Source organism: Silene latifolia, chromosome X, assembly GCF_048544455.1.
Source record: "Silene latifolia isolate original U9 population chromosome X, ASM4854445v1, whole genome shotgun sequence".
Lineage (NCBI taxonomy): Eukaryota > Viridiplantae > Streptophyta > Magnoliopsida > Caryophyllales > Caryophyllaceae > Silene > Silene latifolia.
The window spans coordinates 189,349,191-189,421,279 of NC_133537.1; the positions used below are offsets into that span (position 1 = coordinate 189,349,191).

The window sequence follows — 72,089 nt, forward strand, 5'->3', positions numbered from 1 at the left end:
TAAATCATATTTAATAAATTGACTAGTAATATAAAATTACTTTCTCATAAAATGGTCATTTAATTACTAGTTAGTATAATTCACAATATCTTGTAATTATAACTAACCTATCATTCTCATCTCGCGTGTTTCGCAAACACCGATTAACTTTAGTAATATAACTTCTTAAATTACTAAATAAAATCTCATTTAATCACATTATAATAAGATGTCATTTTTCTCTCTTATAATAATTTGTTCAATTTTAAGGAATTAATTAATCTGTATCGGTATACAATTAATTAACCTTTTCAATTAAGGAAATCGTCCTTTAGGTGTGACCTCAAGGGATCAACTGGTCACCACCGTCGCACGACAGTAATGTCAAACTCTAGCCAGCTAATCATTACCGATATGTGTGGACCAGTTGACTATATATATAATGTATCATCCCTTCCGTATTCTTTGTAATGAGATTTAATAATGATATTTAACTCATGTGATCGCACTATTGTTGAGGACACATTTCCCAACAGATGCAACTACAAAGAACATGCTTCTAATTGGAAAATGACGTCATCTACTATAAAGAAGCATTGGTGGAATTGGTTTGAGGTATTAGCAATTGTCATTTATTTTAATATTAGGTATTTTATTCATTTATTTTATATTTATTTACAATGAAGTTTATTTTCTAACTTTATCGTTTATTGAACAGTGGCGTGTTAGGTACCATCCCCGCGACAAGGCAGGGGTTAAGAAGGCTTGGGAATATGCCATGAAGGCCCGTCTACGGCAAATGATTTATCGAGCTTATCATAAGGAAGAGCATGAAAGGCCGGATTGGATTAGTCTTGATTTGTTCCGTAAATTGAAGAAAAGACCACTTGAAGAACCTACTTTTACGGAAAAATCGGAGCAGTATTCGGCTAACCGTAAGTCGGGATGTGACGAGAAGGGGAAGGCGTTGGGTACTTACCTAATGGGACGAAAAAACACATTGCAATAGATGGACTCAATGGTAATTTATTCACTTTCTTTTTTAATTTATTACCTTTTTTTTAACTTTATTTAAAGTTAGTAATTATATTTAACAAGTAGCAAAATTGTAGGTAAATAAAGATGGGGTTGGAGAAATTCCGTCCGCTTTGCACTTGTTGGAGAAGACAAAGAAGCATAGCAAAAAAGGATGGTTAACCAAAAAAGGCAGTCAACTCTTTATAAGTTACTATAATTATTTAATTTAACTCATTTTTTCAATCATGATTATTTAGTAGACGATATCTAATCTTTCGCTTTTTAATGATGTAGGGTAAGATCATCTCAAAGAAAGCTTAGCTTCAGAGTCAAGGGGTCGAGAACATCGATGATAATGAGATTTATCTTGAAGAACATGGAGGATTTGATGAGAAAGGTAGAGTATATGGCATGAGACCAGCAACACCACACATTTGGCAGCACCACCGCCACTCGACTGGTAACGCCACTTCTACTCCTCATACTCCGGGTTTTGTTGGTAGAGTCGCAAAAGAGAATTCCCGACTTAAGCAAAAGGAGGCCGAACAATCTCAAAGGATTGCGGCAATAGAGGAGTTCTTGAGCCAACAAGGTTTTACTACTCAAACTTGTAACCCCGGAGGTGTATTTCAAGGTCGAAATGACTTTGATGATGATGGTGGCGACAATGCTAGGCCTAATTGTACTCCTTTCACCTCATTCACTCCCGTGCATTGATTAGAAGCTATTAGTTGGTTTATGGACTTATTTAGCTTTGTATGTTGAACACGTATTTAGTTTAAGTTTGTTGAACATATATTTAGTTCAAGTTTGTTGTGTACTAAAGTTATGTAAACCTTTTATTTTAAGGTTATGCGAAAACGTTGTTTGGAAATCTCGTCTTGAACGAGCTGTGAATTTGTCGAATGCTGGAATTTTCTGTGTGTTTGCAGGAAACCGTATGTAATTTATTTCTAAGCAATTTGAGGAGCCGGGAAGGTTGTAAACCCCCTGGAACTTTTTTTTTGCGACGAAAAATCCGTCGCAACTGTTGACTATAGCTTTGACTTTAGCAGCCACGTGGACTGTATGAACAGTATATTGCGACGGAAATTCTGTCGCAAATGTTAACTATAGGTTTGACTTTGGCGGCCACGTGGCCTGTTTGAACAATATCTTGCGACGGAAATTCCGTCGCAAATTTTGACTATAGGTTTGACCCTCACAGCAGTGTGGACCCCATGCACAGTGCCTTGTGACGGAAATTCCGTCGCAGGTTAAGCTTTTGTGACGGATTTCTGCGACGCCTCTGTCCGTCGCAGGATTTTATTTGCTACGGAATTTCCGTTGCAAAATTTTATTTTGCGACGATTATCTGCGACAGTCTAATTCCGTCGCAGGTCCGTCGAAAATACTATATTTGCGACGGTATATCGTTATTTGCGACGGATTCTGCCGTCGCTATTGTCAATTATATTTTCCTTAACTCAATTGTTTAATTTATGATTCAATACTAAATTATGTTTAGGTGTCCGCTATAAGCGACTATTTGGAGTATAAAGGGGTGACCAGAGGATGTCAGGTTGCTGGGTTTGAGCATCGTCAGATAAATTTTGATTGGACGCATCCTCCCCCTCTTCACGAGGAGTCTGGCATTTTCACCATGGTTCACATGTTAATGTACGAAGGTGAGCCCTTCAAGCATAATGACCTCAACAGCAATACCAACCGGCGTTACTTAGTAATACAGCTTGCTGCATCCCTTGTACTAGCTGACATGAATGACATAAGAGAGAAAGTTTTGAAGAATATTAAACATTGGGTAGCTCAAAAATACAGTATTTGGAAAACAATTCAAGCTAGGCATAAATTAACCAAGTTAATTTTAAAATCATCAAAGTGACATTTGTACCTTTTAGAATATATTTGAAACACAATTCAAGCCAGCTATTCTAAACTTGTACGCTTTTGAATATTTTGATCCTTCTATATAGCAAACAATTGGCGATGAAGTTTGCATATTTTTATCCTTGTTTTTTTTAACTTCAAGACATCTCTGTTTTCTAAATTTTATGACTTGTAGTTACCGAATAACCCTATAAAGTTACACCTATAGCGGCATACGGTTACACTTCGTAAGATTTTTAATATCATATACTTTGTAACTTCACCCCCTAGTATGTGTAACTCCAATGCATAGTTTTTGTAACTCCAATACGTACCTTTTAGAATATTTTGTAAAACAATACAAGCCAGCTATTCTCACATTTGTACCATTTTGAATATTTCGAACTTTCTATATAGCAAAGAATTGGCCATGAAGTTTTATTATGATACACTATTTGTTTAACTTCAAGACATCTATTTTCTAAATTATATGGCTTGTAGTTACAGAATAACCTTATAAAGTTACACCAATAGCGGCATACAGTTACAATGCGCAAGATACTTAAAATCATATACTTTGTAACTTCACTCCCTAATCGGTGTAACTCCAATACATAGTTTTTATAACTTCAATACGTACCTTTTAGAATATTTTGTAAAACAATACAAGCCAACTATTCTCATATTGTACCCTTTTAAATATTTTGAACCTTCAATATAGCAAAAAATTAGCCATGAAGTTTGATTATGATACACTATTTGTTTAACTTCATGACATCTGTTTTCTATATTATATGGCTTGTAATTATAGAATAACCCTAAAAAGTTACACCAATATCTCCATACAGTTACACTGCGCAAGATACTTAATATCATATATATTGTAACTTCACTGGATATTCTGTGTAACTCCAATACATAGTCTGCGTAACTTGAATCGGTGTTATTGTTTGGAGAATAGCATTTCCAAATTGTAAGGCAAAAAAGTTTCATTGACTCTGAATAAGATGTTAATATTTGTTCTTCATTTAAAGATTTACACAATAACAAATAATTAAAATATGTTAATCCTAAACTTCTACTCAGAGGATTCGTCGTCCTCTTCCTCATCCTCGTCTTCACCCGAAGATGATTCAATAGATGACTGTGGGCGCTCCGCAAAGGAGTTGGGGCAGTTTCTCTTGTCGTGGTGTGCCATTTGCTTGCAATTATTGCACATCCGTTTCGGTTTAGTTAACAATGCTTCGGCTTTTGTCTTGGCAGACAACATCCTTTGGCCACTCCCTTTGTTTTTCGCATGTTTGGGAGGCAATATTGTTATCTCTTTGTCGGCCTTAAAACCCAGTAGTTGTTCAATTTCTTGCTGCTTAGTCAATTCCTCCCTTGACGGTGACAACTTCTCTCTAAAATCCCTAATTAAATTGGACAAGGTTTTAATATCATCCTTAGCTTTACCCCTTAGTACTCCAACAGTTTCATGTATCTCAGACCATAACTTTGTCATTTCGATTTGTTTTCCATCAATTATTTCCTTGCCATCAGAGGCACTGTATACTGCATCCTTTCTCCATCTTTGAACCACGTGTGATTCCGGTATTGATTGAAAACCATTACTTGAATAAATCCAAATGATATGCCTACATAATATTCCAGCTCTTTCAAACTTTCTACATGAGCATGTTGCCTCATATGTTCCTGTTTTGCCACATAACACGAAAAAACAAAGGACTCAAATAAATACCATCATAAACCGCAACAAATATTATGTAACTGCAAATGATAGTGTGTATAACTGCAACACGGTTTAGTTGTAACTTCACCAAACTATCTGTTACTAACTGCAATACGCTTGAGTTGCAATTTTAAGTGATACTCTGTGTAACCGCAATAGGATAAACTGTAACTATAGATGGTACTACGTGTGACTCTAACGATCTTTAATTGTAACTAAAAAAATTGAAAGTGCAAATATCAAATGTCAGTGATAAATACCTGGTCTGAAATGAACGTAAAAAACTCTTCCTCTTAAGCTATCCTTTACCTTCGTCAGCTCTATTTCATTCTCCTCGGTGAAACCCCTGGCACCAAGTCCATTCGTTGACATTTTTACCTCTTCTTGGAACTCATCGAATACGGCATGTGTGTATACTCTTGATCCATGTCGCTCGATAGGACATTGAGTTACCATTTTCGGTGACGTATGCCTGTTGTCATTATCAGTTTTCTTCTGAGTATGTCTTTGTTGGTCAATTGCACTTTCAAAAAGCATCCAGAATTCAACCAACGTTCCATTGTTGTTCTCGAACTTTTAAAGAAACTATTTTCACTCTCCGATCTTTGTGTTGTCCTCATAACACTTCCCATATTCAGGTCCCTACAATGGGCCATTACCCATTGCCTCCTTTTAAGGTAGACTTCCTCAAACCAAGCAGATTTACCAACATTATGCTCCTTCATTATCTCGCCCCAGCGACCGTCAAATTCATCCGGTTCAAGTTCGTCGTCCCAGACTATGGCATTTAACTTTATAAATTTGGGATAATCTTTGGTTGTACCCCCGTATTTGACTGGAACCTTGTTCATTATATGCCACATGCAGAAGCGATGCCTAGCTGTCTTAAAAACATTCTTGACGGACTTTATAATACCCGGATCTTGGGCGGTTATAATATATTCCGGTTCCTTCCCACCCATTGCCACCAAAAAACGTTTGAACACCCAATCAAAATAATCCTCGTTCTCCCTAAAAAGTAGTGCACCACAAAAATTTATTGAACGTTTGTGATTATCAATACTCGTGAAAGGTGTAAATACCATGTCATACTTATTTGTCGAGTATGTCGGATCGAAAGACACATCATCACCAAATACAGAGTAGTTTCGTCGAGCAATATCATCCGCCCATACCGCCCTGATCAAGGTTCCATCGACATCGACTTCATAATCGAAGAAGAAATTTTCATGGGTTTCTGCCATGTTTTTAAAATGGTCTATGAACAACTGTCCGTCCCACTCATTAATATAGCACTTAACGTCTCTATGGAAATTCTTGAAGTCATTTAGACTCGCACCAATATTTTCGAACCCATTAACATGTTCATTGTACATTTTATACGTCCTTGTAGCACCTATCTTCAACTGCATTGAAACAACGTCATTTACACTGGTTAAAAATAGTCCAATAATTTTGTAACTTCAATTCAATGTGTTTGGAACTTCAATGGAGTAACTATGGGACTTTAACCATAGGGTAACTAGAACATTGAACAATGTAACTCCAGTTCGCTGACAGCGTAACTCTAGCGGAAATTTGTGCAACTCTAAATTTGTAATCCAATGAGAATTCAAAATTTGAAACTGTAGTGCAATGTAATTGGAACTTCAATATAATATCATTGGAACTTCAACAGGAGAATTATGTAACTTTAACAATATTTTAACTTTAAAGCTCATAATGTAACTTTATTTCGTTAAATATGTAACTCTACTCAGATTATATGTAACTTTAAGGAAAGTGTAACTTTATCATTGAATAATTCAACTGTATTGGGTTATATATGTAACTCGAGTAAGATTTAAAATAGATTAACCAAATTTTATTGGAACTTCATTGCCATACCTATGGAATTTGAATTGAATAATTGTGTGATTATAAGTTTAGTGTAACTTTACAGTACTAAACTTTAGGCATAGTGTAACTTTAACAATGATTAATGTAATTTTACCTGAGGAAATATGTAACTCTAGCAAAATTTATAATCCAATGTGAATGCAATGTTATTTAAACAAGAAGTGTACACTAACCCTCGAGTTATAAACTATAAGCTCCTTGTGATACTTGTGTAGTTTCCTTGACAACTTTTGAAACTCCCTATCTCTCACTTCAACGAGTTCATGATTGTGTCCCGCGTGAAATCGGTCAACTAATAAAACACCATTGAACATGAGCAATCTAATCCTCGCTTTTCACCCAATCCTCCTTACTTTTGTTTTTCTCCGCTGCTTTTCTCCAATTTCTTCCTCCTCTTGTGCGTCCCGAAATAATTCAATCTCTTTGTCTTTGCTCACCTTTTTTGCGTATGTAAATCCCTCTCGGTTACAAACCAAAAGTTTTGACTTAACGGTCCCATCACGTCACTTCTTTGTCGTGTATCTACGCACATCGAAACCACATGCAAGAGCGTACATCTTATAGAACTTTACAGCTTCCTCTAGGTCATTGAACTCCTGCCCGACAAATGGTGCAAACTGGCTTTCTACAATCCTACAAAATTCATCCCCACCTACATTTTGCATGACTTCTGCAAATTCATGTTCTCCTACCTCTGGTATGCCCTCATAGCAATCCTGCTCTATAAAATTTACAAACAGGAACTGTCATAAGTTTTTTGCTATCACAACAAAACCATTTGATAGATTTAGTGAAACTAAAACTGTAACTTTAGCTTCAATTAAGTGTAACTTTATCTGCAAACGAGTGGAACTTTTTTGTCAGACCTTTTACCTTGGCCAGAATGAAACACAGAACAACTCTTACTCTCTAGGGTTGCCAAATTACACACATTATTTACCTATGACTAAACACGAGACGTAATACCCCTCATGCAACATATAGGCTGGCCAACATAACAGTTTTTGTAACTCTATAATCAAGTTTTTGTAACTTTACAAGTTAAGACTCTTCATCTTCCATCTTCATCTCCATCTTCCAACTTCATCTTCCAACTTCATTCCTTACCCATCAGAATACTTCCATATCAATTTTTTTTTTTAAAAAACAAAAAAAAACCATAGTTGCAGTCGTCCCTAAATAAATAAAATCAACGCGTTAAAATAATGTACTTACCATTGTTGAACTCAACAATCTGCATATCGTCCATGGATGTCGATATTTGGAGTTACTGAAGACGCCGCCTTTTTTTCCAGATAGTTTCATGCAAATTCCGGATTGTGTATGAACAAAGGATGCAGATGAAATTGGAACTCCAATAAAAATATGGATATGAAGATAGATGTCGAAGAATGAATACCGAATATGAAGATGACAGTCTAATTATGAATGAATAACGAAGATGAAGCCTAGAGGAAGATGATGAAAGAGAAAAAAAAATAACAAATAATGATTAAACGTCATATTGAAAATAGTTTATGATTCTGTTTATGTCAGTTTTGGGAAGCTAAATTTACACTAATGACAACCAAACTGCATTAATCAATCGTTGCTTTTTTTTTTCCTCTCATTAATATTGTCTAATTGCCCATCTAATCTCCACCATCCATCATTCTTAATCTAATGGTTGATAGTAGGACTTAAGGACTCAACTAAATATAAAGACTTATTAGAACTAGTCTTTCTCTCTCTCTCTCTCTCTCTCTCTCTCTCTCTCTCTCTCTCTATATATATATATATATATATATATATATATATATATATATAGAGAGAGAGAGAGAGAGAGAGAGAGGGAGGGAGACTAGTTCTATATATATATGTAGAAATAGGATCATATAAGTTGGGTCATTATTGGTGAGTTACTCCTCTAAATCAAGACCATTCATCTAATCTAAGATGGATGGCTAAGATTTAATGTTGATAAACCCTAATTCTCATTTACGTTATTTCAACTATCTCCCTCCCTGCTAATTCTCTCTATGTCAAACCCTAATTTGCATAACTCAAATCAAAACAATCGAACAATTCGATCGACGATTTTAACATCTATACAAATTTCGACGATATCAATCCTCATATCAATCGTTTACTGTTCTTTGCGATTAAAATTGTGCATAAATCCTAATAAATCACATCGACATATTTACTTTGTGCAAAATCAAGGGAAACTAAAGAAGAGGAATTAAAAGTTATTATGCGACATTCTGTATAGGTGTAGTTTACTCTGTTGGTGAAGATCCTTCGCTCGCACTCGGAAAAATTAGGTAATTTTTCATTTTACTGCATTTTTCAGGTTGAATTGATAAGATAATTTAGTTACTTGTTTATTGTGCTGATAATTAATGTTCTTCATTGTCTATGTTCAAAAAGAAGCCAATCAAAGCATACAAAAATAGAAACTAGTCAATGTGTTACAATAATGATGTATATGTCTTATAAAAATGGTCGTCGGTCCTTGTTATGATAACTGTGTATGTTTGTGATGATAATTATGTAGTTTGCTCACCATGTTACTCTAATGGTTTAATAGTGTTACAACAATGGTAGAGTTGTGTTATAATATTTTGTATGCTTTGAATAACTTCTTTTTGAATTTGATTGAGTTGTTCGAGTTTCGATGGTATTGATTTATTCAATTATTTCTGAGATATTCTCGTTTTTTGGGTACATTATTATTTATGAGATAGTCAGTTATTGTATTATGTTAGTGTAACGCCCCATAAACAACAGTACAAAATGGTATATTTTATTAATAGCAGTGGAAATTACAGAGCATTACCACTATATTTCCCCCATACAGAGAAATACAAGGCTTACATTATTCTTTAGTACAACCAAATAACTAGTAACGAGTCTTATTGATTATATTTTAATATTATGATACATTATTCTTATTCCATTTTCTTGCGTCAACCTCACTCATCCCTTCCCTGTTTCCTGTACCTGAAAAAGATTAATAAAATAAAGGGTCAACCAACCACAGGTTGAGTATATTTCCCATAACCTCCAACTCAAATTAATATAATTCGGGTCATTATTATTGAACAGGGCCACATTACGGAGCCGAGACTCCCTTAGGCTACACCCTCCTCCGTGTACACAGGATAACAATCTCTGGGTCTGAAACCCTTCCTTTTCTCTTTTTCTTTCTTTATCTCTTGTCTTCTTCTTTTTCTTTTTATCTGGATATAACGAGGCAGAGCCAATTTCTTGGATATAACGAGGCAGAGCCAATTGCCGAGCCCCCTAACGAGCCCACTTCAAAGCTCACGTCCATGTACACGGAATAAAATAATAATGTGGTCCGGTCCCTTCCAATAATAATGTCCCGGATGATACATTGGCCAAATGTACATCTTAATAACAGTATCATAACATTATCATTACCATAAGAGCAATATAACGTCATTCCTTAACATATCCAGTACCAAGGTCATATCTCATGTAAACCACGTTATGTAAATTATACAGGTACAACATATCATTATCACATAAAAAAATAAATCACGTATACTATAATATCAGATAAGTAATTATGACGATAACGTACTTACTCATTACATTAACTTAAGATGAAGGGGTAGGAAATATACCCCATATAATAGTACTACTACTCCAAATGCTCGTTCGTAAGACTAACTAATTGGTTTTTGTGTTGGTTATGTGCATGGATTTGCCATGGACTTCACGTCCTTTTATAGTAAGAATTAGGTCGGTTTCAATAGTACCCTATTTCTACCTATGCATCTACGTGGGATTTCACCTTGCCAAGTAAAAGCTACATGCCATGATATATTTGTACATGGTATGTCTTGCTACCATGTATGCTTACTTTTTTTTTTTTTAAATAATTTTGACATGTGATAAAAAGCTAGTAAAATAATACGAATCTCATAAAATATCTAGATATTTACTTTACGGGTTATTTTCTTTTAGATAGGTCTAGTAAAAATTCTACGGGTGAAGTTATTATTAAGTCGGACTCCAATCGAACTATTTTATTCTTATTCTAGGGTCTTACCTATACTAGGTTACTACGCCTTTCGAATTTTATTAGATCAATATCTCCCTCTAGGATGGATTCCTTTTATTTGTGTACCTTCTCGACTCTAATAAATAAAAATTCTTTCCCCCTTTCAAACAAAGAATTTTCTTAAATATATTAGAAAATAGAAATTTACTCGGGTATTACATTCTACCCCCCTTAAAATAGGTTTCGTCCTCGAAACTTAGAGTATTACCTTATTGGAACAAATAAGGATATCGACTTCGCATTTCCTGTTCTGTTTCCCAAGTTGCTTCTGTGTCATCGTGATGTGACCACAAAACCTTTACTAGTGGAATAACCTTGTTTCGAAGAGCCTTTTCCTAGTGATCTAAAATTTGAATCGGTTTCTCTTTGTAGGTTAGGTCATCCCTAACTTGCACTGGAGGTAAGTTAATGACGTGACTAGGGTCGGGGATATACTTTCTTAGGAGTAAAACATGAAAAACGTCATGAATTCTAGAAATTTCTATTGCAAGGGATATTCTATATGCAACATTTCCAACTTACTCCACTATCTCAAATGGTCCTAGATATCTTAGACTCAATTTTCTCTATTTCTCGAATCTACTAAACCCCCATTGTAGGTGATACCTTGAGGAAAACTGAATCACCTACTTTAAATTCCACTTGTCGTCTTTTAGGGTCAGCATAACTCTTTTGACAACTTTGAACAGTTCACATTTTCCCCTATATGCTTTTCACTTTTATATGTGGTTTCCCTAATCAGATCTGGTCCAATAACCCTCGATTCGTCAATATCACTCAAACATATTAGGGATCTACATTTCCCCTCATACAAAGCCTCAAAAGGACGCTATTGCAATGCTAGCATGATAACTATTAGTGTATGAAAACTCTATCATGGGTAAATGTTGTTCCCAAGACCCCTGAATTCTAGAACACCTACTCTCAGCAAATCCTCTAAAGTTTGAATTGCTCTCTCTATTTGTCTATTGGTCTGTGAATGAAAAGGAGGGCTATAGTTCAAATGAGTTCCTAAGGCATCTTGTAACATTCTCTTAAATATCGTTCAACGATTGTGTCGCGATTCGATATAATGGTTCTGAGAACTCCGTGTGATCTGACAATTTCTTTTATATATTTCTTTGCCAACTGTTCCGAGTTCCACGTAGTTTTGATTGCTAAAAAGTGTGCCTTCTTGGTTAGTCGGTCTAAATCATCCATACCTCCTTCATTCCTTTTGGTGTCAAAGGCAACACTGTCACAAAGTTCACTCCTATCGACTCCCATTTTTATGATAGAATGTCTAAAGACTGTAAAAGTCGTCCTTGCCTTTGACGTTCAATTTTCGCTTGCTGGCAGGTTAGACACTTTGCAACGAATTTTAGCGCCTCGTATTTTCCTATGACCCCATCACATATGTTAAATGTTTTTGTACATCTAACTTCCTTAAAAGTTGTACTAATATAGGGTACATGTGTATTATTTTCTCCTTCTTTCAAAATTTCCATTATTAGTTACACTCATTGCTCTCACAATCATAAAACCCGTCATCATACATAATAAGTCAAACTAATTTTTTTCTAATCCCGTATCTTTTTAAATCTTCTAAACATACAATACTAGTTAACTAAATCTAATTTCCTTTATCAACATATTGAATCCCGAATTGTCTAACTAGGGATAGGTAAACAATAAAACAGTTACCACTAAGTGCCTCTACTACCACATATGTCCTACAAAGGGGGTATTGAATTCCTATATTACAATCCATGAGAAACTTCGACTATTTTATCTCGTCTCATGTGAACCTCCTTTTATCTTTTATATAGATGAAAATCCAATAATAGCCTTTTCTAGTTTGTCCAAGACACAACGTTCTTCTGTGTAGAAGTGTCACCGTATAGCTTAGCTTCTATGCCTAGGAATAGGCGCGCTGAATATTAAGTTCAAACCAATTTCCTCTGCCTTTTCCTAATTTATACATTATCACTTTATATAACTTAATTTATTGATTGTATAAATAGACTGTCTACTTATTTGTGGTTCCACCGACACTTACTGTTCACTGACGCAACAGTACCCACTGACGCTACAGTAGTACAGTACCCACCGACACTTTTTTTAAAAAAAAAAATATTTTTTTTTCTATAAACACCACAAAAATTAACCATTTTATCCAGCCACTTCATTTACTTCTTACCCATAATCTCATAAAAAATCTTCTCTCTAAATTATGGATAAATCATCCGGTAATGCATCCAATAAATCACCTGATATCTCCTCCGATGAGCTTTATAATTCCGTTACAAAGTCCCTTAATGAAGTGAAGACACTCATTAGCTTACTAATGATACTAATATGTGTATTAGTAGCGGTATTTGCAATAATTATAGTTTATCTTACGAAATAAATAACTATTGCATGTAATCCTCTCTTTGTTATTATTAATCATGTTACTAATCTAGTGATTTATATATTCTTAGAAGTTTTGTTATCGCCTTAATAACTTGTTAATAAATAAACTACACATGTGAATCATGTTTAAAAAGATAAAAATTGGATTTTTTTTTTCTTTTATTAGAAATCGAACCTCAGATTTCTTAAACGATCTGAGATTCTCGGACCACTTAGGCTCCCTTCCCAAGTTGACATCTCAACTACAAAATATTACGATATTGTCTTATGCTAATATTGTTTCAACACTGATACTTTAAAACAGTTAATGAACATCTCATCTCAACTGGGCTCTTTTAATCTGGGCTTCATGAAATATCAAATGTTCCCCAATTAAAAGATCATAACTTTAATCCTCAATATTCCACTAAATAATTATTACTCAGTAATCCACATTAATTGTGTTTACAACACCACAAACCCCTCATATACTTAATCAGGCCTACTATTCTATAATCTATGGAATAATGTAATCACTTGATATCATAATCTTATTATCTTAATCGCAAATAACTTACAAAAATGTGCATTCACTAATCTAATACTTTCTTTGAAGCAAAACTATATAATTCAAATTTCACCATCACTAGCATAATACCTAATTACTACCTAATTATTATTAACAACCAACGACTTCCAAATTTCAATCCCTAAAAAAAATCAAGATTATTCACCAAATACATATTATCAAAGACATGAAAATATTTTTTTTCTCCTTTCCTTTACCCTCTAATTAACCCAATATCAATCTCATTACATAACCCAAACGACTTAAGTACAACTCTATTTGCCATAAATCCCTTAATAATATCATTTATATCCTGAATCTACAATTACCATCAAAACTCTAACCAATAGTTTGTGACACTCACCGGCACCGGTGACCTCCAAAGAGATTAATCCAACATTCTCCATAACTGAAATAATTATTTGACTTAGCATTTAAAAGTCCATAAAACCGAAGTCTTCTAACCTTCAAATTTCCTTTTTCCAACATCCTCAATATATAGAATTGAAATCACAATATTTCTAATCCAAACTTTAAAATTCTTCCTCCTTGTGTCTACCATATAAATGCCTCTAAAATTTGAACTCCATAAATGTACTTACATTGACTCCATCATACTCGATTCTTTTTTTGTTTTCTCTCTTTTCCTATATGCCGCCAACGGTAAGCTTGTCCAATCAAATAAAAATCGTATTATTCACTTCCTTTCTATACTCCTAACTCCTGCCTCTCATTCCTCCACAGAGTTAGGCACAACCTTCTTCTTCCATAACAAATACTAAAAACCCCTTTCTTTTCTTTTACCAGTCGGGATTTTGAAAATCATGATAGCCACTTAACTTAGTTTATCTATATTCTACATATATCACACCTTCTTAGTTAAAATAAACTACAAAACCATCATCTTCTCGAAGTCGCTCGGACATAATACTTCACCATTTCTCTATTGAAAAACATCGACATTACCTACGTCGCTGCTGTTAAATAAATCTAGTGCACTCTACTTTGGACTATATCCATTAATGTTAGGCACTAAAATAAATTTATTATACCTCTATAATATTTTATTTTCATGGTTCGAGAGTCTAAATGACTAAAATATAGTATCTCTATTTCACTAAGCATTTATGGAATTTTACTCTGTTTCTCACGCATCCTCTAATGTCTCTAACCTTGTGACATGATAGTAAGACGGAACCTAGTACTTCTCTGTACTTTTTTTCTTATGAAAGCTAAAAGTGTGTACATATATAGAATAATATGTCCCCAAGGACCATATCAAATAATGCACTAACGGTAAATACTAAACGGACACATAAACAAGATCATTAAGTCAAATAAGGTAATCACATAAGTTAACAAGTAAATAAACAAGATAAAATCCTATAAGCTACCAATGATCCTAGGACGTCTACCCATCTCTTGGTCAATTTATGTTTTTTTATTCATATAATTTATTAAATAATTTTTTTTCATTCTTTAGCCTAAGCTCTGATACCACTTTTGTAACGCCCCGTAAACAACAGAAGTATAAAATGGTATATTTTATTAATAGCAGAGGAAATTACACAACGTTACCGCCATATTTTCCAATACAGAGAAATACAAGGCTTACATTATTCTTTAGTACAACCAAATAACTAGTAACGGGTCTTATTGATTATATTTTAATATTATGATACATTATTCTTATTCCATTTTCTTGCGTCAACCTCACTCATGCCCTTCCTTGTTTCCTGTACCTGAAAAAGATTAAAAAAATAAATGGTCAACCAACCACAGGTTGAGTATATTTCCCATAACCTCCAACTCAAATTAATATAATTCGGGTCATTGTTATTGAACAGGGCCACATTACGGAGCCGAGACTCCCTTAGGCTACACCCTCCTCCGTGTATATAGGATAACAATCTCTAGGTCTGAAACGCTTCTTTTTATCTTTTGATCTTTTTCTTTCTTTTTCTCTTTTTTTCTTCTTTTTCTTTTTATCTGGATATAACGAGGCGAAGCCAATTGCCGAGCCCCCTGCCGAGCCCACTTCAGAGCTCATGTCCATGGATACGGAATAAAATAATAATGTGGTCCGGTCCCTTCCAATAATAATGTCCCGGATGATACATTGCCCAAATGTACATCTTCATAACATTAGCATTACCATAAGAGCAATATAACGTCATTCCTTAACATATCTAGTACCAAGTTCATATCTCATGTAAACCACATTACGTAAATTATACAGGTACAACATATCATTATCACATAAAAAAATAAATCACGTATACTATAATATCAGATAAGTAATTATGACGATAACGTACTTACTCATTACATTAACTTAAGATGAAGGGTAGGAAATATACCTCTTATAATAGTACTACTACTCCAAATGCTCGTTCGTAAGACTAACTAATTGGTTTTTGTGTTGGTTGTGTGCAGGGATTTGCCATGGACTTCACGCCCTTTTGCAGTAAGAATTAGGTCGGTTTCAATTGTACTCTATTTCTACCTATGCATCTACGTGGGATTTCACTTTGCCAAGTATAAGCTACATGCCATGCTATATTTGTACGTGGTATGTCTTGCTACCATGTATGTAATACTACGGATTTATGAGTCTCTGGGTACTCTATCGAGTAGGCCTTACTCTGTCGAGTAAGGGTGAGTTGCAGTTTAAAATAGTTTCTGACCTGTTGGGTACTTGATCGAGTAACGTAGATACTCGATCGAGTAAGGGGGCACTCGATCGAGTAACTCGGCTACTCGATCGAGTAGCCGGTTTACGGGGGTTGATTTGTCGGGTTTTGTTAATAATGCGATTAAGTATATAATACCTTTCGTCACTTTTCTTTAAACAATTTTAAAACCTAATTACTTTCAAAGAGAGAAATCAAACTACGTTCTTCGCATCAATCGCATTGTTGGCAAATCCCGGAGCTTGGAAGGTCGGATTTTACCTTTCTTTATACTGTTGTAATCCTTGCATCGAGGGTAAGATCTATGTACCGTTTTTATAGTATTTCGTTAAAGTTGGTTAAACCCTAATATTGCGAATTGGGGGTTTTGTTGTATTTTGTGATTGGTAGTGATTATATGTTTGTATGTTAGGAGGAGGATTCGTAGAGGAAGCATTTTGATATCAGCTGTGAGATCGTCTGATTGTGTTGTGCTTTCCAGGTAGGGTTTCCCTACTCAGTATTAGTCCCATAATGTGTTGTGGTGTTTTGTGGTTGTTGAATATTATCATACTCGTATTGTGACGATTCTTTGGATTTGGTTTCGATAGTAGTTGTGATTGATTCTATCTGTCTGTGTTCTTCGGGGTGCATCCCTGGCTGAGTGGAGTCACTTGCGGGAGTGGCTTCACGCCCATGATTCGCTTTCTGTGGAACCCGCCACAGAAGGGATGTGCACATTAATGGATTTGGGTTTATCGCTCGATGGAGATGAGCGGGGCTTAGGTGGGAACGGCCTGCGGTCCCCCATCGGCGGCGAGGAGTGACTGTTGCGATGGGCACTCTAGCGGGGCTACACACTTTAGTGTGTAGTCGGGATTGTGGAGTTGGGTTTGGAGTTCGGAGAATATCTGTGATGATTGAGTTTGTTTGTTTCTTGTATTGTTGGTTTATATAAATTGTGTGATTAGTACTTGACCCGTTTAATGTTTTAAAAGCGTGGTGATCCATTCGGGGATGGTGAGCGATTATTGAGCGGTATGAGTCGAGTTCTTGGGATAGCCGGGATGTGCCACCGTCGATGATAGAAGTCTTCCGTAGCTTAGTAGTTTAATAAACATTTCGATTAACTCAAGAGACAGTTGGTTTTGAGAACCTGTATTCGTATTTCGTATTTTGGTTTTGGTTTTGGATTGTAACCTTTCGCTAAAGTATTACTATTTAAATGTTGTTTCGTTATTGTCTATTTGATTATCATTGCCTCGGGTAACCGAAATGGTAGCATCCTTATACTTGAGTGGTCCTGGTAAGGCACTTGGAGTATGGGGGTGTTACAAAATGGTATCAGAGCGACGATCCTGAAACCTGTAACCAATGAATCTAATGAATATAGGGAGTCAATTAAAATGAACCCGGGGTAAAGGTTGTAGGAGGTAATGCAAAGGCTTGGGAGACGTCCTAAAGTCGCGAACTCGCCCTGCAATTTTGAACCGGCCACATGGGGGGGTATATGTCAAGGTCGTATGTGATGTTTGTTAGTTTTTGTGTGATTGTGGTGATGTATGCTGTAATTGTTGGGATGTTTGGAGTAGAAGGTTGAGTTTGTGCATGAAAGGTTGGTGAAGTATATAGAATTGTTGTTTGAACAAGAAGCATGTTGGTTGTTTACTATGTGGCGTTTAATAATATGATATAGTTGTTTTGTTGATCATATGAAAAGCTTGGTAGAATTGCATGCTTAACTATATTATATGTCGAGTTTATAAAGTTGCATAGTATGTTGGGATATGTGAGATAACATGCGGGTAGTATATACGAGTCAGCATGACTCGATCGAGTAAGGGGGTACTCGATCGCGTAGGTGAGGTACTCGGTCGAGTGGGTCTGACTCGATCGAGTGGGTATTTGACGTTTTTATAACCAGAATGGTGGTTTTTGGGTACTCGATCGAGTACATAGGGCACTCGATCGAGTAGGGGGTCACTCGATCGAGTAGCCTGGCTACTCGGTCGAGTATGTTAGAGGTCAGAAGGTCTGTTTGGGGTCTGATGTCGGGGCACTCGATCGAGTATGGTGGGCACTCGATCAAGTAGCCTCTTATTTGATCGAGTATGTTTAGGCACTCGATCGAGTGTGTTCTGGGCAGTCCGCTTTCGTGTTTTGAGGTTTTAGTGCGTATGTTTATGTCTACCCTTTCTTATATAGTTTCAAGATGCCGCCCAAGAGAAACGCTTTTTATGCGAGAGCTGAGACCATGAACATAGATGATATCGTTAAGATGTTGGAGCATCAGGATGCTCTTACGGAGGCCTTAAAGAAAGTGGGAAAAGATAAGGATAAGGAGGTTGATCATTCTAAGATCAGCCTCTATATAGCGAGGTTTAACCCAAAAGAGTACAAGGGGACCGGGGAAACTAACCTTCTTGACAACTGGCATCGTGAGATTGAGAATATACTGGACCTGGTTCACTGTCCGGATGAGATGAGAGTAGAACAAGCTGCGTTCTACCTGAGGGAAGCAGCTGGTGAGTGGTGGGATAAGGTGAAGGTGAGTGCTAGGGAGATGTATGCGAACCAGGGCTTACCTGCTATACCTTGGGAAGAGTTTTGAGGGCTATGAGGAAAGAGTTTGTACCGGAACATGTGAGGAGTAAGCCGAGAGAGGAGTTTGATGGGTTTAAGATGACATCCGATATGTCGATTCTTTGAGTACTACAAGCAGTTTAATGAGAAGTCTAGGTATCGAGGACATGGGTTTGAGTGAGGAGAACTCGGCGCCGAGGTTTGAGAGGGGTTGACCCTAAGATCATGGATAAGCTACCGTGGGAGTCCTTGCGATGTTAAGGAGGCTTATGAGAGGGCCGGGAGAGCGAGAGGTTGGTGGAGATGGCTCGGGAGAGAGTGGGTGTTGAGAAAAGAAAGGCTGAGAGTGAGGGTGGTGGCCAATCTAGTCACAAGAAAGGCAACCACAATCAAGCTAGAGGGTTTTCTCGCCGGGTCGGGTTGATCTTTGGGGCTTCCTTTGGGCGTGGCCGTGTGAGTAGTAGTGGTAGTTGGGGGATGACTTGCTTTGACTGTGGCGGTGTAGGCCACAAGAGACATGAGTGCACGAGTGCACCGGGAGCTTTTCAGAGATCGGCTCGGGGGAGCTATTCTCAGGGACCTGCACAGAGTTATGCGAGCAATAGACCGTCTAGGTCATGGTCTAACCGGGGAAGTCAGAGCTATCAGGGGGGAGGTAACCGAAATGGCGGTAATTCTTATCAGAAACCAGCTATGAACAACAACAACAATCAGGGGTCGGGTGCTAAGCCGACCACATCACCGATCTTGTCCCAGGAGGTGGACAGAAGACCAGTGGAAAACTGTTTATGATGGACAAGAAAGCAGCTGAGGATGATGCACATGTTATCACTGGTACTTTTCTTGTTAACGGTATTCATACCTTTGTTTTGTTTGATTCGGGGGCGTCTCAGTCGTTTGTATCTTCGAGTCATGTTAAACGGTTGGGTTTGAGGTTATATGAGTCTATAAGTGAGAAAGTTTTTATATCTTCGGGTGAGTCTGTATTATGTGGGAGGTTGTATAGAGATGTGTCTATGATAGTTGGGCAAGTTGATCTACCTGTAGAGTTGCTAGAGTTTCCTTTTGACAGTTTTGAGATGATAGTCGGGATGGATTGGTTGGGAAAGTATAAAGCTAAGATAGATTGTCATCAAAAAAAAGTGTCTTTGAGAGGGCCTAAGGGTGTTAGTGTGTCTTATCGTGGGTTTGTAGTCAAACCAAGATTGCAGCTGTCACCCTGAAGTCTTATCTGAGGAAGGGATGCCCTTTGATCTTGTGTCATGTGAGAGATGACCGGATAGAGAGTCCGATAGTTTATCAGATACCAGTGGTGAGAGAGTTTGCAGATGTCTTTCCAGAGGAGATTCCGGGGTTACCACCGAAGAGGGAGATAGATTTCACAGTTGAGTTAAAACCGGGGACGGGGCCAATCTCTAAGGCACCGTACCGGATGGGTCCTAAAGATATGGAGGAGCTCAGGAAACAGTTAGATGATATGATAGAGAAGGGATACATTAGACCTAGTGTATCACCGTGGGGAGCACCAGTTCTTTTCGTGAAGAAGAAAGATGGGAGTTTGAGGTTGTGCATAGACTACAGGAAGCTGAACCGAGTGACGGTGAAGAACAAGTATCCTTTGCCAAGGATAGATGACCTGTTTGATCAGATGAGTGGTGCATCAGTCTTTTCTAAGATTGAATTGAGGTCGGGGTACCATCAGGTGAAGATCAGAGAGGTGGACATACCAAAGACAGCTTTCACGTCGAGGTATGGCCATTATGAGTATGTGGTGATGCCGTTTGGGTTATCTAATGCACCGGCTGTGTTAATGGATTTGATGAACAGAATCTTCAGACAGTTTTTGGACAAGTTTGTGGTGGTGTTTATCGATGACATCTTAGTCTACTCTAAGACTAAGGAGGAGCATGAGGAGCATCTGAGGATTATGTTGCTGACTTTGAGGGAGCATGAGTTGTATGCTAAGCTGTCCAAGTGTGAGTTCTGGTTAGAGAAAGTTGCTTTTCTGGGGCATGTGATCTCTAAGGAGGGAGTAGCTGTGGATCCGGCAAAGATTGAGGCAGTGACAAAGTGGGAAGCACCAAAGAATGTTGCTGAGATCATGAGTTTCTTGGGTTTAGCTAGATACTACAGACGGTTCGTGAAAGATTTCTCCAAGATAGCTAGACCTATGACAGCTTTGATGAGGAAAGAGAACAGGTTTCGTTGGGATGAGAGTTGTGAGACGGCGTTTCAAACATTAAAGAAGCGTTTGAACACAGCTCCTATCTTAGCATTGCCTGAAGGGATCGAGAACTTTGAGGTTTATACAGATGCCTTAAAGAATGGGTTGGGATGTGTGTTGATACAGAACGGTAAGGTGATTGCCTAAGCTTCTAGGCAATTGAAGCCGTATGAGGAGAACTACCCTACACATGATCTAGAGTTGGGTGCAGTGGTGTTTGCTCTCAAGATTTGGAGACATTACCTTTATGGGGCGACCTTTAAGGTATTTTCGGATCACAAGAGTCTCAAGTACATATTCACTCAAAAGGAGTTGAACATGAGACAGAGGAGGTGGATGGAGCTGATTGGCGATTATGACATGGATATTATCTACCATGAAGGGAAAGCCAATGTTGTTGCAGATGCTTTGAGTAGGAAGAGTGTACATTCCCGTGTACAGCTCTCTATCTTTGATGAGGTTGAGAGATGAGGTGGGGAAGTTTGGGATACATATGATGCAAGAGAGGGGATCTTTGTGGGAGATTTGACAATACAACCTGATCTTTATGATGATATTCGAGGTAAACAGGCGTTAGATCCTAAGATGGTTGAGTGGAGAGCTGGAGTAGACAAAGGGACAGTGTCTCGATTCTCTATTCATACAGATGGTAGTTTGAGGTTCGATGGTAGGTGGTGTGTCCCTAATGATGAGGAGCTGAAAAAGACTATCATGACAGAGGCACATTGTACATCATATTCAGTACATCCAGGTGGTGACAAACTGCACAAGGACTTGAAGAACACGTTTTGGTGGCATGGGATGAAGAAAGAAACAGCTGAGTTTGTGGCCTGTTGTTTGACATGCCAGAGAGTTAAAGGGGAACAACGACGACCACAAGGTAAGATTCAGTCTTTAGAGGTACCTGAGTGGAAGTGGGAATCCATTTCTATGGATTTTATCGTGGGTTTGCCAAAGAGCGAACAGGGTAACAACATGATATGGGTAATAGTGGATCGACTGACCAAGTCAGCTCACTTTGTGCCAATGAAAGATATATGGACTAAAGCACAACTAGCTATGGCTTATCGGAAGAATGTGCTTAAGTTACATGGAGTCCCTAAGGACATAGTATTTGACAGAGACGCGAGGTTTATATCAAGGTTTTGGAAAGAGTTGCAGGAATCTTTGGGAACAACTTTGAAGATGAGTACAACATTCATCCTGCGACAGACGGTCAGACTGAGAGAACAATCAAAACTCTTGAGTATATGTTACGAGCTTGTGTGATGAACTTTGGTGGTAGCTGGGAATAGAGGTTGGATTTGATAGAGTTTTCTTACAACAACAGCTATCACACTAGTATTGGCATGGCACCGTTTGAGGCTTTATATGGGAGGAGATGCAGGAGTCCGATTTGTTGGGACGATAGTGCTGAGGCAGTGGTTCTAGGACCAGAGATGGTACATGAGATGGTTGAACAGATTAAGATGATCAGGGAACGGATGAGAGTAGCTCAGGATAGGCAAAAGAGTTATGCAGATCTACATCGCCGGGATATAGAGTTTCAGGTTGGGGATAAGGTTCTTCTGAAAGTGTCTCCTATGCATGGGGTTATGATATTTGGGAAGAAGGGCAAGCTAAGTCAGAAGTTCATCGGGCCTTATGAGATCTTAGAGCAGGTTGGAGAGGTTGCATATCGTCTGGCTTTACCAGCTGCGTTAGAGAGAGTGCATAATGTGTTTCATATATCGCAGCTGCGGAAGTATGTGAGTGACCCATCACATGTGTTAGAGGCAGAGAGCTTAGAGCTAGATGAGTCTTTATCATATCTTGAGGTACCTAAGCAGATTCTTGACCGGAAGGTTAGGAAGACTAGGAGTGGTGAGACAGTTTTGCTTAAGATCCTTTGGTCTAACCACGAGACTGAGGAAGCTACATGGGAGGCGGAGGAGGCCATGAGAGAGCGTTACCCTTTCCTTTTTGATCAGGTATGTATGGATACGGGGACGTAACCTTATTTCTTTTAGGGGGGTAGGAGATGATCGCAAAGAGTTTTTAAGAGTTTAATACCTTTTTATGTTGTGTCGGTATGGTTGTTGTCGTTGAGTCGGGTTGAGTTTGGGTTAGTAACATGTTTTATGTTGAGTTTGTTTTGGTTGTTGAGTCGGGAGTGTTGTAGTGTGAGTCTTTGTTTTGTTGTGGTTTGAACTTCGGGGACGAAGTTGTTTTTAAGGAGGGAAGACTGTAATACTACGGATTTATGAGTCTCTGGGTACTCTATCGAGTAGGCCTTACTCTGTTGAGTAAGGGTGAGTTGCAGTTTAAAATAGTTTCTGACCTGTTGGGTACTCGATCGAGTAACGTAGATACTCGATCGAGTAAGGGGGCACTCGATCGAGTACCTCGGCTACTCGATCGAGTAGCTGGTTTACGGGGGTTGATTTGTCGTGTTTTGTTAATAATGCGGTTAAGTATATAATACCTTCCGTCACTTTTCTTTAAACACTTTTAAAACCTAATTACTTTCAAAGAGAGAAATCAAACTACGTTCTCCGCATCAATCGCATTGTTGGCAAATCCCGGAGCTTGGAAGGTCGGATTTTACCTTTCTTTATACCGTTGTAATCCTTGCGTCGAGGGTAAGATCTATGTACCGTTTTTATAGTATTTCGTTAAAGTTGGTTAAACCCTAATATTGGGAATTGGGGGTTTTGTTGTATTTTGTGATTGGTAGTGATTATATGTTTGTATGTTAGGAGGAGGATTCGTAGAGGAAGCATTTTGATATCATTTTGTGAGATCGTCGATTGTGTTGTGCTTTCCGGGTAGGGTTTCCTACTCGTATTAGTCCCATAATGTGTTGTGGTGTTTTGTGGTTGTTGAATATTATCATACTCGTATTGTGACGATTCTTTGGATTTGGTTCGATAGTAGTTGTGATTGATTCTATCGGTTTGTGTTCTTCGAGGTGCGTCCCTGGGCCGAGTGGAGTCACTTGCGGGAGTGGCTTCACGCCCATGATTCGCTTTCTGTGGAACCCGCCACAGAAGGGATGTGCACATTAATGGATTTGGGTTTATCGCTCGATGGAGATGAGCGGGGCTTAGGTGGGAACGGCTGCGGTCCCCATCGGCGGCGAGGAGTGACTGTTGCGATGGGCACTCTAGCAGGGCTACACACTTTAGTGTGTAGTCGGGATTGTGGAGTTGGGTTTGGAGTTCGGAGAATATCTGTGATGATTGAGCTGTTTGTTTTTCTTGTATTGTTGGTTTATATAAATTGTGTGATTATCGGACCCGTTTAATGTTTAAAAATCGTGGTGATCCATTCGGGGATGGTGAGCAGTTATTGAGCAGGTATGAGTCGAGTTACTGGGATAGCTGGGATGTGCCACCGTCTGATGATAGAAGTCTTCCGCTGTAGCTTAGTAGTTTAATAAACATTTCAGTTAACTCAGTAGACAGTTGGTTTTGAGAACCTGTATTCGTATTTCGTATTTTGGTTTTGGTTTTGGATTGTAACCTTTCGCTAAAGTATTACTATTTAAATGTTGTTTCGTTATTGTCTATTTGATTATCATTGCCTCGGGTAACCGAGATGGTAGCATCCTTATACCTGAGTGGTCCTGGTAAGGCACTTGGAGTATGGGGGTGTTACAATGTATGCTTACTTCTCCTTTTTTTTTTTTGTTTTTTTTTTGTCTAAAATTTTGACATGTGATAAAAAACTAGTAAAATATTAAAATCTCATAAAATATCTAGATGTTTATTTTACGGGTTAGTTTCATTTAGATAGGAGTAAAAATTCTACGGATGAAGTTATTATTAAGTCGGACTCCAATCGAACTATTTTATTCTTATTCTAGGGTCTTACCTATACTAGGTTACTACGCCTTTCGAATTTTATTAGGTTAATATCTCCCTCTAGGATAGATTCCTTTCATTTGTGTACCTTTTCGACTCTAATAAATAAAAATTCTTTCCCCCTTCCAAACAAAGAATTTTTTTAAATATATTAGAAAATAAAAAATTTACTCGGGTATTACAGTTAGTTCAGTTATTCCAAAGCGCATTAATCGGATTATTGTATTTCATTTTGCTTAGTTACTCCATTCTGATAAACTATGCTTTTATTTCTCTAGAATATCCAGTTATTTTATAGTGTTTTTATGGTTATTTCAATACTTATAGGTGGTTATTGTATTTCAGTTACATAGTTATTTTCAACTTACGCCTTTTTTTGTTTTTATTTCTTTTAGTGAGTTTTCGCTTTCTGTTGTTTCAGCCCTCATCAATAGACACGACATGGTTTTCGTCGAGATGAAATATTGGCTGAAGAATGGTGAAAACACCGGCAAGACATGGTTCTCGTCGGGAAGAAATACTTTTAGACGTATTATTGGAGATACATATATGTAATGTTACGGATGTTACTATTGTTAGATGTATTGTTTAAGATGTTTAAATGTAATGATGAAGATGCATGGATTGTTGGAGATGCTTAAGTGTAATGTGATGGAGAGAAAATAGTTATATAATAAAGTATGAGACAAAGTACTTAATAGTTCAATCATGGTTATTGTAAAGTTCAATCACGGTTATTTTAAAGTTCAATCATGGTTATTATAATAATTATTATATACACAATAGTTCACTCGATCATAGTTATTTTGAAGTTCAATCACGGTTATTGTAATAATTTACGGCTATTATTATACGACTTTGATGTAATTAATCTATAATGTTGTAAATAAGCGTTGCTTCTGTCAGATTCAGATTCCAATTCATCTTCATCTGCTTTTTATAATGCAGCTTCTAATTCATCTTCCTCGCCTTCTTCTTCTAAATCACGCGCAACAAATACCAGAGTTTTACATTACAATAACTGAGTTTTTACATTATAATTACTGAGTTTCTACATTGGAGTAAGTACAAATACCAGAGTTTTTATATTACAATAATTGAGTTTTTTTACATTACAATAACTGAGTTTCTACATTACAATAACTGAGTTATTCAATTAAACAAATGAAAACTAACAAAAAATGACCAAGTATATACATCGATTTTTCCATTGAACGCCAATTATCCGCGTTTATCGTGATTTTCAACCTGTAATCATCAAAAAGCATAATATAACTTAACAGAACACCCAAGAAGTAACTGGATTGTAAAATAACTGGATTCTAAAAGAAGTATAACTAACGAGTGAATAACTGAATCACATATAGAATAACTGCCTTTATTCATTAAAATAACCGAGTTTTTACATTACAATAACTACAAATATCAGAGTTTCTGCATTACAATAACTGAGTTTATACATTACAATAACTGAATTTCCACATTACAATAACCGGGTTTCTACATTTGAATAACTATTAAATAACCACGTTTCTTCATTACAATAACTGATTTCTAAATTCAATTAGAAATTTTAACAAACAGTTGGTGTGCGCCAACAATTTTACAGATTATGATAATCAATCATCAATAAAATGCCAACGGTATGATAAACAAGCATACTAACGGAGTAGCAATTGAAATAACTCGCAAAATAACTTATATTGACTTATATAATCTACGTTTTCCTTCGTTTTGTGGATTTGCGCTAGGGTTTCTGCAAAATTTGGGCAAAAACACACGATTGATGCGTGTATGAATCAAATTGAACGAAGACAATGAATTAATTTTGTATTTTCGACTTGAATTACTCCAGTTTTGTGAAATTTTGATTGCATTATGCCATGAATTTGAAGAAAATAGGAAAAAATAGGGGAAGAATGAAGAAAGCAGGGAAAAAAAAGTTTACAGGACAACACTAGATGATGAGCGGAAGAAAGAGAAAGAAGAAATGAGTGTGTGTATATTTTTTGGGTCTAATCTCAGCCCTTGACCTTGTTAGATCCAATGGTATATAAATGCGGGGGTAACTCACGAAAAGTGGCAAACTCACCGGATCTTGCTTCTCTCTCTCTCTCTTTCTCTCTCTCTCTCTCTCTCTCTCTCTCTAGAGAGAGAGAGAGAGGATCACATGAGTCCTACCTAATTATTTGAGTCCATGAGTCCACTAAACAATATCATACATTAGAGATAACAATACTGTTTTATAGTAAGGCTATTAGTAAGGTTATTTTCGTCTTTTCATAAGTTTATTATATAAACCCTATTATCAGCTCAAACCTTCCCATTGAATTCATTCACTTTCTCTCTCTCTTCCGCGCTCATCTTACTTTAGTGCTCTCGCCGTCATCTTTCTTTCACGCTCATCTTTTTTCAGTGCTCTCGTCATCATCTTCGTCGGAATTCTGTTATCTTCATCGTTTTTCTTCAACATCCGTCATCTTCCTCGGATTTCATCGTATTTCTTCATCATCCGTCATCTTCATCTGTTTTCTACCTCGAATTTCATCTGTTTTCATATGTATTTTTCATTTGCATCAATCTTAACACACTCAATGTCAGGTATCTTCATAACTCTGTTTTTGTCATCGTTTGTTTGTTTTATTTTATGTGTTATTGTTTTCATTCTGTTTTTCTAGTTTATTACCTGATGTTTTGTTGTTATCGTACATTCGACTGAATTCGTTTGTATGATAACTGTTTTTCTGTTATAATTGATGTTTTAATTCATCTAATTAATCACGGATTCATCAATTCGTGTTAATTGACGTGTTTAAATCATGTAATGAATATATGCTTTCTTCATCATCTCCTCAATATATGCTTTGTTACTTTATGTCTTCGAACTACCTCGTTTGATGTTCATTCTTCATTCAGATTTTGTGTTGAAATCAAGTTTTGCTCCTAATATTACAGATTTCCTTAGTATCACATTTTTATTTTGCATAGTATCATAATCTATTCTGAACAGTATCACATGTTCACATGCACTGTATACCTGGTTGTTTGGCTAATTACTGCTCATTAGAATCATATGTCATATTTTATAATATAATATCACATATCAATGACAATAATAACATATTCTAAAATATACTAGGATACATGACTATGTAGTTACTTTATGTACATAAGTATCACATGTTATGCTACACAATATCACATGCATTTCCTTACAGTATCAGAGCCTGAAGTACATTATAATATAGTTACCTTTTCCCTGTTATAACTTGTTTCCTCAACCTCTATTGCTGTAGAAAATACTTCTGTTATAATATCATATATCAATGTCAATAATATCATATTCTGAAATATACTAGGATACATGACTGTGTAGTTACTTTATGTACATAAGTATCACATGTTATGCTACACAATATCACATGCATTCCCTTACAGTATCAGAGCGTGAAGTACATTATAATATAGTTAACTTTTCCCCATTATAACTTATTTCCTCAACCTCTGTTGCTGTAGAAAAAACTTCTGTTATTTCTCTGTTACCTGTTTCTACTCCACAATGCATAGACGCTGATGAGGTGCATGCTAAAAATCGCCTTTCTTTGATGGTGACCCTTGGAGGTTATGAGGAGTGGGTACGAAATATTGCCACTGAATTTACACCTACAATAGGACAAACTTTTGCTACGTTAGATGAGGGTATACAGTTTTATGAGACTTATGCAATAGCATGTGGATTTGAACCAGGAAATCTTCAACTAAAAGGATTCGTAGTAGTGGAGATATAAGGACAAAATTGATTGTCTGTCACCGGGAAGGATTTAAGGATTCTAAGCCGACAATATTATCCATTACTGGTGAAGAGAAGGAGCCAATGGTCAAGGCCTATGATCCGAAGAACACTAAGGTTACTAGGATTGGTTGTAAAGCTAGGATTTTCTTCAAATTTGTTATTAAAGAAATTGACCAAGTTCAAGTGCCACTCTTTGTTGTTGAACAGTTTCATGCTGCCCATAATCACCTTCTTTCTCCACTCAAGTATAGAGAATTTCAGAAAAAATGTAGAAACCTTGCTTTTCAACATAAACAAACCATTGTTGATAATTGCAAGGTCAATATTGGTCCAACCTCTACTTTTAGGTCTGTCAAGGAATATGTTGACGGCTATGAAAATATCGGAGCTTGTTTGACTGACTTTAAGAATTTTGGAAGGGAAATCAAGTGTTTTATAGGCCTTAAGGATGCTCAAATGTTCATAGACCAGTTGGAGACCATTCATGAAACCCGGAAAGGTTTTTATTATGCCTATGATATTGACTAGAATAAGTGTTTGTTTTGTGTCTTTTGGGCTGATGTAGTAGCACGTCGTAATTACTCTCTATACGGTGAGGCGGTGACTTTTGACCCAACCTATTCAACTAATAGGTACGACATGATCCTTGCTCCCTTTACTGGTGTTGATCATCACAAGAAGTCAGTCACTTTTGACGCTTCACTTATGTCTAGAGAGAATGAACAGAATTTTAAATGGATTTTCAAAAAATTCTTAGATGCTATGGGTGGAAAGCAACCCCATTGCTTCTTTACCGACCAATGTCCTGCTATGAAAACTGCAGTCCCTGCTATTTTTACGACAGCTGCCCACCGGTATTGCATGTGGCATATTATGCAGAAATTACCTGAGAAGGTAAGCATGACAGTAACCAAAGAGGCTGACTTCGTCACTCGTCTGAATTCTGTTATTTGGGATTCAGACCTAGAGCCTTCTGACTTTGAAGAGAGGTGGTCTGCGTTGATCAGTGAGTTTCAATTGGAAGATAATGGATGGTTGAAATATCTATTTTCCAAGCGGCAACGTTGGATTCCGGCGTATTATCGTGATACTCCTCTTGGTTGTCTTTTAAGAACAACCCAACGCTCTGAGAGCGAAAACAGCTTCTTTAAGCACTTTGAGAATCCTCATGGCACACTTGTTGAATTTTGGATGCGTTTTCAGAGTGCTATATATGGATCAGCAATGGCACACCCAAAAATCTCTTGACAAAGATAGTGATCACTCCTTACCTCAAACTAAAACCCTTCTTAGTCTTGAGGTTCATGCATCCACTGTTTACACGCACACACTCTTTTACGAATTCCAACAGCAGTGTATTGATTCTCTAAACTTATGTAGTACTGGGGATTCCTCAAGGGAGGGCAGTACAAGGTTTCTGGATTTTGAAGATTCTATCTTCCATAAGACTTATACTGTAGCATTTAATCCTACAATGTTTGATGCAACATGTTCATGTAAGATGTTTAAGAGGAAATGATACATATGCAAACACATCATCTCGATTTTATCAGGTAAAGGGGCCAAGAAGATACCTGAGTAGGTGGACAAAGCACACTAAAAAAATGCCCTTGTATGATGTTCATAGGCAATTGTTGGATGATTTTAATTCGTCAGATGTCACTAGGCTTCAGATTTAAACTGTTTGGTCGGAGTTCTACTCAATTTACCTCTGATCAAATCTCGGCCTGAAAATCACATAAATGAACTAACTGCATTACTGAAGACATTTAGACAAAAATTCAAGCCTGGTCCTGAGAAAATGACTAAACAGCAAGAGTTGGAGATGCTCCTCGGGGTTAAGTCCTCAACTGAGGTCCATATACTACCCCCTGTTCAATAAAAAAAAAGGGTAGTGGCAAGAGGTTGACGTCGAAGAAAGATCAGTCCATTGCAAAGGCACAAAAGCCGAAAAGATTTTGCAATAATTTTAAATAAATGGCACATCACGATAAGCCCAACTGCCCTAATCCAGCCGTTGACACATCACAACACTTGGCTGATCATGAATCCGATGTAAGTCATTTGCCTTACGACATTCATTATTTCACTTTTACCTGTGATATTTTTGTATAGAGTGTGATATTGGTTCCAAGTACATGTGATATTGTTTATAAAAAATGAAGAACAAAGACACTCTCAGTAGCGTCACATGAAGTGTGACACTGATAAACAATATCACAGTTCATGCTAACCAATATCACACTTTATCTGAAATATATTAGTATCCTTATGAACCAATATCAGGACATCAAACTTGATTGTAGAGAATATCATCCCAATACTAAACAATATCACATATTTAAAATGTCTCTACTATGAAACAATATCAAAATCATTTTAAAAAAATATCACATCAGATGACATTATCACACTTTTGCAATTATTTTGTCAAACTTACTACTGACATTATGTTTTTTTTTTTTTTTTTTTTTTTTTTTTTTTTGCAGATTTCTTCACTTGTTGATAGTGATTAAGGGCTTGTGCATGCTGAGGAAGTCTATTTTACATCATCAACTTTGCACAATCGTCTTTTTTTTTTTCTTACACTATCAAATTATTTTTTCTTACATGTCATTCCAAATGGCAACAATTTTGTATTCTCTCCATTTTTTGATTATCAATGTTATAAAACCCGCATAATCAATAATGTTATTTTGTTGCGTTTGCGATTTTTAAATAATATCCCACTTCATTTGAAAGAATATCACACTTCATTTAAAAAAATATCACCCCAATTCTTAAACAATATCACAACATCACACTTGCTTGTATACGTATTGTATTATACTGCTAAGCAATATCACACCTCATGTGAAACAATATCACCATTATTCATAAACATTATCATAACCATTACAATTGGATGTTATTAGGAAACAATATTACAACAATTTCAATAAAATATCACAGTTCATACTACACAATATCACAATTCATACTAGACAATATCATTCATAATAATATTTATTGTCCCTCTGAATTTTTTTTGATATTGTGAAACAATATCAACCTGTGTGCGCAATAATATCACATTTTGTACCAAAAAAATATCAAACTTAAAAGGATTTTTAAATCCATATCACTGTTGTTATTTTTGAGAAGCAATAAAACAATATCAATCTTTGTACGAAATAATATCACACTGTGTACCAAAACAATATCAAAGTAAAAAGGATTTTTAAATCCTTATCCACTGTTTTATTTTTCTAAAGCAATAAAACAATATCAACCGGTATACGAAATAATATCACACTGTGGACCAAAACAATATCAAAGAAATAAGAATTTTTAAATCCCTATCCACTGTTGTTATTTCTGAGAAGTAATATCACAACAACTAAAACAAAATATCACACAACCCCTGAAACAATATCACAGTTTACCAAGAGTTGATAAAAAAAAATTTTATTCCTTGTCCTACCAGAATTACATTTCTGTCCTACCAGCATTACATTCCTAGTTCTACTTGAGTCCTCTACCTCTACCTCTACCTCTACCTCTATTATGAGGATTTGCAGTGGTCTTCATTCATTTGTACTATATTGTGGGTGTTTTCCCATCATCTTCACCATCTTGTCTGGATTCAGGTCCTCTGTAAAGCAAAAACGTAATGTTTTCATTGTATATCAATTTTCTACCTTTGTGCCTTTTGCAAATAAAAGCGAGCTAATGTAATAGTCGGGTTTTTGGTTTTTACCTTCTGTTAGGAGATTGCCGAAGAATGGGTATTTCGGTGTTAATGTTTGGTATTCTAGTAGAATCCTCCTTTGCGGTCGTTTGAACATTGGCCCTCTCTTTTGCCGGACCTTCTGCATTGGTTACTTCCTCTTCGACAGTGATGTCCCTCTCAACAACATTCTCCTTCCCCTTTATCTTACCACCCTTGTCTTTTGCATTTTCTTTGTTCTTCCTTTTTTTCCTTTAATGTGTTTAAAAGCTCTTCCTTTCCCACTGTAAATTATGTAACCTTTCCAATCAGCGCTATCCTCATCTCATTTATGTCAGCTAAAAGCAATGCTGCTGCCATTTCTACCCAGTAGTAATGCCTATGCACTTTCGCATGCAAGTCCGCTTCAAACAACTGCCCCTCATACCGAATCATGTGCATCATTAAGAAGTTTCCCGATTCGGTATTGTTTATTTCCTTCTTTTGCCAATGGAAACTGGTATTGACAACATCAAAATCTATTATTTCATGCGCTCTATCAACATTTTTTCCTGCTAGGAAGTCACTCATATGATAGGCCTACAGTATCGAGTATTACTATTAGTCATTATTTTGACAAACAATCATATCCATTACTGCAATATTAATATACATGCTATAATTTAAGAAACATTTCATATCAGAATATCACACTTTGATTGTAGACAGTATCATGTTGTATACAATCAACCTGTCACTAGCAATAATATCACACAAATAATCAAATCACATGTCACTAGCAACAATATCAATAAATCATACCACCAAATCTGCAGCCTTGTATATTTCTGTTTCCTCCCAGTTATCGTACTCTATATTATCCAGCACTTCAACCGTCTCGGTTTTGAAATTGATACAAACACAGAAATAGTGTTTTTGCAACACCATCGGAATAAAAACTAAATCTGCTTTCCTGTTACATGGAACTATGTTACTTCTTATGAATTCTTCCCAAGCTCCGAAAATCTTTTCTCTATTCCCTTCTCTGCCTCCAGTAACTTCCACTATTCCTTCCTATAGTGTGTATATGTTAAAAAATCCTCTGTGTTTAAGAGTTACTACATTTAATCAAAGCGTGAATATGTATAAATCAAACTAAAATGACATCTTACCATGTGTCGAATTCCAAAAAACATTAAACTTGTTTCACATGGTTCTGTGTACTCAATGTGATTTAGAATTAGCGACCAACATTCAATCACATTGTTGTTGACGTGCACACTTAGAAGCAACGACAATGTATCCCGTCTTACAAGGTATTGATCATCACTGAACTTAACAACAACCTCACTGCTCCAAACATTAACACCAATGTTAAAAAACCGTCACATTAAGTGTGACACTTATAAACAATATCACACTATATATGAAACAATATCAAAATCAAGTGAAACAATATCAGAACAATATCATTCTTTATGTGACACTTGATTGTATACAATATCATGTTGTATACCAAACAATATCACAAATAGCCAACATAAAATATCACAACTTATAATAAACAATATCACAGTTTCTTAAAATATCATTATTGTTAATAAAATTTATTCTTCCTCTGCAGTTTTTAAATAATTGTAAAACGATATCAACTTGTGTACACAAAAATATTACAAGGTGTACAAAACAATATCAAAGTAAAAAGAATATCAAACCCATTAAAGTAAAATATCACAAGGTGTACAAAACAATATCACAAGGTGTATACCAAACAATATCACATATTTAAAAGGTCTCTACTTGGAAACAATATCAAACCCATTAAAGTAAAATATCACATGTGACTAGCAACAATATCACCTTTTGTAATTATTTTGTCAAACTTACTACTGACATTATGTCTGTATTGACTAGCAACATTATCACAATATCACAAATTCTTTATTCTTAGCTGTCATTGCAAATATTATCTGACCATTAATAACTAAATTTCCACAAAAATATTTCTTTTTAAAGAACCATACTCTAATAGGAGAATGTGGTTGTCCAATAGGCAGTAGTCAAGCACTTCTTTCCTCACAGTCAACATGTTTGCACACAGTGACTTGTTAGCCTTTCTAAACCTTGAGACGAGCTCCAATTTAGTATCTGCCACACCACAGTTGAACGTGCATTCAAGGCCATCGGATTTCTTCCTTCAACCGCTGCCCACGACATTGGCAGAACCATCTTCTACGATAGCTAGAAAAATATATATTACAGTATTCAATATATATTTAGTATTTATAATAAAAAAAAATAGGATTGTACAAGGTAGTGTTTAAAAATATAACCTTTTATTTTTGATTGTGGCGTCTGAACTTTGTTTTTCCCACCCCTTCCTCTCTTGTTTTGTTTGCTTCCTCTTTTCCTCTTTGTCAGCAATTTAGGTAACAGTGCACCTTCGCTGGCATTAAGGATTGTAACCTTCTTCCGGACCTGACTCCTATTTTTATTTAAATCACTCAAGGCGAGCGTCGCTGCAATCTCTCCCCTGTATAACTGTCTCATCTTTGCATCTCTCAGTTTACAATCAAAAGCCTCACAAGCAAAGACCATCATGTGAAACATCATGAATAGGCCACAGTCTATGTTCAACTCTTTCGTTTGCCAACGAAAGGACACATTATCCATTTCTTAGTCCTTTACTTTTAGCCCACTTTCATTACCTTTCGTATTGAGGTATTCACCATAAACACTTCCCTGTATATGATTAATGTAAACAACTATTCAATTTCAAGCTTATCGAACAAAACTATTATACCATTAGTTCTCCATTTTCAATATTGTATTTACAGCCATATGAGCCAGGTGTACATGCTCCTCGTCTTGGAAATTATCATACTCTCTGTTGTCCAAATAGAACATTTTCTGCCTCTTGAAGTCAACACAAACGCAGACGTAGTGCTCTTCATAGACCAAAGTTATGAACACCTTTAGAAATATTAGAAAAAAAAAGTGTCATTCATTTGATTTTTAGAAACAATATCACAATTAAGAAGTAACAATATCACAACTAAATTATTTAATTGTTGTTAAGAAATAATATCAACACTAACTAGTAACAATATCACACATTACACATAACAGTATCACGGCTAAATGTATTTTAAGTGTCTTACCATATCTGAATTCAAATTCAGTGGCTCCTTAAAAAGAGCTGACCACATATCCCATGTGTCATATACTTGTTCCTTAAGTTTCGCCAATTCATCAACATTATCTTCATCTAAATTTAAGATTTTTGCTATAGCACCCTGTTGTTCATAAGGGCAGCTGATTAGTCTCCATAACACATATTTTACACTACCTAATTTAAAAGATGATAAACATTTGACGTTTATGTTTTCCATACCGAGTGGGCAATGCCATAGAAAATTCTTGTCGGTTTGTCGTTTTCCTTTTGAGCAATTTGGAACTCATTGAGCAATATTGCCCATGCCTCAATGACCACTGCTTCTATCTTAGTGTTTGGCAACAAAGACTCAATATCTTCTCTTTGTATACAATGGTAAGTTCCAAAGTTGCAGACAATTTCTCTGTACCATGTTGCAAAAATATTAGCATATTAGTTAGTTTTTAAGTAATAATATGGAGCAGATTAAGTCATTTTAAAAATGGTTTATAGAGGGACTTACAACTTGCTGAATGTATGGTTCGTAAGGAAGCAATAATCCATGACATCCTTCCGAATATTCAAGACAGGTTCAAATAAATTGTTGCTTTTAACATTGATTCTGAGACAAGGATAGCATCTTTGTTTGGCAACCCACATTGCAAAGTACACCCCAAATTGTGAGGTACCATATCTGCTGAAGCAGGTACTCTGTCCGAGCGCAACAAATAATCAATGATACTTCCTTTCCTTGCTGCATCTAAACGAGCATTTGTTACAACTTCCTTTAATTTAGTCACCACATTCATTTTCTCAGCCACACCATCTCTTTCAACGACCTCCTTATTTCTTGTATCATGATTAACATCTTCATTTGTTTTCTCTTCAACAGGCCTTGTTACTCCTAAATCGACATTTGAAACAGCCTCCTCTAATTGAGTCTCCACATTGGTAACCTCATTTGCCTTCTATTTCTCGGCCTATTTTTCGACACCCTGCTGATTTTCTGTAGTAGGATTAACCTCCTTATTGATTTTGTTAACAACATCCTCATTAAATTTTTCAGCCTCTCTATTAATGTCATCCTAATGTGTTGTACCATGATTAGCCACCTCATTGTTTTCCTCCTAAACAGCCTTCATTACTCCCAAACTATCATTTGTCTCCTCATCAATGTTTTCATTCAACTGAGTCAACACATTTGTCTCCTCATTAATGGTTTCATTCTTTCTTTCAATGATGCCTCTATGAGTTGTATCACGATTCATCTCCTCACCAAAGAATTCCTCCTCACTTGCCCTTCTTCCTCCTAAACCAATATTTTCTACTATGTCATTTAAATTTGAATACATATCATTATCCTCATCATCTTTTTTTTTTTCATCATCAGCACTATTCAAGTTTGTAATATCATTAATTTCTTCATCTTCTTCATCATGATCACTGTTCATTCGAAGATCTGGATCTGTACATCCTCTATATTTTTTGTTCAATTCTGCGTACTGAATTTTTAACATCTCAGTCAATACATCAAACGAGGGCAGCCCTTCTCTTGCATTCACCCTTTCATAAGACCTCGCTATCAACCCATCTGTAAAGGCATGATATCCAATATCTTTCATGAAAGACAATGTTTGTGTATTAGGAGTATCTTGATCTTACATCTCCGATGTATCACAATTATCAGCGTTTTGTCCAGCAGCTTCTTTTTCAGTCTCAACTTCTTTAGGACAGTCCTTTGTGGCAGCAGGTTGGGTAGATATAGTTGTTTTATCCATTGAATTTGTCGGTTTCATACTGATAAACTTCCTCATGTTATGTACAAATCTTGAAAAGAACAACTCGTTGTCCCTCGTTATACGTAGATAAGTTTCATGAGCACTCTGCCAAATGACATAATAAAAATATCAAACATACATACACTGTTACCTAATGTGAAAATAAGGCAATGCCAAACAGTAATAAGGGTATTCAATATGAAATCACAGCAATATCATAACATACTGAAAAAATATCACCATTATTCTTAAACAATATCACAACATTACACTTGCTTGTAGACGTTACCTATTGTGTGATATTGTTTTAAAATATCACACTTCATGTGAAACAATATCACTCTATTTGTCCTACTGTGAATAAATATCAGAACCATTACAATTGGTTGCTATTATGAAACAATATCACAAATAGCCAACATAAAATATCACAACTCGTAATAAACAATATCACAGTTTCTTAAAATATCATTATTGTTAATAAAATTTATTCTTCCTCGGCAGTTTTTAAATAATTGTAAAACAATATCAACTTGTGTACACAAAAATATCATAAGGTGTACAAAACAATATCAAAGTAAAAAGAAAAGCAATAAATGTAAGTGTAAAGACAACAAAAAGACATTAGTACTTACATCCATTGCTCTTGCTCTAATTTGTTTATCAGTTTCAACTCCTCTAGGTAGCTTAATCATAATGTATTCCTCTTTTGTTTCAGGTTCAGCTTCATGATCGTCTTTCTCAGAGGTTTGTGTAAGTCTCATCTCCGGTTCTTCTGAAAAATTTATCATCTCTTGTTAGCTATTGCAATTTTCTCTCTATGAAAATGCAAAGAAACATATTGTAACAGATTGAGTACTTAATGACAAATCTACATAGGAATGATGTTTTTTTCCTTACCTTGTTGTGCTAAACAGATTGGAAACTCAATTTTCGAAACTAGTGCATTCCCCAACATTGCTGTTTTCTTCTCATCTTCAACCCTTGCTGTCAGTTTCAGATCATCCCAATGTTGGATTAGGGGTAGAGTGTGTTTCATAGCCTTGCCCTTAAAATTAAACCTATTGAAGTAGACTAGCATAATCACTAGTTGGCACCCGGTGATATTTGACTTCTTTTTTTCTTTCCATCCCTTAATACTAGCAGTCATCTCTTCAAAGATATAATCACACTAATCATAATCTCTAATTTGTGTGACATCCGCAACAGACTTAACCAGTTTTAAATCTAGGATTTTATTCGTAGTGGGTGCTAGGAAAATAGACATGCTGTATAGAACAAACATTCTTTTAAACGCATCACCAGCCTCAGTACACGCCATCAATCTATCATGCACATTCTTCACATTAATTGGAGCCGAAGTACTTTTCACACCAAACCTCAGCCTCCAATCATTTTTCATTTTCATGTCGGTTGTAGTAGTGATATTTCCCCTTTTTGCGCAGTTTACTTGATTACCTGTCCTAGGAAGTAGAAATATGTCATGGACATCATGCTTTGACAATAGAAAATCCAACTTTTTCATTCTAAACATATTGCTAGTACAGTCAAATGCTTTTAAGACCCGATTCAGGATTCCATGTGGTAGTTGAGTTACCTTTAACTCCAACAAACCCCTAAATCCAATATCCCTTAAAACCTTCTGTTGTTCTTCATTTAAGTTCTTAACCAACTCAACCAACTTTTTTGGCCTACACTTAGTCTGCAATTGTGTTCCCTTCTTTTTGTCAACCTGAGGCTGCTCTACTTGAACTGCGAGTTCTTTGTTGGTGTTTTGTTCCACCAGTTCCATAGTTTTGTATTCCTTGTTATTCTTTTTTTTTTCCCACACTTAAACTTCTTAGTTGATGTTTGTTCAACATCATCAGTTGCTGCTATTGCCTCTTTGTCCCAATGGTTTTGTTAGGTTCATTTGTAACCGCCAGCTCCATTTTTCTTGCTACTTACTATCTGCGTTACAATTTTTAATAGTATCACAATCTATGCTTAATAGTATTAGATCATATAAATAACAGTATAACGTTACAGTATTGTATCATAACCTATTATTAACAGTGTCACACGTTATGCTTAACAGTATCACAGGTTAAAGAAATGTTTCTCAAGTGAACACAAACCATCAAATTTTAATAGTATCACAACCTACTCTTAATAGTATCGCACTTATATCAACAGAAAATGATAAATTCCTTAACTGCATTGTTAAACAACTGTTGAACACTAAATTTCACAATCGAACAATAGCTAATCCTAATTTTTCGCGATTGAAACAAATAAAATAACTAATAAACATCTACAACTACAATCGATCATAGTAATTTGTTCAATGTCTGCATGTTATCAACAAAAAACCGTTTGAACTCATTAACAACTAAGACATTTTATAAATTTACAGCAACAACGTGAAAGTAACCGTTTTAACTCAATAACAAGTAGAAAATTAGTGCTTTATTTTTTGAGTTAATGATATTATATTCATCTAATTGAACTTGATTACAGTAATTAAGAACGAAATCAATATGTATAATCAAATTAATACTGCATAAGTTGAAAAAAAAAATCGTAGAAAGGAAATAGAAAGTGAAACGAGGGTACCTCAACGATTTTTCGAGAGAATTTTGAAATTCAACTGATATTATGCAAGTGATCGAATGAATCTAGATTGTTGAAATTTAGTTGATATTGTCTTTGAATCTTTATGTTTTTGCGGATTTTCAGTGAGATTTTTAGAGAGTATTTGTTTTTGAATTGTTTTGTCTATTTTTAGAGAGAAACCATTTTTTTTTAAAATGAAATATTTTTTGGATTTTAGAATATTTCAGCGCCCTTTTATTGTCAAATTGAACTGTGATATTGTTTTGCATTACGCGTGATATTGTAGATGGACTCATGGACTCAAATATTTAGGTGGACTTACCGGATCCTGCATCTCTCTCTCTCTCTCTCTCTCTCTCTCTCTCTCTCTCTCTCTCTCTCTCTCTCTCTCTCTCTCTCTCTCTCTCTCTCTATATATATATATATATATATATATATATATATATATATATATATATATATATATATATATATATATATATATATATATATATATATATATATATATATATATATATATATAGGATCTCGTGCGAACCTAAAGTTCGGTGCGAACTGTACGAAGTAAAAATCCCAACCGCTTATTCTATCACATTTACACACTCCCGTCACAGTTTTCTCTCTCCCACTAAAACTCACTCTCATTCTTTCTCATTACTAACGACGACAGCGACGGCGACGGATCTTCGACTGACCTTCGACGGTGACGGGTCTACGCCTGCTCTCCGATGGTGACGGCATATATTTCTTCGATCCTTAATGTATGTTTTCCACCCTTTTGCAACCCTAATTTTTCCTATTTTTCATTGTTGAGCTGCAGTTGTGATTTATTTTTCCTTTTTCATTACTCTAATACATGTTAAATTTTCATTTTCACAAGCTATTAGTTAAGTTAGAGCGGCTCTAATTAGTTGGTACAATTGTTCTCTTTTCCTCATAGGATTCTCACTGCAGCTGTGATATAATTTTCCTTTTGCATTTGTTTTTTGTATTACTGTATGTTGTGAGAAAATATTGGGCAAAATCGACATTGTAATTTACCTTGACTGAACGAAACAAAACAAAAGCGTCTGTATAGATCAGTTTATTGTTGTGCATTGTTGATACAATTTTACTTCCGAGTATTTTAAAAAATCTGATTGATTTGAACCTAGGTAGTGAAACCCGGAATTTATTTTGTCAAGCTAGACACAATCCTTTACATTGTTATATACACTCATTCGTCACGCTAGATACACCCTGTTACCTTTGTTTAATTCCCCAGGTTTTATCATATTCTCTCTATGGTGTCTTGGGGTAGCTAGATACAGTTTTTAATGGTTCTAGAAACACACCTTCAACTGGCTATATACACTTTACTCCGTTATTGATAGACATCGCTTACGATGTCGATTTTTGCCTTAATTTTCCTTTTGCATTTGTTTTTTGTATTACTGTATGTTGTGAGAAAATATTGGGCAAAATGGACATTGTAATTTACCTTGACTAAACGAAACAAAACAAAAGCGTCTATATAGATCAGTTTATTGTTGTCCATTATTGATACAATTTTACTTCGAGTATTTTAAAAAATATGATTGATTTGAACCTAGGTAGTGAAACCCGGAATTTATTTTCTCAAGCTAGGTACAATCCTTTACCTAGTTGTATACACTCATTTGTCAAGCTAAATACACCCTTTTACCTTTGTTTATTTTCCCAGGTTTCATCCTATTCCCTCTACGGTGTCCTGGGGTAGCTAGATACAGTTTTAAATGCTTCTAGAAACATACCTTCAGCTGGCTATATACACTTTTAGTCCATTATTGATAGTCATCGCTTACATACACATTTTCATATTTTTTTGTGTCACTAATAGTTCTATTTCAGTTGTTTCATATTCAAGTATGACAACTTGGTGCAATGGTTGTGTTGTCAATCTTCTTGATGAGGATCAAGTGTCCTTTCGCGCCCTTTATGTCACTGAAAAATAATCAGCTATGGGTTTCTCTTTTTCTTCGTTAAAGGAAGTTATAGTGCCCGGCCGTCACTATCAAGCATATCATTCTGTGTTTACCTTCAGCTGGCTAGATACACTTTAGTCCGTTACTCGATAGACATCGCTTAGATACACATTTTCATATTTTTTTGTGTGTCACTAATAGTTGTATTTCACTTGTTTCATAGACAAGTATGACAACTTGATGCAATGGATGCGTTGTCAATCTTCTTGATGAGGACCAAGTGTCCTTTCGCGACCATTATGTCACTGAAAAACAATCAGCTATGGGTTTCTCTTTTTCTCCGTTAAAGGAAGTTATAGTGCCCGGCCGTCACTATCAAGCATATCATTCCATTTTTAATAATCAAGATCTTATGCATAACATCTTCTCTAAAATTGATCTTTACGAAGATAAAGCACATATGGCGCTCGTATGTCGAAATTGGGCTCAACTGTTTCTCATACACCCAAGTTCACCTGGTGTCAGCATGGCATATTGGCTTACTGTAGACATAAATGATGTGAATGGTGTTCGGATTATTTGTAGGGGTCCTAGAATAGTCTTTCAAACATGCAAATGTTTCCCGACGGAGGATATGACCGCCAAATTCTTACTGCATTTTCAGCAAGCAAAAATTCCATCTCAGAGTACTCATCTTAATGCTCTTGATGATGTTGCACTCGGCCAAGTGAATGAGTTATTGCATGCTTTAGCTGCTCCTAGTGAGCAGGGGCGAATCCAGGATGTAAAATATGGGGTAGCGAATTTGTTATGCAAAATAAATATGCTAAAAGACGGGTAAAATTAAGAAAATAGATTTTTTAACAAATGACTAGTTTTTTTATTACCAATAAATTCCATATTAATCATTTTGAGGATCCGATAAAATTTTTTTTGCAGCTGTGACTGTGGACTATGGTGTGTCTGTGTTGTTGATTATTTCTCACGTCTTAGGAGGTTACCACCTCTAACCAAATATTTTGCGTGAATAAGTCGCTTGACCATCAAGTATAACTAACATACGAGATTTCATTTAATATGATTGTATTATATCATTATCAAATTTTGTATGTTTTCGAATGCATTTAACAAATTGATTTTTTTTTGGTCAAATTTTCACTTTAAATGTTTAAGAGAAACACAAAATCATGGGAAAAAGAAATGAACTTGGAAAAAGATATACATCAAACATGATAAAATGAAAAGTGATAAAAATAAATGTGAAAGAAGTAAATTAGGAATAAATGTTAAAGAAGTAAATTACGAAAATTAGGAAAAAGAAAATAAACAAACAAATAAATATATTAAAAGTCGAGTGACAAGACAAGCTGACAAGCATAGATTAAGCTAGATAAAACAAAACATTTTAAAAAAAATGCCGCAACCAGGAGTCGAACCCCTGTAGTCTTAGAAATTAGATTGAAGCCTTAACCACTACACCCAAGCAGATTGCTATGTTTCACATAGTCTTGTTATTTATTTATTCTTTGTTGTCAGACGGGGTAGCAGAATTTCTTCTTCTCCGTTGATATTTTTAGGTTTGGGGTAGCAGGGGCTACCCTTTGCTACTCCTTAGGTTCGCCCCTGCTAGTGAGGAACGGGATATAGCCATTGGCATTGCTACGGACTTACTAGTCACTCGTCAAAATATATCTTTTCTTGATTTACCTTTGATGATGTATATATAGGCCACGTTTCCCACTGTTGTATCAATGTAATTAGGGTTTTGCACAATAAGGTTTTTAACGTTGCCCTTTTGGTAGTCGTCTACTTGTTTATTATTTATAATTTCGTTGTACTGTCAACCTTCTTAGTTTAACATTTTGGATAACATAAATTATCATGTAATCCTGTACTTTATTTTCAATATTAACATGGATCACTTTTCTATGAACTTGTTCTGTATTACCAAATACAATGTTCTTTAATTATGAGTTTTCATTTAATTTTGCATCTATTATACTTCTGTCTCTTGTTACAATTTTATTTTGTTACATTTATTAGGATACCCGGTCCCCCTATTTTTATCCCGTCCCCAAAAAAGGGTTCACCCGGCCCCCCTTAACTAGATACACTTTTTGATTTTACTAGACACACACCTTCAGCTAGCTAGATACACTTTCGTCACTTTCATTACTAGCGAGATCCGCTTTAGTCAGTGACTAGATACACATCTTTGAGCAGCTACATACACTGTTTTGAGCTGCTAGATACGCAAGTACAAGATAAAGCAATGCAATACGGACATACAAGATAAAGTTTGCTAGAAAGCCTTTACTCTGTTGATCTGTTTTAAGCTACATACACTGTTTTGAGCTGCTAGTTACACATCTTCGGGCAGCTACATACACTGTTCTGCTGGCTAGATAGACTTTACTCAGTTGCGAGATACTCAAATTTGGGCAGTTACATACACTTTTCTGAACTGCTAGATACACACCTATAGTTGGGTAGTTACAATTTAGCCAGTTATTACATGCACATCTACTTTGCTTGAGAAAATAAATTCCGGGTTTCACTACCTAGGTTACTAGATACACATCTTTGAGCAGCTACATACACTGTTTTGAGCTGCTAGATACACAACTACAAGATAAAGCAATGCAATACGGACATACAAGATAAAGTTTGCTAGATGGCCTTTACTCTGTTGATCTGTTTTAAGCTACATACACTGTTTTGAGCTGCTAGTTACACATCTTCGGGCAGCTACATACAGTGTTCTGCTAGCTAGATAGACTTTACTCAGTTAAGAGATACACAAATTTGGGCAGTTACATACACTTTTATGAACTGCTAGATACATACCTACAGTTGGCTAGTTACACTTTAGCCAGTTACTACATGCACATCTTTGGGCAGCTACATACAGTTTTATTAGACCTATTTCTTTGTTTTCCCTCTCAACCTATTTCTTTTTCGTTGAAAAGCAAATTTAGCTACAACACTAATCATTGTTTTACATATACAGAAATGATGGATTTAACGATCAGCAATCATGGTGCGTGTACAAGCAAAGAACAAGCTATTACTGAGACAAAACTACCTAAGAGAACTACTAAAAGGAAGAGAAATGATGATGATGGTGGTGGACAGTGTTTTTTACGGACTCATATGTCTCCTAAAATGCTGATGTTATTTATCAACAGTGATTTAAGTGAAAAACAAGTATCTGATATTAAAGACATGAGATTCGGAGGCCTTCTCACTCTCAAGATAGATATGGCGCCGGGTGCTCTCGGTCATTGGCTTGTTACCCGCTTTAACTCTGTGTCTTGCTCTTACATGAAAGGTCAGTTTCATATAACAGACGAAGATATTCATTTGATAATCGGTATTCCAATTAGTGGAAATGAAGTGCAAATAGCTTCCTTAAATGATAAGGGTGAGGAGTTTTTTGAGTTGAAGAGTAGTTGGATGAAACAATTTGATAAAGAACCGGGGAAACTGGAGACTAAGGACATCCTTAGTCTGCTTATCACGCAAAAGGAGGGCGGGGAGCAGTTTAAAAGGAACTTCATTATATTTGTAGTTTCTACTTTTCTTATGGGTGTAAAAGGGACCCTTGCAAGCCTTCGAGTCCTGAAATGTCTTAAGGATGTTCATCTATTCAAACGTTAAACTGGAGTGGGTTTACCAGAAAACAGTTTATTGAAAGTGTTGACTCGTGGAGAATTTCGAAGAATGATTGGTTTGGAGGTCCCATCATGGTTTTCGTCTTTTGTTATTTAGATAGAGTGTGCTACAAGTTTTTCTTAGTTCCTCGCGTCTTCCCCACCCTAGCCACCTGGACAAAAGTCAAAATTTCAGAGAGGCTTAAGAATGAGATGCAAGATGGGTTTGGAATAGGAGTTGTTCTTCCTCGGATTGTCAAGGGTACAGTTAAGGAAATAAGTTTCATTGTTCCATCAACAGTGCCTGAGTGTTCTAATCAGCAAAAACAGAAGTTTGGCGACGAACTGAAGGCTTCCTTAAAGGCGGGTGAGACTGACAGTAAGCAGATAAATGCTATCAAGGTTCTGGCAGAATCTGCAACTATTCTTGCAGATTCTTATGCAATATTCACAAATTGTTTGGAAGCAGCCAAAGTTGTTCACCCTGACTCTAAGCTTGTACAACAGCTAGCTTTAATGGATGAAGCTTTTGGTGCATGCTGTCCTTCATCACAACCAACAGACACCAACGCTGATGACACTGAAAAAGACAAAGAGAAGGAAGGAGTTTCTAATACAGATGAACATGACAGTGAGAAATCAAATCCTTGGTATAAGCTTAATGGTCAGTCATTTGAATCTGAGGATGAGTTGTGGGCAGTTGTTGTTAAATTAGAAACTGCCTTGGGAAAACGGCCGGTTAATGTTCAAAGTAATGTTACGAAGAAAGAAAAATCTCCTATTGGTTTTTGCCAGTCACAAGAGGAGTTGTGTGAACCGCTGAATTTGGATAAAACAGCTAAAGCTTCAACCTCATTCCGTCGATCACCAAGGTTTACACACCAGTCCCCTTTATTCAAACTTCAAAGTTCAGAACCACAAGAAGCTGTTGAGAAAAAGGTACACGAGGATGGTTTACACATTGGAGATGAACATATGGAGAGTAATGTTCTGATGAAAGCAAAATCTGTTAAGCTTTTGGATTCCAAGGCTCCGGCTCCAGACTTGCCAAAGTCAACTTCTCCTATCCTTGTGGACTCTCAGTCACAAAAGGAATTGTTTGAACCGCTGAATTTTGAGAAAACAACACAAGCTTCAACCTCAATCCGTCGATCACCAAGGTTTACACACTACTCCCCATCAGCTTTTACACCACGTTCATTCAAACTACTAAGCTCAGAATCAGAAGAAGCAGAAGAAGATGTTGATAAAAAGGGACATGATGATGGTTTACACATTGGAGATGAAAATTTTGGGAGTAATGTTCTTAAGAAAGAAAAATCTACTAACCTTATACATTCCATCATGGTGCGTCGGAAGAAAGCAGAATCTGCTGCGTCTGAAAAATTGCCAAAGTCAACTTCTCCTATTCTTATGGACTCTGAGTCACAAAAGGAGGAGTTCGAACCGTTGAATCACTACTACAAATCCATGCAACTACAACGCCCCTTTAACAACAATTATTCACGAAAATCACAATAGACGTTGTAGAATGTATGGCGCGAATTTTACTAAAATTAATTACAATGGGTATGGTTATAAAAACCGTTGTTATTAGTTTTAACAACGGGTAACACATGCGGAACCGTTGTTAATAATTTGGCGCAAAGTTAGTGAAAAGTAATCACAACGGTTACTTTTGTAACCCGTTGTTAAAACATATTTGACAACGGGTGTTTTTTACAACCGTTGTTAAAACATATTTGACAACGGTTGTTGATTTACAACCGTTGTTAAAACATATTTGACAACGGTTGTTGTTTAATAACCGTTGTCAATACCTTCCATACTATAAACCACACAAACACAAGTCGGAAGTTTGCGACCACAAAACACAAACCTTAATACACAAACACAAACACAGCAGACAAACACAAACACAAAACACACACTTTCTCATCGTCTCTTTCTCTCTTTCTCTCTTTCTCATCGTCGCTTTATCTTCTCGCCGTCCTTTGTTGATTTCATCGTCTCTTACGTTCGTAATTATCGGGTAAATCTCGTAAAATCCACCGTTAGTTTCATCGTCATTATTTTCTTTTTCTAATTATTTCTTTTGCATGTATGTGTTTTTATCGACCATTATGTTATTTGTTTAAGTATTGTTCGCATAATTAGTTAGTAAAACAAAGAAGAAGCAAGATGAAGAAGCAAGATAAACATAATTAATATATATATATATATATATATATATATATATATTTATAAATACATAAATTAAAAAAAAAATTACATTAATAAAAATGCAATTCTTATATTTTCATAGAGGATCTTATTCTCCTCTATCATATCCGTCCTCTCCTCCTTGGCTATTTGGAGGTTCCGTTCAGCAGTTGCTATATCGTCATATAGCTGCAACTGCTGCTGCTCCGTCAAGCCATCTTCTTTGGCGTCCTTCATTACGGATCGAGCTTCCGCAAGGTAGCTCCTGAAACTTTCCTCAATATGGAGCAACCGGCGGATGAAACTGTTGTTGTTCTCGATCATAGTAAGAGTCTTAAGGATTATATCATTCATTTTGTTGGAGTTTGGAGTTTGTTTTGAAAGATTAAGTAGGGTTAATTTATTTAGAGTTTGTTTTAGCAGTTAGGGTTTGGAGATGTATAAATTGAGATAATGGAAATGTTAGTTGAGATAATGCAATGTATTTATACTAAGCAATGTGTGGGTTGAGTTGTTTTTTAATTAATATATATGTTAGGAAGTTGTGCCATAATCATCATCATTTCTCTCAATGCTGCTTCAAATCTTATTACTAACCCTTCTCATTCCATATTGTCCGTTCATATGCACAGTGATGGCAGTAATAATGCATGCATCGGAATTATAACGGGCCGTAATTATGCATGCATCTAGTAATATTTAATTTAATTTTTTTTATTTTTTAAGAACAAACAACAACGGTTATTTACAAACAACCCGTTGTCTTTAGTTATAACAACGGTTTTGTATATTACAACCCGTTGTTATAACTTTCCCCCAAAATCGAGTCACACTTTCCACAACGGGTTTTTATACTTAAAACCGTTGTTAATATTTTTAACAACGGTTTCCTTAAGAAAACCAACCGTTGTTAAAACCTTTTACAACGGACGCTTTAACAACGTCCGCTTTTTTATATAACAACGGTTTTTGACCGTTGTTATAGCCTGTATCTGTAGTAGTGAATGTTGAGAAAACAGCAGAAGCTTCAACCTCATCTCGTCGATCGCCAAGGTTTACACACCACTCCCCACCAGTGTTTACACCTCCTTCCTGTCCATCACCTGATCCTTTGACCCAACCTGAATTCCCACTACTTCTTAGCTCAGAATCACAAGAAGATGTTTTGCAAAAGATTGTTGATGATGCTTTAAATATAAATATAAATGCGGAGCCACTTGAAGTTGTACCACTTTGTTCTTTGCCTCCAAATGAACCCACATATATACAAAGGACAAGGGCTAAGAGGGTTAGAGTTCAGACAAGAGCTTTTCGATCTCCTTTCCTTCAAAGAAGCATCAGACTTGACGACAAGGTGAATAAAAATGAGAGAGAAGCGCTAGACTATGTATTTTCAGAATTTTCCGATGACAGGTTTGTACACTCCTTCAAATTTGTTGCTAGATACATTCCAAACAATTCTTCGATTCATATTTATAGTTAGGTTGATACAGTCATTACTTTTCTTATTTTCTTTTCTCATGTCATTTTGACTGAACCATTATGTATGCAGTGAGATCCTATTCAAAATTGGTACAGACGTTTCAGTTACTCGGGCAGATTTGAAGATGCTAGTATCAGGTGATATAGTGCCTAAACAAGTGATACATGCCTGGTGTTGCATGTTGAACAAATGTGAAACAATTAGAGCACATACTTCACCTTCTAGATTGTATCTCCCACAATCTGCTGAAGTAAGTTCTCAAATTGATGACAATTTTACGGGGGCAGCTTTGGTAAGTATTTACATGTTTAACTTTTTAGTATGGTTTTGTGATAAAGACATTTTTTAAGAACAAATATTATACAATTACAGATATTTGTACCAATAGTTTCTGAGAAGCCATTTGCAATGTGTTTCAACTTCCTAACAAAGAAGTTGGAAATCTTGCATTTGATGAGGCCAGAAACCGTAAATTATGCACCAAGTATTGAGTCTACAGTATGCGCATTTCAACCTACTTGTTTTTTTATGCTATCGTACTATATTAATATTATTTGCATTTTGAGAAATGTTTGAATTTATATGTCATATGCAGAAAGAGTTTGTTATTAGATGCTTGCTCAAGAAAATGCCGTCTATAGTAGATGTCCGTGACATGAAGCCAGAGGAGATTATTCTGAGATCAAATCTTGGTAATGGAAGTGATACAGGAATTTACCTCATGCGGTTTTTGGAGAAATACAAAGGAGAAAGAAGGACTTGTATTTTGGGACTCCAAGATGTAAGCTGCTTTACATTCATTTTCCTTATTTATTTACTTCTATGTATAGGAGTAACATAAATCAACCTTCCTTTTCCTTGTTTGTAGAACAACCAAGTTAAGGTTTTTGGTACAAGGGCATGCTATGAAATGTTGTCTTTTGCTGGTAATCAAGACTTCCAAAATCCAAGAAAGAAACCCAGAGGTGCCACCAAGGATACCCGAGAATGTCAATTGTTAGACATAGAAATAGTGGGTCGGGTAATCAATGCCCGCAAGGATGACAAGTAATTTCTAAACTTTATGATCTACATATATGTTTGATTAGTGGTCTTAGAAGTTGTGCTAATTGTATTAGGTTGTAGGTATTTGGATGAGATTATCGTGGCCACAGAATGGATGAATGTCTGCCGAAACGCAACGAAAAGTTTGCAAAATCGTCATTGGATAAGGGATACGGTGAGTATATAAACATTTTTCATTTATATCTTATATTCCAATATGATCAAAAATTTGTAACACTATTACATTTGTAGGTGATTGACATGTTTGGTATGATGTGTACATCTAATCATCCAGATATTCTGTACTTGCCTTCAACAGTGAAGGTAGGTATACAAGCAATACATTTTGAATTTATATTTCACTTTTTCATATTTACTTCATTTTTGTGAGGAATTATATGCCATCTGAACTATGTTCAAATTGAAATAACAGATGTCATATATTTGTCAGTATAGTTTATTAACTTATTTTGTTAATTTGTCAGTATGCTAAGCCACAATTAAAGGTTAATGAGGTAAACTTTGTTTGGTGCCCTCATCTTAAGATGCACTACACGCCAAAAGATGGAGCAACTATTGAGAAGGTAAATTTACTAATGTCCAAACTGTAATAATATATGCATAAAATAATAATTACCATGCATATCCTAGTTACTTACCTATTTAAATCATTTTACTTTTATGTAGGTTTTTTTCACAATTGGCAAAGATAATAACCATTGGTTAGCTTGTGTGTCTGACCTCAAGGACGAGAAGAACTATATTTTTGGACTCTCTCAAGAGATTTAGGAAAAATGATAAGAAAGTTGTGGAGGAATATAATACTTATGTGGAGGATATTGTATGGTCGCCATTGTTTATTTCAATTCACTCTAAAAGTCACAATCTAAGATATTCATTCATATTTTGTTGATTGTTTGTTGTTCACAGATAGTCAATGTTGCAAATCAGATACCCAACAGCAATGGTTATAAGTGGCTCAAGGCCATCAGCTTGTTTCCTACTGAAATCAAGGATGTACCTCAGCAAGCAAACACGTTAGTTTGTTTTATATTTTTGTTTCATTTTGCATAATGTTAATCATTTCAATATCATTTTCAACATCATACGTTGTTTGAATAGTTTTGTCTGCGGAGTATATGTGATGAAGTTTCTGGAAGGTGCAATGTTCAATACAGATTTATGGACGAACAAGAAACACTACAAAGTGAGTTTAATAGACTTGATAATTCATATATTTTTATCTTAAAATTTCTACCATTTTATCTTAAATTTCTGCCATTTTTGTTTTGTAGGACTTGATTGCTTATCGAAGAGAAATTATGTTGCGGCTGATAAAATGGGAGAAAAACACTTCTCAGGTACTCCTTTCTCTATTTTTATATTTATTTGTTTGATTTGTCATCTTAGAAGTTACTAGATACACATGTTTGGGCAGCTAGATATATACACGTATCTGGGCAGCTTGATACACTTTTTTGAATTGCTAGATACACTCCTTAAGGTGGCTACATACACTTTTTTAGACGACTAGATACACTCCTTCAGGTGGCTACATAGCCTTTTTTGAACCGCTAGATACACTCGTTCGGTTGGCTACAAACACTTTAGTCAGTCACTAGAAACACTTCTTGTCTTAAAGTTTCTAGATACACCTCCTTAAACATCCATAAGTTGCTTTAAAATAATTCAAGCTCATGTCATTCTTTTTTAAATATCCAGGCGATTTTTCACAATGGTTGATGATGAAGATTATTGGATCAGTTGTTTTAATCAACCCTCACTTCAAAGGGATTCGGCATCAGTTTCACATTTTCATTTTTCTTGCAATAGTGGTTTTGTACTTTGAAGAGGTTGATTAAGTTGGTTGACTATGTCTAGTATTTCGAACTTGAAACCTGGATAATTTGTTGATAGTGTATGGCGTAATACTTGTTGTTGATTAAGTTGGTAACGTTTCAATATAAGGGAAATATTTGTTAAGTTGGCTACTCTTCAGGAAGGAAATATTTGTTGATGCTCGGATTTCAATGGTATAGTTGAGGAAATAAGATTGAACATATCTAGGCAGCTAGATACACTTGTTTGGACTGCTAGATACACTTGTTTGAACTGCTAGATACACTCCTTCAGGTGTTTTAGAAAAGGACGTTGGATACAAATGTCACCTTTGTAGGAGAATTCAGAATTGTGTGTCCATTTTTTCATCTAAGAATATGGAAAATTTATGACCATAGAAACAAGGCAAGCTTTAGCAGTTGGCTAAATTTCTAAAAAGAGATGACGTGTTTTCCTAGTTTTTATACACAAGTATACAATGAGGCATTGTGACCGTACACTTTTTTGGACTGCTAGTTACACTCCTTCAGTTAGCTGCATACACTTTAATCACTAAACCTGAGCATTCAAGCACGTCAGCCCATCTCCCTATACTTTACGAGTCCATAATCAGTAAAAAAACAAAAAAAAAACAGCAGCCTAAAAAAAACAAATAAGCGATTTGCGTGGAGTAATTTGAGGTTCAAGAGTTCATTGAAATGTTATTGAATCCTATCTTTTGGCTTTCTCAATTTTTCGGAATCCTATATTTTTTGAACTGCTAGATTCACTTTTTCAGTTGGCTACATACATTTTTTTCGACTGCTTGTTACACTCTTTCAGTTAGCTACATACACTTTTTTGGACTGCTAGTTACACACCTTCAGTTAGCTACATACACTCTAGTCAGTCTACCTCCTTATTGAACACAGCGTATACACTAACAACCTCAATACTCCACGAGTCCATAGTTAGTAAAAAAACAATAAAAAAACAGCAGCCTAAAACATAATTAGAAAAAAAAAGTTGGAAGTTCATACAAAACCAGTCTTACATGAACCAAATAAACTAAAAACCCACTGAAATCAGTTTCAAGTGAGTAGCATAACATTACAAAGCATAACACATACTTTTTTGAGTGACATCTACAAATCCCACTGAAATCAGTTTCAAGGGAGTCGACTCGGGCAATTTCTACTATCATGGTTACTCATTTCACCGCAAGCACGACATTTCCTCAGGGGCTTTGCATTTTCCAAGACTGCCTTTTACTTGTTTGATGTTATCCTCTTTCCCAATCCCTTATTCTTGCACTTCTCTGGTGGTAGAACAGTGACTTCAGTTGGAAATTTTGACCCAAGAAGCATCTCAATCTCAACTTTCTTATCTTTTGACTTCCCCGACTTAACTGAAATAATCAAATTTTCATTGAAACTCCGGAGCAATTAAAATAGCGCATCAGAATGTTCCTCATTATCCTCAACAAGTGAGACTGCATTAAATACCTCCGACCATAATTCACTTATATTGTTCTGGCGGCTTTTGATTGACACACAATCAGCTAGGACAGATTTTCCAACAACATTAGAAAGAGGGTGGGACGTTGCAGATTTGCTCCATCTAAGTGCTAAATACTCTTTAGGTATATGATTAAATCCCCTATCTTTCAACACCCATAAAATGTGCCTACAGATTATCCCGATTCTTTCAAACATCTTACAAGAACAACAAAACTTATTATCACTTAAATCAACTTTGTATTCCTTGTCTTTCTCACGATCAATTATTGAAATATGATCATTCTCACCAGTTGTGTTTGGTGATGGTAAATGGCCACAAGTATAACATGTTGCTTGGACTTCTACTTAGAAAATATAAAATATGACGATTGTGTAAAATTCAGAAGCTTGCTTTTCTAAAAGGAGAGGGGTTGTCAATTTTGGATAACAGTTCTTATCATCAGCCATTACCTTAGAATATTTCCATCTCTGAGCATCCATTGCTGTTTGGAAACGCATCCAAAACTCGACGAGTGTGACATGTGGGTTGGTGAAGTTTCCAAAGAAGCTATTTTCAGACTCTAACCTTGATGTTGTGCGCAAAATCCCGCCCAAATATGTGTCTCTAATGTAAGCATGAATCCAAAAAGCACGGTGCTTAAACATTTTCTTCATCCACTTGTTATCAAAAAGCTCATATGAGGAAATTATTGAATTCCATTTCGATTTAAATTCTTCTGGAGTGATTTCTACATCCCAAACAACTGAGTTTATTTCCTTCAAAAAAGTCGTGTCTTGGAAAATGGATGGACCAACCTTGTCAGGCAACTTCTTCATTATATGCCACATACACAGTCAGTGGCGTGTTTTATCACCAAACACACCTTTAACAACTTTTTTGATGCCTCTACATTGATCAGTTATTATAGTAATATGATAGCGATCACCCATAGCTATTACAAAATTTTGAAACAACCACGAAAATGATTCTGCATTTTCGTTTCGTATCAAACCCGCTGCAAAAGTAAAGCAACCTTTCTGGTTATCAACACCCGTGAAAGGGACAAACACCATTTTATATTAGTTGAAGTTATAAGTGGCATCAACAGAAACAGCATTACCAAAAAGGGCATAATTTTTAAGTGATATTGGATCTGTCCAGAAAAGCTTAGTTATTCTGCTTTGATCATCCACATCAAAGTCAAAATAGAAAGATGGAGACATAGCCTTTTTTGCATGAAGTTCTCTATTAACATCTGGGCATCATATTCTTTGATGTATTTCTTAACATCCCTTGAAATTTTTTTGAAATCTTGTAAAGAAGCACCCACATTTTTGTATCCCTTCACATATTGTTTGAACATCCTAAATGTTTGCACCGGACCAAGGTTTACATGCGCATTATCCATTATCATTTTTTTGTGAATCAAGTTTACACTACTACAGATACAGCCTATAACAACGGGTAAAAACCGTTGTAAAAACAAAAAGCGGACGTTGTTAAAGCGGCCGTTGTAGAAGGTATTTACAACGGTTTGCTTATTTAGTGAAACCGTTGTCTAAAGTATTCACCACGGTTAAAAGCCGTTGTTGTTGGGTGTTCTTCGTTGTGGAAAGTGTTTCAAAATTTTGGAGGGAATAATATAACAACGGTTGTCGTATGCATAACCGTTGTTGTAACTTTCCCTCCAAAATTGTGAAGTCTTTTGACCACGGGTTTATGCTACATACCCGTTGTTGAAATTATTAGTAACAACGGTTCTTAGTTGAAGCCACCGTTGTTGTAACTTTACCTTCAAAATTGTGAAGACTTTTAACAACGGTTCTTCGTTTAAAACCTGTTGTTGAATATTATGCGCGGGTATTTCTGAAAGTCATTCACAACGGTTTTTTTTAGTAACCGTTTTTATTACGAATTCCTAATGTTTTGAAAAATTAAATTTGTTTCATGCCATTCAAAAACCTGCATATATCAACAGCACCATATATATACCAGCACCAGCATAAATCACAGCTGGGTTCATCAGAACTCAATAGATTCAATTCAACCACAACATCTGCATCATATATATATATATATACTTACAAGGAGTTGTTGATCTAAACTCTGAGTATCATGCATTATTTCTATTTTCTAAGACGTAGTTGCCCCACATGTCTCTTACCTCGTCTATATCTATACTTGAGTACTGCTGAATCTGTTGTGACGGGTTGATTGCATACTGCGGAAAAAACAAAGAGAAGACATTATGGTATATATAGCAGCAAGCAAGCTAAGACAACATTAGCAACATCATGGTATATATAGTAGCAAGCAAGACAACATTATAGCTCTAATTTAAAAAAAGTAATAAACACATTATTAAATTACTAACCTTTTCTGGAATAATGATATATCTTCGCCTAATAATCTCCAACATGAACCGACAAGCGTAGTATCCACATTGTATGCTATCTGGCTGGCGAGGGGCCTATTATTACATAAAAACAAACAGACGAGAGAAGGCTCACATCAGAATCTTGAACTTTAGGTATTGTATTAGTATTAAACACAGATTTTGCACTTAATGTTATTGTATTTGAGCACGTACCCCTGTTATCGTAATAAAATCAGGGCCAACATCAGAATCTTTCGTGGGTTGATCCCGCTCGTTTGCTCTTCTCTTCTCAAAGGCCCTTTTTTTAAAAAAAAAAAGGAGCGTAAAACTCATTTTTTAGGGGCAAAAATGAGCTTTTTTCTATAAATAAAAATTGAAACTTAATGTTATTATAAATAAATCAGTATTATAAACTTACATATTAATCAAGCGCTTAAAAGTCTCGCTTGGTTGATGATGTAAAGAGTCCAACCAGAAAACTTTATTCTTTGTCGGCATGATGGCTGCTAGCACCCAATGAGTCCTACATCAAGAGATATCATCATTATTAACAAGTACATATATTAGTTATGAAAATGCAATTGTAGGGGGAAACGTAATATTAATTTGTATATTACCCTTTTTCATTATAAGCGCCAAAAATCAGCTTCTTGGTTGTTCCCAATTGCTGAGCAATATAATCTACCCGTTGTTCGAACGAGAAATCCGGAATAAATAAAGATAAAACATAGGGGCACAGGAATCCGTATTGATCAGATGGAATATTCTTCTCGGGGATCACTCTCAATTTCAATATCCTACATTATTACGGTATTAATTCCGGTATTTAAAACACTATCTAGTAGTCAGAATATTAGACTATGAAATTTTTTATTAAGAAACTTACTTCATCCAAACAAATATGTGTGCTCTATCAATCTGGTCTAGGCTAGCCCATACGGCTAGCAGATCCCATGATATAAGCGCTTGGCGCTCAGCCCCTAGAATATCCTCCTCGAGCGGAATAACTATCACTTGCTCGGTGGCTATGCGATGGCCAGCCTCCTCATGCAGTCTCATCATCGTCACCGTTCTTACTTTTTGCATGTAATCCTTCCCTTTATATTGTGTGGAGTTTAAACTCCTAACTTTCGTGTCCAGGAAAAGAATGAGTCTTTGATTTTGTGCTACTACCACCAGCCTACACATGTAGTAGATAATTAAAATAATAAAAAATCCAAAGGTAACATATCCTAGTTGGAGTAATAAAAATAAAAGCGTACTTAATTAAATACCTCGTCAACCTGCTCTTTCAATGATGAGGTAGTAGTAGCGAGTAAGACTGGGACTTAGGCTTATCGGTCTTTTTGTCCCCTACACAAAATTACCATGCTTTTTATAAATATAGACAAAATATAAATAAAGGGAGCGAGGTTAATTTTTAAAAAAATGGAGAAGTTAATTAAATACCTCATCAAGTTGTTGTCTCGACGAGGTCGTTGGCATGTTTGTGGACTTAGGCTTATCCGCCAAAGCCGTCTTTTTTGTTCCCTACAAAAAAAAAATAACATATAAATTTAACATATAAAAAGATTCAACAATTAAAAATGTAACATATATATAAAGGTATTTCTTCTAACCCCAATCGCTTTCATTCTTTCGAGGCGGCGGAGATATCTTCGCCAAGTAGATGTGAGTTTCAGGCCATTGGATGAAACTTCCAAGCGCATCTCCCATAATGGTAATGTCGTCACTGAATCGGGACAGACGGTTGCAAGTTTTCATGGCCTGGTAAGACCGTAGTTATCTCTACTTTGGTATGATTCGGCAAAAGTTTTTCGCCATGAACTACAATTTCCCGCTGCAGATTTGGTGTGCATTTCTACGAGACCCCGCCAACACGCACATGTGGCTTTTCGGTTCTATTAGGGTCAGCAAGAATAATTGGCCTCTTGTTTACTACTCAAGAATATACACGTACATTATTATATCTTTGCAAAAACGCTTCAAAGATTCAAAAGATTTTGCAAAAACGCTTTCATCTCGGGCCGATTTTTGCACAAACTTCAGCAGATTCATATAAATTTAACTAATTAAACACTTCATGCATACCTTACTGAAAACAGAAACCGACTTGAAGGGGATGTATCTTTATTTTCCATCACCGTCTTCTCAAGTTGCATCTCCTTTTCGGACCCATTATTTACCTAATAAAATTAACCAATTCAATGGCACCATGTCAGAAGTTATAGCATTAGAGATGGCAGTGAACACACCCCCTGATCTTACCCAAAAAAAAAAAGAAAAGAAAAATAAGGAAGTATTAGGTACCTGATTGGCTTTAGTTGTTACAACTTCAGAAGCATTATTAGGTACTGATCTTTCAATCTCGTTGACCGATACTTCCTTCTCATGTATTGCCAAGGTAGTAGCGGCCTCTTGACCAATCTGTTGTACCTTATTATTACCCCTTTTAGAAATGACATCCTCCATCATCTTCACTTCTTCTTCGAAAGCTTACCTCCAAAGATTCGGCTTTAGTAGTACGGATGCCATTAATCAAGTCGCTTGCCAAGAATGTAATGTGTCGACAATTTTTGTCCCAACAATAACATGTGAATTGAACTTAAATGAAAATAATAGAATAAATGTTACCATGTCGGCCTTCTCAGACTTAGTCTTCCTTTTCTTCTTTATCTGGGCAGTTTTCCCATAATATTTCGTTACTCCAACCTGTAACGGAACGCCCCTCAAACGACTCGGATGTTTGGTCGGCCGATCGCTCTAGCAAGAACGTCATTACGACCACCGGGAGTGAATTTCCCTTCTTCTACCTCTTTCAATACGTTGTCCTATAATATATTAAATAAACTTCAAATTATATTTGTGACTAAAATAATAAAGTTAGTAATGAACTCGTCTTAATAAAATAATGCTTACTATGTTGGCCAAAACTTCCTCATCATATTTGTCACGCGACGATCGGGATCCTTTAGGCGTGTGCCCTTCTTTATAAGTTACATGCCGATCCACCTCTTTCACTCCCTTTGCCACCTACACATTAACATGGTAACATTTATACACGTAAATGTGTATCAATGCAAGTCCAAGTGTGATTAAAAAAATAAAGTCTCACAGGGGAATAATGCATGCTACTTACGAGGTCCTCTTCTATCTTTCTGTAACCGCCTCGAGAACCATACCATTTCCCCTTCTTGCATGAAATGTTAGCACGATTTCTTCTGCTAACGGCCTTCAAATAATTATATAAAAGCGCAAGTAGATGAGATAATAAAAAGATTATATAAAGGACTCATTAATTAAAAAAATGATAGGTAAATCGTTAAAAGGCGAGGATATTTAACCTGAAACTTCTCAGTAGTTCTCATCTTTTTGAAAAGATCCCATTGTTCCTGCTTGATGGTGGGACACTTGTTTTCCGGTGGGCTCTTACGCATCTCCCCCGTTGCCTTGTCCACATACAACCAATCCCTAGCAACGCCACACCTCCACTGCCCGTGGACATCCGCTGCCTTATGCATTAAATACTCATCATGGCTTTTATCGGGTATAATAAAGCCTTCCTTTACACGAGCCAAGTATAACTCCGCCAATTTTGGATTCAAATTTCTAAAATCATCTAAATGGATAGGCACAAACTGTCTTGTGCAAGTACCAATCCAACTGGAGAAAAGACCCGCATTTGGACCAGTAGGGAAACCCATCTCACTCCATGTTATTTGGAACGGCTGTTTAGCGGCTATATCGCAAGGACTTTCGGCACTTCGTAGCACCCTCTCACCAGGCTTATTATCACCAGGCTCATTATTCTTTTGACTTCTTTTACGTTTTTCACCCATGATAATCCTAAAACCCAAATATGAATGATATAGCTGGAAATGAACAACTTAACAACGTACATGCAGAGTATTATCTAAAACCCTAAACCCTAATAGGAATGAAAATTTAAAACAATAGATTGAGCTTCTAAAATCCTAAACCCTAATAAGAGGAGTGAATTAGATGATGCGGGATGATAAAGATAACAAAGAAGACGAAAAACAAACAGATGCATGAAAAAAGAAACAAGATGATCGTCTTAAAACCCTAATGACGAAACACAAAATTAAAGTGAACATACTTGTTGATGATGATGATAAAGAGAACGAGCAGGATGATAAGGGAAGGCAACGGAATCGGCGTCGGAAATCGGGCGACGGCGGCGACGAGAATGTAAAAAGCGAGGAAGAGAGAAGAATTAACACAGGATACCAACGGTTGAACTAATAATGTTGTGTGTGTTTGTGTATGGCATGCTTTATGGGTTTCTATATTAGTTTTTTATTAAGACAAACTATTGACAACGGGTGCTCAAAGAAGAACCGTTGTTATATGTTAATAACAACGGGTCAATAAAAGTCAACCGTTGTCAAAAGTTTATTACAACGGTTAAAATATACCCGTTGTAATATATTTTCACCAAATTTGCGCCAAAATGAAATATGTCAAAAAAATCATTGACAACGGGTAGAGGTACTACACCCGTTGTTGAAAGTATTAACAACGGGTAATTTAAATATAACCGTTGTTATTGTTGAACCTTTTTTTTTAAAAAAATTATTGTAATTCCATTACGGTCCAAACCTGTAACTTTGCATATCTAAGCTACGTGATTTCTTGTTGGCGTTGACCGCAGACTAAAGAGGGAATCGGTTAAAAGGGTGGTCAGTGATTTGGGTCTACATCAGGAGCAAGCTATTGTATTCTCGTGATGTCTTAGTGCAATATGCTTGGCTAAAGATCAAGTCCATCATGAGAGGACTAAGCATATAGATGTGAGATATCACTTTCTGAGAAATGAGAAGAGGATTAAGGTGAACAAAGTGGGTATGCTGCGATAACCCGGTGACATGTTCACTAAGCGGTTTCGCATAGCAAGTTCCAACATTGTTTGGACTTGCTAAATATCTCTAGATCTGTAATTGCCCTCTTGGGGGCAATATCCGAGGGGGAAGGAGAAGAGCTTTCGGTACATCGGCATTTATGGGAATGCATCTGGTACATCTGTCTGTTTGTGAGAGAATTCAAGTGAAGGTGGAGATTTGTTGGGTTTGTGCCTTGATTCTGTTAACCGCCGCTTCGAATAACTATGCGGGGGTCTGTCTTGGGCCTTTATTAGGTCATTCTGTATTAGGTTTAGAGAGTATTATATAAACTCTCTAAACCTCTACCTAGCAATCATACCGTCTGAATCAGTAATCTGAAAACTCCTCACATATCAATAAAACTCTCTCCTTCCTCGCCTGTGGACGTAGCTAACACACCGTTAGTGAACCACGTAAATCTGTGCGTTTGTTTTTTATTGTTCTTTATTTGTTCTTTCTTGCTTCTGTTATAACATTTACCATGCCATGCAAATTTGGGAATTTTTATTTAACAATATAATGACCATTATTGATTTACCAATAAATTAAACCATCAAATTATTGGTCTGAAAATGACTCAAAATGTTGGTCGTCCATATCATCGTGTCTCCGATGAACTATCTCGGGATCGGGGACGTTTCTTGGATGTCATAGTTTCTTCGTTAACCCAAATACCTTCACCATGGTCATCACGCATATAGATGCTTTCAGTGTCCTCATGATCAGTGTCAACATCGTCGAAATAAGATACAGTGGTAGAGTGATCCATTCCCTCAAAAACGACATCCTGATCATCATCACCATTATCGGATGGACTACTCCTTCTACTCCTTATAGACGATACAACAGACCACTTCTTATCCATAGGATCGGTGACATAGAACACTTGTTTAGCTTGGGATGCCATTATGAAAGGATCATCCTTATTATTGCCAACCTTACCCAGATTGACCAACGTAAATCCCATCTTATCCTTTCGGACACAATGGATGTTGTTATCAACCCAGTTACATCGAAACAAAGGCATTGTGAAATCAATGTAATCTAGTACCAATATTTCTTGAATAACACCATAATAAAGGCATTTTCCCCAAATAGGCTTTTTATCTTTTGAAGTAGCAAAGTGCATTGCCTCAAATTCGGAACTCACACCACTATTTTGCATTGTGCTCAACTCATCTTGCTCATGGGTGTAAAAAGTATATCCATTAATGGCACAACTGTTGTAAAAGGTGACCCTGGCATTTGGACCTAAACCAAGACGTAGTAACCTAGGAGAGATGTCATCACCAGTTTGATCAAGACATGTAAGACAATATTCCTAAACCACTCGGGAAACGTCTTCGTATGCTCGTTCGCAATCCAGTTCTCGGTCTTGTTTTGGTGATCGTATTTGAGCTCATCTTTGTGTTGTTGAATATAAGGTTGCACCTCATCTTCGTTGTTTAGCACATACATGTGTGCTAAATGCAACATTTCACGTGTCACAATTTTTTCAACCCGGCCCCTAATACCTTTTCCGGTCATCCAGTCACTATGACGATTCTTAGAAACGCCAATCAACTCCTCAGGGAGAGATGAGCGTAACAATATGAAAGAGCTTCGTCTAAAATAGCGCGTTCAGCAATACAACCTTCCGGACGATACCGATTAGATGTATAGTCCTTGTAGACTTTCATCAATCTTTCGAAAGGATACTTGTATCTCAAGTACACGGGCCCAAGGTACAAAATCTCCCTAACCAAGTGAATGGTCAGATGAATCATGATAGTGAAGAAAGAGGGTGGAAAATACATTTCCAACTGACAAAGAGAGGTTACAACGAGGTCCTGCAATGAATCCGCGTCATCGGGATCGATGACTTTCTAGCATATGGACTGGAAGAAGAGACAGAATCTAGTTATAGCATATCTTACCTTTTCAGGTAAAATGGAACGAATAGCCACGGGTAGTAATTGTTGCATCAAAGTGTGACAATCATGTGACTTTAACCCGTGAGTTTTAGGTCTTGCATCGACACTAGGCTTTTGATGTTCGACGAATAACCATGTGGCACTTTAATTTCATTCAAGCATGCACAGAACTCTTTTCTCTCATTCCGTGAAAGGGTAAAAGCTGCTGGCGGTAAAAATGTACGATTACCTCTCTTCTGTGGTGCCAACTCTAGCCTAATACCCATCATTTTCATATCTTCCTTAGCTGCGGTGTTATCCTTTGTTTTACCAGGAACATTGAAGGGTATTGATAATATTATCTTAGACATTTTTCTCAATGTGCATGAAATCGAGGCAATGCCGACCTCCAGTCGTGCCAATATGGAAGTTTATCAAAAAATATGGATCTTTTCTTATACCCACGAGTAGACAATTTAGAGCCGCTCTTCTTCCCATAATCTATCTCAATATGCTTTACTTTTTGATAAACTTCATGCCCACTCAAAATTCTAGGAGGTTGACGAAGTTCTTGTCTTCCATTGAATGCTTTCAGCATCTTGCGATAACAATGCTCATGATACAAGAACCTCCTATTTCCCATATACACATACTTACGAGAAGACTTCAAGTATTCAGACTCGATATCCTCCCCACACAATGGACAAGCCTCTTTCCCATGAACTGTGTGCCCAGAAAGGTCGTCATAAGTGGGATAGTCGGTTATTGTACACAATAACATCGCTCTCAAATTGAAAGTTTCGTTCTTATATGCATCAAATACTTCTATCCCACTATCCCACAACAATCGCAAATCATCTAGAAGAGGTTCCAAATATACATCTATATCATTTCCAGGTTGTTTAGGGCCGGAAATTAACAACGACAACATCAAATACTTTCTTTTCATGCACACATATGGAGGTAAGTTATAAATAGCCAACACTACTGGCCAAGTACTATGTTGGCTACTCATGTTTCCGTGTGGGTTCATTCCATCAGTGGACAGCGCTAGACGTAAGTTTCTAGGTTCATTGCCGAACTCGGGATACTTAGCGTCGAACGATTTCCATTGCTTACCATCTCTTAGGGTGTCTTAGCTTTTCATCATTTATTCTTCCTGTTTCATGCCAAGTTAACATTTTTGCATCATCGAGATTCGCATAAATCCTTATGACTCTTAGTATCAATGGAAAATACCACAACACCTTAGCCGGGATCCCTTCCTTATCCTTATAACGCCACTCCAAACATTTAGGGCAATTGGTTAAGTTTTGATATAATTTCCGATACAATATGCAATCATTTGGACATGCATGTATTTTCTCATATTTCATACCCACTCCTCTTATTAGTTTTTTTGCCTCATATGTCTTAACAGGTAGAACATTACCATCAGGAAGCAACTCCTTTATCAAGGCTAAAAAACTAGTGAAACACGTGTCACTCACCCCATTTGCCCCCTTGATATTATACAACTTCACCACAGCCGACATTTTTGTGAACTTACAACCAGGATACGAGAGGTGCTTTGGACTCACACAACTTCTCATACATGTTGTTAAGGTCATCCCAATTACTAGTGTCATCACCTACATCTTCAAAAGCAATGGACTCATCATCATTCTCTTCATTATCTATAGACCCAACATTCAACTTCTCTACTTCCAACTCTTCCAACTCAAAAAACTCGGCAAACTCAGGATCATCAGTTAGCCTTTCGTGTACCTCAACATCATCTTCTTCAGAGTTATTCTCTTCCTCTAATGATTCCCCATGAAAAATGCAAAGTGTATAGGATCGACTAAATCTCCACTTTTCTAGGTGTATTTTAACGTCCGGAAAAGCCATATAGCTAATATTACCACATCTTTCACAAGGACATGCAATACTAGAAGAACCTTTCAAATTGTTCGAAACGAATTCATAAAATTCAGCTAAACCATCCTTGTAGGTGCGGTCACTCATATTTGCATCAATCATCCAAGTTCGAGTCATTATTCTACATTCGTAATAATAGGCAACTAATTCAGAAAAATACAATAATAGGCAAACAAATAAACGAAATTCAGGAAAGCAATTAAGCTAAATTATCAACAAATTAGATAATAACCCAAAAAATCCTATATCTAGTTATAAGCGTTGCTAAGAAACATATATATATATATACCTGATTGATAAACACGATGAGGGAGAGAAGACGTGACAAATGATGACGGAGATGAAGACAGAGAGACGATCGAGGGAGGAATGGAGGATGATATAGTAGCGAGATTAGCTTGTGTTTGTGTTTGTAGCGTATATGTGAGAATAAAGCAATATGTTGTTCTTAAGATTTTCATAATATTAATAACAACGGTTATTGAGTCTACAACCGTTGTTAAAAGGTATTGAAAACGGGTTCTAATATAACCGTTGTGATTACTTTTCACTAATTTGGCGCCAAACCATTAACAACGGTTAAAATTTAACCGTTGTTATTAGTTTTTTCATTAACAACGGTTGTTTAAGTATGACCCGTTGTTAAAACCAATAACAACGGTTAACAACACATAACCGTTGTAATTAAGTTTGGTAAAATTCGCGGAATAAATTCTACAACGTGTTTTGATGATTTTCGTGAATAAGCGTTGTTAAAGGGCCGTTGTGGTTGCCTGTATTTGTAGTAGTGTTAAATCCCTATATGGTTTCAGATATATCATAGTTGTTGGCGTATTCATAGCATGTGAGTGAAGCTCAATAAAATCATAAATCTCATATTCACCCGTCTGAATTCTTCTAAAACTAACTTTAGCCTGACAACCAATTCGCGTAAGGGTCCTCTTCCTTTTTGTACCCTTGTGATTACTTTTGCCTTGTTTATTACACACACACCACTTGTGTGTAATAATCGCATCAAGCAATTTTATTGAGTCTAACCTTGTAAGAAACCCACAAACCTTGGCATATTCCTCGTAAAAATGTATGCCTTCTTCCAAAGTTGCAAATTTCATCCACAATGCTAGTTTTAATTCTGCTGAGCATCTCGGCAATCCCACTATTTGATTATCGAAAACAACTTCTGGGGTGGCTACAACAAAAAAAAAACAAAGGAAAATGATTGTAATTTTATCCGTTATAACCTACTCAAGCTTATTAGACAATACAATAATTAATAAAAAGCTACAATTTAATACCTGGTACATTGTTGGAAGAAAGTTCATGCGGTGCATTAGTAACAAGTAACTGATCTCCTTGTGAATTACTTGAAGACGCTTGGATATTAGTAACTTGTACAATGTCTGCACAGAAAATCAATATCTGAGCTAAAGGAAAGAACTCAGTTTACATCATAAGCAAGAAGAGAGGAATCAAACAGAATTCCGGAATCAAACAGAATCCCAGAATCCAGCAGAATAAAGTACATTCGGACTACCTAGATACACATAACTTTTCACAATCATACACCTGTGAGATCGAAATCACTGAGTAACCTAAGTAATACTCCCTCCATCTTCACAATCATACATTTTTTCATATTGACAGAAACACATCTTCAACTACCTAGATACACATAACTTTTAAAAGCAACTTATTTGGGGTCTCAATTAGCAGCAAAAATAAAATAAGGTATCGCGATATATTAATCCCCTTCCCCCCTTCAAATTAAACGTAAAAAACATTGGTTTGAAGACACATTCTTACATCTACAATTAACTGAAGTGAGCTCAAATACAAAATTAAGCTCCAATAACGTCTAATCCCAGAATCTAGCAAAATAAAGTACATTCGGACTATCTAGCAGATACACATAACTTTTCACAATCATACACCCGTGAGATCGAAATCACTGAGTAACCTAAGTAATACTCCATCTATCTTCAAAATCATACATTTTTTCATATTGACAGAAACACATCTTCAACTACCTAGATACACAAAACTTCTAAAAGCAACTTATTTGGGGTCTCAATTGGCAGCAAAAATAAAATAAGGTATCACGATATATTAATCCCCTTCCCCCCTTCAAATTAAATGTAAAAAACATTGGTTTGAAGACACATTCTTACATATACATACATACACATCTTTAACTTGCTGGATACAAAGAACATGCAGCAGTACTTACCTATAACTTCTGCCATTACCGAATCTTCTTCTTCAATTATTACCATCTGAAATAAAAAATCGTTCTCGTTAGATTATTACCAAAATCAGATGGTTTTATCAACAAAGAAACTCTAATTTTTCGATCACAATAATGTTAATCAAGTTATGAACTAACCAACAACAATCAAAACGACAAAATACCATCTTAAATAAAAAATCAGCAAAACCTAATTGTTTCAAGTTAAAATTGTTAAGCAAACCCTAAGTTTTCAAATTAGATTTGTTTCGAAATCTGAATTAAAACTTACCTTGATTGTATTTGAGACGATTTAGAGGTGCAAGAATGGAGCTTGATTGATGCGCAACAATGGTGTCGGAAAGAGAAACAAATAAATCAAGATGCGCGTTTTTTTTATTGAATCAATGGTGTCTGAAGAATTGATGAGATTTTTGAGTCTTTTATTGGGGGGGGGGGGGAAGGGGAGGGTTAGTTCGTATGGTTAGATCTTGAACTTTAGTTCAGACGTGACCCCGATCCTATATATATATATATATATATATATATATATATATATATATATATATATACTCTATATATAGGGGCGGGGTCAGGTGCGAACTAAAGTACGGTGTGAAACGTACGAACTGCTTAAAAGTGTGAGACTTGGTAAATAAGGAAATTTAAACTTATACATACAAACATACTGGACTTCTTATACGGTTATGCCCCGTCACTTTCACACCCACCTCACTCTATCTCCGAGTAAACTAAACTATAAGGACCTCAATATTTCATAAAAGTAGTTATGAGGACCCAAATTATTAAAGCAAGGCTTTAAGGACCTCATTTCCTAATTCCGTTAGATTTAACTAACGTGGTTAACGTTTTGCTTTTTTTGGTGTGTGGGTGTTAGAACGTGTCTCCCTTCCGTTTTTGTACTCCCTCCGTCCTGGTTAATTGTTGTCATTTGATTTTGCACATAGACCAAGAAAATGGGAGGGGGCCGATTATTAAAGGACAAGTGAAGTAAATTGAATGTCAATGATCAAATTGCTCATCAAGTTCTTCTTAAAATAGAAAAGATAATAATTGACTGAGACACCCTAAAATAGAAAAGGACAATAAATGAGACCGGGACTGAGGGAGTATTCATTTTTAATATTCCAATTTAATTTGTATGTTAATTTAAGTTATTATTGTGTTGATTAAAAAAAAGGTTCTACTGTTAGCAACACTTAATAGGACTATTATTCTACAGAATATCTAGTTAGTATTATTTAAGACGGAAATAATATTTGTTTTAATATTAAGACGGGTTTAATATCATCCCACATGGATATATGGGACAAAACTTGTACTTTTTTGTATGCATTTTTTTTTTCCGTATTCATCTCACATCAACATATTTCACTGATCTTAAGTTTAGACTGATATATCTCCCTGTTAAATAAGAATTTGTGTATTTTATTATACTCGTACTGTCGTACAACAATCTCTTTTATCCTTTACTCTTAGACATGTTTTTAGTTCAACTTAATAATAATTTGCCCTTAATTAGTCATGATCGGGTCGAATCGCGTGGATATTTTTGAGTTAATTATGTCGGGTTATCTTTTGGATCGGTCAACTTTCGAGTTAGCTCGTTTTTTTAGCTTAATACTATATGTTACGTTCCACCAAAAAAAAAAAAAAAAAACTTTCAAGTTAGCTTTCGGGCCAAGTCATATGTCGGATCGGGTCTGATCGGGTTGAACTCATCAAATGGGAGAGTATTTTAATCAATTAGTCTCATTATAGATAGATATATTCGTCTAAAGTGAAACACAGGCCAAATATACTTAAAGTTGTAACATTTTTGGGTTTCACCGTGCAACTTGTTGCATGTCTTATGGCTAAAATTGGATGAATATTTGTCATGTATATAATTATAGACGGATATCTCCCATCAATAATGAGAATTTGTGTATTTTAATAAATAGACAAACAATAATATAAATCAATGGAGTATTATAGTATATTAATGACGAATGTACCCATTTCAAATATGATGTATGTACCCAATTCCTAAAAAAATAATTGCGAAAAGTAAAAAAAAATGGAATTTTTGGGGTAATTAATTCCGTTTTCTGGACTTGGTTCCATCAATGCATGTCACTGTTGTGAGTACAAACGGAAAATGTAACGGACGTTTACGAGAGGTCCTCATAGCTACATAAAAAATGTTGAGGTCCTTAAACCTCCAAAGTATAATAATTGGGGTCCTTGTATTATTGTTTACTCCTCTATCTCCTACTCACCCACACAACATACTTTCGCCGGCGATCACCTGAGGTCTGGCTAGACTTCGTCACCGCCATCGCTTCATCAAGAATGGAGGCACAGATCTGGTCGACTACCGTTTGAACTCTTTGTATCCTATCCACCAACAATAGTCACCGGCCGACGTCCCGTAGCAGCAGCCGCCGATAATCGGTACACTCTTCTCTCTCTCTATCTCTCTTTCTGAGTCCCTTTATTTCTTCTTACCATCATCATTACATTTTAAGATGGTCATTAATGGCGATTGATTGATTAATTTTAATTTGAAATCGAAATTGAAATTGTAACTGGGGCGTATAGATGTTATGAGGTTCATTTTTAGGGTTCAATCAAATGCAGAGGAGAAGCACAACGTGGGGCTTGGTGGCTCGATTCTAGGCTGCTGGTGTATAACTCAGTTTGGTATCGTGCTAAGATGAAGGTGGTGCACGACGGTTGTAGAATCGACGGTGATAAAAACGTCGCACTGGTTTCGACTGTATATTTGTATTGCTTCATTCATATTGAACCGGAAATATAGCTATGTGTTGCTTCATTGTATATTTTGCTTACGGTTATACTGATCAATGTTGTTTATGTTGTTGTCGTTTTGCGATGAAGGTTTTTATTTTTGGATTGCAAGTGTTTTAGTGGAAAATTGAATATTATGGATTGATTTCTTATTGAAGATTTAGGATTCAGATATGAAATAAAAATACTTTAGTGGTGAGGAATGATGATTCCTGTTTTCGGGTAAGAAGCTCCATTATTAGGAATTCAATGTTACTGTAGTTTGGGTTTTGCTTTGCTGATCGTCGTAATGAGTCAATTTCGCGAGCGTTTCTAGATATGTTTGAGTCACATATTGTGAGCTGTGTACACATTTATGGTATAATGCTCGGGATTCGGCCAACTCGTACAATTCTGGGATCAAGTTTTAAATCAAGATTAAACCATGCATATCATTTACTGATTGGCATAATTGCCATTTAGGATTATGTGTGATTCATGTCATCCGACCCCAAATCATTTTGGGATTAAGGCTCTGATGTTATTGTTGTGTTAGCTATGCCTCAAGCTGAGCATTGTTTGTTCTAGGAACAAATTTGCTTTACTTAAGTAAAGTTGTCTGCTGAAATGCAGAAGTTTAGTTGGTTTACTTGTAATTGCATTGCACTATATGTTAGAGAGTGTATTTTACTATTATAGTATTACTGTGTAGGGAGATATTTGGTTGATAAATTGTGTGATCGAAATTTAAAGAAGTGTATCTAGCTTGCCAGATATGTGTATCTAGCAAGGTAAAAGAGTGTATCTAGCTTGTCAGAGATGTGTATCTAGCATGTCATAGATGTGTATCTAATAATATAAAGGAGTGTATCTAGCATGCCCGATATGTGTATCTAGTAAGGTAAAGGAGTGTATCTACCATACGATGGATGTGTATCTAACAGAATTCTTCTCATCCTCCTCTGTTTTTTTTTTCAATAATAGTGAAGGGAAATGAGTGAATTGATATATGGGAGTGATGGGGAGGGTGGGAACAAAGTGAGGGGCAGTGGTTTCGATGCCGGCGTGTTCAGGAAGTGAAAGCATGGCTTGTGTCTCAGTTTGTTGTTGTTGGTAAAGAAGTGCCCTAATTCGAGTATACCCCAAAGAGCATTGCTCATTTGCATAATCTTTGCCACTGTCTCCCAAGCCAAGACTCAGGTTGGTGCCATTGTTGCCAATGATCTTCATCAAAAGGCCACTGAATACCGTTCCCAAGGTATCCTCCTTTTCCGTCTCATTGTATTGATTGTTTGTTTTTGCTTTTTAAATCGTTTTATTCACTGGATTTGAATTATAGTGGGATAAAGCTTTTATTTACCCATTAAAGTGGTTGATAATCTTATAATTGTGACGTAGCAACCGTTTGATATCTGAAAATTTTAGGAGTTGGGTCTGAACTGTTATATTCAAGAATATGGGTCTAGTATACTGGAAGCAGTAAACTTGTACTTGTACTTGCACTCGCATTTTATACAGTAAGATTACCAAACATTCGGGGCCTTGAGACCCATATACGAGTATGTCATACTTGTATGTCCATATGCCACTGTTAGATGCAATTCTTGACACGGTTTCTACATGTGGATAAGGTTGTGTGCCTCCAAACCTCCACTCGCCTACATGTAGATAAGCTTGTCTGCATCTAGTGACCCAGATATGATCGACCACCAATACCGAGCCATTCGAAACTCCCTTTCCCTGTCCTTGGTGGTTGTATCAGCAGAAAATATATCAAAGATATATATATATATATATATATATATATATATATATATATATATATATATATATATATATATATATATATATATACTACTGAATGTAAATGATGGAGTGGAACCGTAACTGGCCTTTACTCGTTGGTTTCGCCATCACCGGCACCACCATCACCAAGATGTCTCTTGGTTTAACTGTTATTATTAAATTTTTCATTTTTTTTATGAATGATTTCAATTAATCGTCGTATGATTATGGATGTAATTATAAATTAATATTGCATTTGTGTGTGTTGATTAACAGAGGAGGATGAGAAAAATTCTCCATTTGCTCAGAGGCACAAAAAGTATGTTTCAAGTCAAACTCTAGATTTATTTTCGTTATGAATGAGTTGTGTCTTTGAATTATTTTCCGGCTGGATTGATTCGTTTTCTATTTGATTGGATGTTGATTTTAGGTTATATATTACCCCCTCCATCTCAATCATTTGTTTACATTTAATTATATTACCCCTCTTAAAGAATAAGAAAGGTAAACAAATGATTGGGACGTAGAGAGTGTGATTTAACTATAGATTGCCTTTAGTTCTTCGAATATGTAAAAAATGGTGTAAATTTAAAGAATGACACACGAAATACATTTGTTTGATTCAACTCAGGCTAATTAAAAATTAATGCAGTAGCTTCCTTATGGGTAGGGAGTGTATCTAGATTACTGATCAAGGGCAATCTTTACAAAAC

At 36.1% G+C, this 72,089-nt stretch overlaps 4 protein-coding genes and 1 long non-coding RNA gene across 9 annotated transcripts in view; 3 read left to right on the plus strand and 2 right to left on the minus strand.

Annotated features, from left to right (window-relative positions):
- Window positions 1-3,940: 3,940 nt before the first annotated feature.
- On the minus strand, window positions 3,941-4,966 carry LOC141618951 (protein FAR-RED IMPAIRED RESPONSE 1-like). Its single transcript, XM_074436002.1, has 2 exons — window positions 4,855-4,966; window positions 3,941-4,557 (listed from the first exon to the last, which is right to left on the minus strand). The coding sequence occupies exons 1-2, from the start codon at window positions 4,964-4,966 to the stop codon at window positions 3,941-3,943; spliced, it is 729 nt and encodes a 242-aa protein (XP_074292103.1).
- Window positions 4,967-5,043: 77 nt separating this feature from the next.
- On the minus strand, window positions 5,044-7,742 carry LOC141618952 (protein FAR1-RELATED SEQUENCE 5-like). Its single transcript, XM_074436003.1, has 4 exons — window positions 7,709-7,742; window positions 7,024-7,214; window positions 6,107-6,241; window positions 5,044-6,000 (listed from the first exon to the last, which is right to left on the minus strand). The coding sequence occupies exons 1-4, from the start codon at window positions 7,740-7,742 to the stop codon at window positions 5,044-5,046; spliced, it is 1,317 nt and encodes a 438-aa protein (XP_074292104.1).
- Window positions 7,743-27,424: 19,682 nt separating this feature from the next.
- On the plus strand, window positions 27,425-29,151 carry LOC141618953 (protein FAR1-RELATED SEQUENCE 5-like). Its single transcript, XM_074436004.1, has 3 exons — window positions 27,425-27,431; window positions 28,347-28,536; window positions 28,578-29,151. The coding sequence occupies exons 1-3, from the start codon at window positions 27,425-27,427 to the stop codon at window positions 29,149-29,151; spliced, it is 771 nt and encodes a 256-aa protein (XP_074292105.1).
- A 111-nt stretch (window positions 29,152-29,262) lies between these two features.
- On the plus strand, window positions 29,263-29,871 carry LOC141618954 (protein FAR1-RELATED SEQUENCE 5-like). The gene has a single exon (XM_074436005.1). The coding sequence runs from the start codon at window positions 29,263-29,265 to the stop codon at window positions 29,869-29,871; it is 609 nt and encodes a 202-aa protein (XP_074292106.1).
- A 39,047-nt stretch (window positions 29,872-68,918) lies between these two features.
- LOC141623760 (uncharacterized) overlaps window positions 68,919-72,089 on the plus strand; it is a 14,337-nt gene continuing 11,166 nt past the window's right edge. For 2 of the 5 annotated variants that reach the window (XR_012533617.1, XR_012533618.1), the window contains exons 1-3: window positions 68,942-69,255; window positions 69,442-70,849; window positions 71,653-71,695. This is a non-coding gene — a long non-coding RNA (uncharacterized LOC141623760). Of the gene's footprint in view, window positions 69,256-69,441; window positions 70,850-71,652; window positions 71,696-72,089 lie in introns of all 5 variants that reach the window. The other 3 variants (XR_012533615.1, XR_012533614.1, XR_012533616.1) reach the window with 3 other exon arrangements.

What these genes read in the sequence shown, in the direction of transcription:
- LOC141618951 (XM_074436002.1), bottom strand. Translation starts at nt 4,966, where the DNA reads ATGTCAACGAATGGACTTGGTGCCAGGGGTTTCACCGAGGAGAATGAA. An exon ending in TTACGTTCATTTCAGACCAG is followed by an intron (nt 4,558 to 4,854) that starts GTATTTATCACT and finishes GTGGCAAAACAG; the next exon opens with GAACATATGAGGCAACATGC.
- LOC141618952 (XM_074436003.1), bottom strand. Translation starts at nt 7,742, where the DNA reads ATGGACGATATGCAGATTGTTGAGTTCAACAATG. An exon ending in GATTGTTGAGTTCAACAATG is followed by an intron (nt 7,215 to 7,708) that starts GTAAGTACATTA and finishes TAAATTTTATAG; the next exon opens with AGCAGGATTGCTATGAGGGC. An exon ending in AATGTTCTAGTTACCCTATG is followed by an intron (nt 6,001 to 6,106) that starts GTTAAAGTCCCA and finishes GTTTCAATGCAG; the next exon opens with TTGAAGATAGGTGCTACAAG.
- LOC141618954 (XM_074436005.1), top strand. Translation starts at nt 29,263, where the DNA reads ATGATCCTTGCTCCCTTTACTGGTGTTGATCATCACAAGAAGTCAGTC.
- LOC141618953 (XM_074436004.1), top strand. An exon ending in ACGTTAGATGAGGGTATACA is followed by an intron (nt 28,537 to 28,577) that starts GTTTTATGAGAC and finishes GATTTGAACCAG; the next exon opens with GAAATCTTCAACTAAAAGGA.